This window comes from Hypanus sabinus, chromosome 20 (genome assembly GCF_030144855.1).
Source record: "Hypanus sabinus isolate sHypSab1 chromosome 20, sHypSab1.hap1, whole genome shotgun sequence".
Lineage (NCBI taxonomy): Eukaryota > Metazoa > Chordata > Chondrichthyes > Myliobatiformes > Dasyatidae > Hypanus > Hypanus sabinus.
Window position 1 is genome coordinate 2,925,172 of NC_082725.1, and position 72,089 is coordinate 2,997,260.

Consider the following 72,089-nt stretch of genomic DNA (forward strand, 5'->3'; position numbering starts at 1 on the left):
CACCACCATCCCAGGCCCCAGACAGTCCTTTCAGGTGAGGCACCACTTCACCTGCGAGTCAACTGGGGTGATAGACTGTATCCGGTGCTCCCGATGTGGCCATTTATACATTGGGGAGACCCGCCGCAGACTGGGAGACTGTTTCGCCGAACACCAGCGTTCAGTCCTCCAGCAGTGGCGGGATCTCCCTGGCCACACACTTCAATTCCACAGACCACTCCCACTCCGACATGTCTGTCCATGGCCTCCTCTACCGTCAAGGTGAGGCCACACGCAGGTCGATGGAGCAATACCTTATCTCCCACCTAGGTAGCCTCCTTCCTGCTGGCATGAACATCCAACTCACAGACCTCCGTTGATACCCCTGCCCCCCCCCCTTACCCCATCCCTATCTATAATTTTAGTCTGGTTCTCTTTCTCTCTCTTTCTCCCCCCCCTCACTATAATCTCTCCCCAGCCCTACCTTTCTTTCTCTTTTATTTCCCATAATTCTCCACCTTCCCCCAGCCCATTTCCCTCCAGCCTATCTCTTCCCAGCTCTCTACTTCATCCCTCCCCCCAGTTCTTATCCCCTCTCCACCATCCCATGTTACTTCACTCCTGATGAAGGGTTTCGGCCCAAAACATTGTCACTACCTCCTCCCATAGATGCTGTCTGGCCTGCTGAGCTCTGCCAGCATTTTGTGTTTTTATTTATTTCCAGCACCTGCAGATTCACTCGTGCCACCAGGATAGTAGTCCCTTTCCAGTTCAGGTGCAACCGTCTCTTCCTTACCCATCCTACCTTCCCTGGAGGAGAGCCCAAAGATTCAAAATCATATAAAAATCATACACCAACTCCTTAGCCACTTTTTAAACGGTATAACCTTCCTAGTTCTGGCATCTCCAGCAAGTAGCATGGGTAGCAATCCTGGAGGTTCTGCCCTTTAACTTGGCACCTAAGTTCCTGAACTCCCAATGCAGAACCGTGTCACTCTTTCTACTTATGTCATTGGTACTTACGTGGACCACAACCTCTGGCTGCTTGCCCTCTCACTTAAGAATGCTGAAGATGCGATTGGAGATATCCTGGACCCTGGAACCCAGGAGGCAAAATACCACTCGGGAATCCTGTTCTCATCTACAGAACCTCCTTTCTGTTCCCCCCACTAATGAATACGCTATCACCACAGCGTGCCTCTCCTCCCCCTTCCCTTCTGAGTCACAGAGCCAGACTCAGTGTCAGAGACCTGACCACTGTGACTCTCCTCCATCAGGTCATAGCCGCCAACAGTATTGAAAGTGGTATACCTGTTGCTGGGGAGGACGGTCACGGGGGTACTCTGCACGGGCTGTTTAACCTCTTTCCTCTTCCTGACTGTCACCCTGTCTCCTGTGTCCTGCACCTTCGGTGTAACTACCTCTCTAAATGTCCTATCTATCATCCCCTCAGCCTATTGAATGATCCGGAGTTAATCCAGATCCAGCTCTGGCAACTTAACACAGAGTGTTGGAGCTGCAGCTAGATGCACTTCTTGCAGTGGAGGTTTTCAGGGATGCTGGAGGTCTCCCTGTCTTCCCAAATCCTGCAAGAGGAGCATTCCACTATAGTGTCTAGTATCTCTACTATCCTAGCTGAGTAAGACAGTAATTAAGCTGGGTTGGGGGGGGTAGAATCTGGCTAGTTTTTCACTGCCTCTCCTTTCAGAACTCCTACCCTAACACTATCCACTCCAATAAAGGCTGTTTCCCTTGCCCCTGCCTTACATTCATTCGCTCTTTCCAATCAATCCCAACCTCTGAATGGCCATTGCTCAAAACACCAACCCGTGAATCGATCGATGCCTTATGTACTCAAGCACCCAACCTGAGTGAACTATGTCATCTCACACTTCAAATCTCTGAATGCCCCTTGCTGAAAACACCAACCCATGAGGCAATGCTTTATGTACTCAATGAACTTGAGTGAGCTTAGGAATTGCTTTGGGTTGCTAAATGTCACTGCTCAAAATATATGAATCTCTGGGCAGTATATGTCACCATATACTATCCTGAGATTCATTTTCCTGTGGGCATTTATGGGAAAATAAAGAAATACAAGAGAGATTATGAAAAATTATAAACAATAAAGACTGACAAGCAACCAATGTGTAAAAGTAGACAAAAGAAGACAGTTCCAAACAAGAGAAAATCTGCAGATGCTGGAAATCCAAGCAACATACAAAATGCTGGAGGAGCTCAGCAGGCCAGGCAGGATCTGTGAAAAAAAATAGAGGTGACATTTCAGGCCAGGATCCTTTGGCCGGACTGTTAGTTGGAAAGACAAGATACTTGGGAAAACCTGTCTAAATAATACCACAAGAATAGACTGGCAGCAAAGAGAAATAAAATGAGCTTGTTTCCATTTTCGATACCCTGAATTTGAGTGACAGTTCCAGACTGAATGTAGGATACAGAACATAGAACAGTACAGGTCCTTCGGCCCATGACGTTCTGCCACATCTTTAACCTTCTCCAAGATCTAATTAGTGTTTCTTTCCCACAGAGCTCTCCATTTCTCTATCATCCATGTTCCGAGCTAAGAGTCTCTGAAATATCCCTCATGCATTTGCCTCTAACATCACCCCTGGCAGGGTGTTCCACACACCCACAACTCTAGTAAAATCCTACTTCTGACACCTTCCCCTATACTTTCCTCCAGCCTAATTAAAATGGTGTCCTCTTCTATTAGCCAGGTGATTATATTTTTGTTCTTTCCCCCCCTTTTATTATATGCTTAGTCACTGAAATATTCATAACATGAACTTGACACAAGATTGTAAAATTCACTGACATATATTCCAAGGAGGGGTTATATCTAAATATATAATATTACAATATTTACAATTTACAATATTCAACCTGCAAAGTTTACCAGGATTAATCAGTTCCAATTACTTAGTATCATCCTAAACCTTGTATCACCACAGACATTGTTGAAGGAACATCCACCTATGAACTGTTCTAGATTTAGAAAACTGATAATAATGGGAGTTTTCAACACTGACATGAACATGGGTGATTGTATTTTAGACAAATAAAAAAGGGGACTGGCAGTCCTGTTTGATAAAATCAAATTACAAAATCTTTAAAATTATGTCACTTGGAATATTGTGTTCAGTTCTGGTCACCTCATAACAGGGAGGATGTGGAAGCATTAGAGAGGTTGCAGAGGAGATTTACCAGGATTAGAGAGAGGATAAGTTGAGTGAGCAAGGGCTTTCCTCTTTGGAGTAAAGGAGGATGAGTCAGACAGATACTTTACTGATCCCAAAGGAAATGACAGTGTCACAGTAGCATTACAAGTGCACAGATACAAACGTTAGAAGAGAAGTAGAAAGTAGAGAGGTGACTTGATGGTGGGGTACAAGATGATAAGAGGACTAGATCGAGTGGAGAGTCAGAGTGTTTTTCCCAGGATGGAAATGTCTAATACAAGGGGACATGATTTTAAGTTGACTGGAGGGAAGTATAGGCAGGAAGTCTGAAAGTCAGAGGTAAATTATTTACATAGAGAATGTTGGGTGTGTGAAACATTTCGCTGGGGATTGTGGATGGTGGTAGAAACATTTAAGAACCTCTTAGATGCATGGATGATGGAAAAACATAGGGCTATGTGGCAGAGAAGGTTAGATTGATCTTAGAGTAGGTTAAAAGGTTGTCACAGCATTGTGGGCCGAGGGGCCTGTACTGTTCTGTGTTCTATGTACAATGTCATATTCAAAATTGGATTACCTCTATCTTTTTCCATACACAAATTAATTTTTGCTGAGGATGCTTAAATAGAAAAGCCATTTCTGAAACCAGAATTGGCTTTGCAGGCAGTCTTTTTCCACTGAGACTTGAACTAGAACTAGAGGTCATGGGTTAAAGGTGAAAACTGAAATGTTTAACTGGACCATGAGGAAGGGGGATTTCTTCACTCAGAGGGTGGTGAGCATGTGGAATGAGCTGTCGGCAGAAGTCGTGGATGCGGAGTTGATTTCAACATTCAGGAGGTTTGGATGGGAGGGGTGTGGAAGGCTATGGTCCAGGTGCAGGCTGATGGGTAGGCAGAATGATAGCTTGGCATGGACTAGATGGGCCAAAGGGTCTGTTTCTATGTGGCCTTGTTATATGACTCTATATATGACTCTATATATGACTCTATATATGACTCTATAAACATTGTGGTGCGAACAGCTGGCATCTTTTGTTTCTTTCTTTATTCACCAGAGAATAATTCTGATTCCCATTCCAATGTGTTGATCCATGGTGTCCTCTTTGTGCCACGTTGAGGCCGCCCTCAGGGTGGGGAGTAACAACTTGTATTCCACCTGGGTAGTCTCCAACCCGATGGCATGGATATCAATTTCTCCTTCCGGAAAAAAATGACTCCCCCCCCAACCCCCCTGACCCTCCTCTATTCCCCACTCTTACTTCTCACCTGCCTATTACTTCCCAGGGCCATAGGGTGCCCTCCTCCTATGGCCCACTCTCCTCTCCTATCAGATTCCTCCTTTGAGCTTTCCCACCCACCTGCCTTCATGCCTGTCTTGCTTTCTCCCCCCCCCCCACCTTTTTACCTGGCATCTTCCCCCTTCCCTCTCAGTCTTGAAGGAGGGTCTCGGCCCGAAATGTCGACTGTTTACTTTTTTCCATATCTGCTGCCTCCAGCATTTTATGTGTATTGTTTTGAATTGCTGGCATCTGCAGGTTTTCTCTTCTTTTCAAAATACTTGGGAAGTCTTTGCTGAAGCCAATGGCTTGTTTATTGCAGCCACTGACAAAACAATTTATGTTGGGTCAGCACAGTTTTCATACAAGCTCATTCATCCCTGTAATGGAATTACAGAATGGAGCAGAACGTTCCCATATGTAAGAACATTTATCATTTCCAAGCATTTAAAAATACAAGGTACAAATCCTTAATGTGGAGCAGGTCTCTGTTCTGCCTGACCTCTTGACATGCTTTCAAAATTACCTGTAGTTCACTTTAACAAAACATTAACAATTTTTAAAACCTCTGTGGATTAAGATTCCAAATCAATGCTCACCCGAGCTGAGCCATGAGCTTCACTCCGAGGTCACTTTATTATGTACTCGAGGTACCTAATGAGCTGGTAACTGAGTGTATGTTCACAGTATCTTCTGCTGTAGCCCATCCACTTCCACGTTCAACATGTGTATTCAGAGAGGTTATTCTGCGCATCGGTATTGTAATGTATGGTTCTTTGAGTTACTGTCACCTTCTTATCTGTTTGAACACATCTGGCCACTCACCTCTTTCATTATAAAGGCGTTTTCACACACCAAACTGCTGCCTACTGGATGTTTGTATTTTTGTTTTTCACACCAGTCTCTGTAAACTCTAGTGATTGCTGTGTGTGAAAATCCCAGAGGATCAGTTGCTACTGAGATACTCAACCACCCTGTCTGGCACCAACAATATTCCATGGTCAAAGTCAATGCTTCCTCATTCTGATATCTCAAAGGTATATTTACTGTCAGAGAAATGTGTACAATATACATCCTGAAATGCTTTTTCTTCACAACCATCCACAAAAACAGAGGAGCGCCTCAAAGAATGAATGATAGTTAAATGTTAGAACACTAAAGATCCCCCCCAGCTCCCCTCCCTCCCGCGTGTAAGTGGCAGCGAGCAACGATCCCCCCCTTGTCCCACTGACAAAACAAAAGCATCGGCACCCACCACCGAGTGTGGGAAAACAACAGCAGAGACACAGATTTGCAGTACCCCAAAGACTACTCTTTCACCCGGTATTCGACATACCACAGGCTCTCTCTCTCTCTCTCTCTCTCTCTCTCTCTCTCTCTCTCTCCCTAATAAGGGAGAAAGAGGAGTCTCCGTTTCACAGCAAGAGGGGAGACATAACAAACAACTCGCTGGTTTATGATGAAAAAAGTCCGTTGCATTGCTTTTTCTGAACTCTGTGCCCAGAGATCTCGTGTCTTCGGGCACACATCCACAGATATTCTGACTCCCCCAACAATGCACTGATCTCATGTCGTGATACTGACCTTCGATCTGAGCCACAGGATCTCGGCCCTTCAAAGGTGAACCGAGCCCTCAGGCCGAGCCTTTGGCGTGCCGAACAACGGCCGGTTGTGAAACCCCGAGAGCGGGTCCCATTCCCGCAAAGAACCGCAGTCAGCATGTAACTCCAGGTCAGGGTCTTCAAAAGAATCCTGAAAGGGGAAAAATAGAGATATTAAAGATAGAAGTAGAGCTGTCTTTAAAGATGCTAGCAAAGGAGTCGTCGTTATTTTATTTACTTATTGGCCGTTAAGCCGCTGGTGTCTAGGGCAGTAATGAAGGTGCATCACCTCTGCCTGACCTGACCAATACTGATGTTTGTTCTGGACAACAACTGAACCTCTTGACCATGTCAGCACGCTTTTATGTATTGAGTTGCTGCCACGTGATTGGTTGATTAAGTATTTGCATGAATGATCAGGTGTACAGGTGTAGCTAAGAATCAGAATCAGGTGCTCTTTCATTAGCATATCGTGAAATGCGTTGTTTTGTGGCACCAGTAAAATGGAATACATAATAATAAAATAACTGTGAATCACAGTAAGTGTATATATATTAAATATTGTAAGCCGGTGGCATAGTGGCATCTGCACCAGACTTGGAGGCAAATGGTCCCAGGTTCAAACCCAGCGGTCTCGAGCACACTTTCCGTGCCTGCTGGATTGAGTGTGAGCTAGTAATCCAGCCTCGTAAAAGGCAGACAAACGCTAAAGAAATGGCACGGTAGTCTCCTGATGCATCACGAGGCACGGAGAGGAACAACAATATATTGAATAGTTAAATGGGATAAGTAATGGCAAAATCAGAAATCTGATGGCAGAACAGAAGAAGCTGTTCCTGAATCATTGCTTGTGTGTCTTCAGGCTCCTGTACCTTCTTCCTGATGGTAGCAATGAAAAGAGGGCATGTCCTGGGTGAAGGGGGTCCTTAATCATGAATGCCACCTTTTTGAAGCATTGGTCCTTGAAGACGTCCTGGATACTGGGGAGGCTAGTGCCCATGATGGAGGTGACTGGGTTTACAACTTTCTGCAGCTTATTTCAATCCTGTGCAGAGCATTCCCCCCCTCCCCCCACCCATACCAGACAGTGCTGCAGACAGTTGGAATGCTCTCCACAGTACATCTGTAGAAATTTGAAAGAGTCTTTGGTGACATACCAAATCTCCTCAACTCCAAATGAAATATAGCCACTGTAGGCCTATCACATCTGGCCTGCCATTCCACATGGCTGATTTATTATCCCTTTCAACCCCATTCTCCTGCATTCTCTACATAACTTTTGATGCCCTGACTAATCAAGAACTTATCAATCTCTGCTTTAAATATACCCAAAGACTTGTCCTCCACAGCTGTCTGTGGCAATGAACTCCACAGATTCACCACCCTCTGGCTAAAGAGATTCCTCCTCTCTGTTCTAAATAGGCATCCCTCTATTCATATTCATACTTTGATAGTAAATTTACTTTGATTTTGATATCTCATCCGGTTACAAAAGATGGCAACCAGGAACTAAGCTTATACACATGGACAGATTTGAAGGAGGAGAAGGGCTTGTTTTGTTGCTTGTTATATACTGTTTTGTTCTGATTAGAATTGTGGGCAGGTTACATTGGTTTGTGTGATTACACTTGAGGGCTGCCCCCAGCACACCCTTAGTTTGTGTTAGTTGTTAACGCAAATGAGTATTTCACAGTGTGCCTCAATGTACATGTGATGAATAAATCTGAATCTGATCGTTGACTGGAATTATTCTGTCGAGGGCAGTCACTCTCCCCACATTTGTCCACATCGAAGGAAATACTGGAAATACACAGATGGTCAGTCAGTAGCTATGAAAAGAGGGAAAGAGGTGATGTTTGAGGTTGAAGATGGTGAAAGGATCTCAAAGCAAGGAGACGTGAAATCATAAACATAAGGGATTCTACAGATGCAAACATCCAGAACAGCCCACACAGTGTCCTCTTCATGTATCTCGACTCAAAACATCAACTGTTTATTCCCTCCATAGATGCTGCCTGACCTGCTGAGTTTCTCCAGCAAACTGCTCACAATAGTTCAGGTTCAATCTGCCCAACACATTATAAAGACTCAGTATTACATCTTTGAACTGTTGGTAGGGCAATGAACAATTTCCACTTCTTCGACATGGGAAGTTCTTATGCCCACTTGACCAGCCAAAGTATGGTTGAAAATGGGTTTTTACATTCTGAGTAGTTTGAAGCTGTGACCTGTGAGGAAAAACTGTTTACTGATCCAGGGAATTAGTGGTTCAGGGTCTGGGAAAGGAATATGCAGCAATGTTCACAAGACTAGGAAGACATTAAGGGGATACCTTTATGCAGGCAGTTGCTGTAGCCTCAGAGGCAATGGGATTAGGTTTAGACAATGAAGTCTGTGCAGATTCAGCATGTCATCTAAGACCTTGACAAATGTCTCTAGATGCACAGTGGAGAGTATCCCGATGGTCTGCATCACAGTCTGGTATGGAAACACCAATGTCCCAAACTGTACCTGCACAGTTTGTCTTCTTTTGCACATTGGTTGTTTGTCAGTCTTCGTAGTTTTTTATTCAGTCTGTTGTATTCCTTTGTTTGACTGTGAATGCCAGCACAAAGATTAATATCAGGTTAGTTTATAGTACACAGTATACTTACTTTGATAATAAATTCACTTTGAACTTTCAACTTTGAACTTTGTTAGGGGTCGGGGCTGAGCTAGCAGGATAAATGGTTCCTACATCCCACTGTGGCAAAATCATTTATATTTATGCAAAGCTGGATATGTTTCAAAGTTGACTCACCTTTATGTGAGAAATTCAGTTATGTAGTCCTGTATATATTGGCACTGACTGACTGAAACACCAGATAACAACCATTCCTAGGGCTTTGCAAACCAGCCCAGAAATTCATCTGGTCATTTCTCAGTAAATCTCATTCAGATGTGAGATCCAATCCAGCCATGGGTTAAATGTAGAGATTTGTAGAGTAGAAGCTGTCTATCATATATAGTATAGTAGTAGAAACTACCGGGAGAAGTGTCAGGGTCTCTCTCCTCCCTATTTGCAACATTTACCGGAAGCATTGTAGATGAAGGGCCCAGAGTATTGTTGCACATTCCTACCACCCATCCCACAATCTCTTTGACCCACTACTGTAAGGAAGGAGGTACAGGAGCATCAGGACTAGGACTGTCCAACAGGGTAATAGCTTCTACCCCCAGACTGCGAGACTAATGAATACCCTGCCACCACTGAGGTCTCATCACGAGTGTAATATTTTAGTTTATGACCTGTGCGCGATATATGTATTGTGGCTGCACCACTGTCTGGAGGAATGTTGCTTTATTGGGTTGTATATGTACAGTCAGATGACAATAAATTGAACTTCCTTTGCTAGCGGTGTGGTCTACACCTCCAGCAATACTCCAGGTGTAGTCTACACCTCCAGCAATACTCCAGGTGTTGTCTACACCTCTAGCAATACTCCAGGTGTGGTCTACACCTCTAGCAATACTCCAGGTGTGGTCTAGCTAGAGTTCTACAGAGCTGCACAAACAAGAGAAAATCTGCAGATGCTGGAAATCCGAGCAACACACACGAAATGGCGAAGGAACTCAGCAGGTCAGGTAGAAAAGAGTGCATCCTGCTGAAGGGTCTTGGCCTGAAGCGTTGACTGTACTCTTGTCCATAGCTGCTGCCTGGCCTGATGCATTTACAGCTCTCGAACTCAAAGGCATTCAGTGACAGCAACAGCCCCCTGACTGAACGCCTCAGACATCACACTCACCCCAGGCCCATATTGACCATTGGTTTACCTTCTTGCACTCAATCCTTCAACGGTTACAACTCCGGCTGTGTGGCCCTCTTTACCTCAGCCAATCCTGCCTGGTGAGCAGATGGATAAAGTAAGAATAGGGGGCTATGGGGGTGAGAAGCTTTAGAATGACCCTATAGTAGGTTAAAAGGTTGGCACAGCATAATGGACAAAGGGCCTGTACTGTGTTGTACTGTTCTATGTTTTATGTTCCAGGATCTGGTTTGCAATCTGCAAGTGTGTATGGTCTCCTTCCTTCAAAAAAATATAATCGAGGAAGTTCTGGGCGATATGGCCCAAAAAAAACCTTTAATCAAAATGCAAATCTCAATCTTCCAATCAGTGTTCAAACAGTGTATTAATTTAAAATTTCTCATTTATTCCTTCAGGATATGTTAAGGTCTTTTAAGAGACTTTTGAACAGGTACATAGAGCTTAGAAAAATAGAGGGCTATGGGTAACCCTAATAATTTCTAAAGTAGGGACATGTTTGGCACAACTTTGTGGGGCGAAGGGCCTGTATTGTGCTGTAGGTTTTCTATGTTTCTATGAATAAAAATCATGCAGACTTTATCTGTCAGGCCTGCTCATGTAGGCTTCTCTCAGTTTCCACTCAGCCAACAGGAGTCTCCTGCCACTTGTTTCCAACTCATCACCTGCAGCCTATTTAAACCCAGCTTTCATCCACAATCCTTGTTCACTCATCAAACCAGTCAGCCTCAATCAGTTGCTCAACCAACCTTCAGTTACCCTGATGCCTCGTCAAGATATATATCTGTTTTCTCTTGTTTTGTGACTTGTTAATTTGCAGTTTATTACTAAAGTTGCTGCTCTGCTTTGGGTCAAGCCCCCACTGTATTTGCTGACATTATAAAGCCTTGTTATGTAAAACAGCTCTTGGGAATTTGTGATGTTATCTTGTTACTGACGAGGGTGCCAAACTACAGAAAGTTGGTGGGGTTGGTTTGCAGCTGATGGAAACTGCAATTTGCATAAGGGAATGTTGCTATTCTTTGTGTTTTTATGCATGAGAAGTTAGGTTCCTGTGGTGAAGAGTTCATAACAGAGTATGGTTTAACATTTTCAAATGCTTCCCTGAAGGGCTTATACAAAAGGTTACAGAAATAAATTGAATTTTAAACATGTAACTTGACTTTGAGGCATTTGTATGACCCCAGTGCACTTGGACAACATCTCTTCAGGCAGGACATTCAGTTAATTGTGTTTTCCTTACAGGCCCATGACAGTTAATTGTGTTTTCCTTACAGCCCCATGACACTTACAGAACTGGTGTGATAGGTTGGACCGACTAACGGTAGGTTACATGCATGTTTCTCTGCTTAAAAAGCAAATCATTAACAAGCAGACTGCATTGCGTGATTTGCATAATTGATTGTGGAGGTATGAATTCCGCAGGAGAGCCTCTTTAATAGAAACAATATGTATTGTCTTTGTGTAACCCAGTCGAAGAAAACCCTTTCTGACAGTAACTCCTGTTGACTTTAATCTTGATGAAATTCAGTTTAGTAGAACGTTACAGCACAGTACAGGTCCTTCGGCACGCTGTGTCGACTCTTTAACCCAATGCAACCGCAAACATCAGAGAATCTGCAGATGCTGGAAATGCAGTTCTGATGAAGGGTCTTGGCCTGAAACATCGACTGTTCATCCATTTCCATGGATGCTGCCTGGTCTGCCAAGTTCCTCCAACATTTTGTGTGTTCGACCTACTCTAAAATCACTCTCATCCTTCCTTTCTACACAGCCCTTCATTCTTCTGTCTAAATTCTTTTTCAATGCACCTAATGTATCTGCCTCTACCACCACACCCAGCAGGCTGTTCCATGAACCCATCACTCTCTGTGTAAAAAACCCCACCTCTGACATCTCCCCCAGACTTCCCTCCAATCACCTTAAAATTATGCTCCTGTGCATTAGACTTGGGAAAGTCTCAGACTATCAACTTAATTTTTGTCCCTTATCATCTTGTACACATCTATCAAGTCACCCTATCCTCCTTTCATTACAAAGAGAAAACCCCGAACTCACTCAACCTGTCCTCATCAAACATGCTCTGTGATCCAGGCAGCATCCTGGTGAATCCCCTCTGCACCCTCTCTGATCCAGGCAGCATCCTGGTAAATCTCCTCTGCACCCTCTCTGATCCAGGCAGCATCCTGGTAAATCTCCTCTGCACCCTCTCTAATCCAGGCAACATCCTGGTGAATCTCCTCTGCACCCTCTCTAATCCAGGCAGCATCCTGGTAAATCTCCTCTGCACCCTCTCTGATCCAGGCAGCATCCTGGTAAATCTCCTCTGCACCCTCTCTAATCCAGGCAACATTCTGGTGAATCTCCTCTGCACCCTCTCTAATCCAGGCAGCATCCTGGTAAATCTCCTCTGCACCCTCTTTGATCCAGGCAGCATCCTGGTAAATCTCCTCTGCACCCTCTCTAATCCGGGCAGCATCCTGATAAATCTCCTCTGCACCCTCTCTGATCCAGGCAGCATCCTGATGAATCTCCTCTGCACCCTCTCTAATCCAGGCAGCATCCTGGTGAATCTCCTCTGCACCCTCTCTAATCCAGGCAGCATCCTGGTGAATCTCCTCTGCACCCTCTCTAATCCAGGCAGCATCCTGGTGAATCTCCTCTGCACCCTCTCTGATCCAGGCAGCATCCTGGTGAATCTCTTCTGCACCCTCTCTAAAGTTTCACATCCTTCCTAGAATGAGGTGACCAGAACTGACACAATATTCCAAAAGAGATCTAACCAGGGCTTTACAGAGCTGCAACATGACCTCATGGCTCGTAGAGATAATAATTTTGTGGAGTTTGGATTTTGCATCAAATCAAAATATTTCTCAATGACTTTGAATATTTGGAAAGACGCACTCTATTTACATTGCCTTCCTCCCTGGTTGGAGTCAGAATGTAAAAATATTTTGGAACTTGATGAACATTTAGTGGCCACTTTATCAGGTACCTGATAAGCTGGCCACTGAGTGTATGTTCGTGGCCCATCCACTTCAGGGTTTGAAATGTGCATTCAGAGATGTTCTTCTGCGCACCACTGTTGAAATGTGATTATTTCTTCCTATCAGCTTGAACCAGTCTGGCCATTTTCTTCTGATCTCTCTCATAAATAACAGACCTGCCACTTACAGGATGATTTTGTCTTTTGCACCATCTTCTGTAAACTCGAGAGACCGTTCTGTGTGAAAATCCCAGGGGGTCAGCAGTTTCTGAGTTTCTGATCCCATCTGGCACCAACAATGATTCCACAGTTAAAGTCACTTAGATCATATTTCTTCCCTATCCTGATATTTGATCTGAACAACTACGGACCCTCTTGACCATGTCCACATGCTTCTATGCTTTGACTTGCTGCCACATGATTGGCTGAATTGATATCTGCATTAACCCTTACATATTGTTCATATTCTACACCTTCACAGTATGGTCTGGGTCAATTTTGACCTGGCCCAAGAATCCCTTCATAACAAGTGTCTATACCAAATTTTGAACCGCACATCTATTTAGAATGTATAAATAGCCTACCTGACATTAATAAATGGGTGATTAATCCTTAATTAATGTTTCAGAGATCTAAAATCCATTTCAATAGCTCCGGGTCAAATCTGACCCGGAACAGCCTCAAAGTACAAAAATTTGTAGAATCTGTACAAAAGTATAAAATTTTTAAATATGTTAATTTTTGTGCATTTTGGGTCACTTTCGTCATCAAATTTCAGCTTAAAAATGGCATTTAGGGTGTTTTTACTGCTGTCAAATGTCAAAATGGGTCAACTTTTACTGGAACATTAATTAAGGGTCAGTGAGCAGGCGTACAAGTGTACTGAATAATCAGGGCACTGAGTGTGTTTTGTGGGATTCAACAACAACACTTTCATGTTTAATGTTCTTCCAAACTGGAATTCAATCAATCCATGCGTTCTAGGAATTATGACTTAAATCCTGGAAATCTAATTTTAAAACCAGCAGAATTTGATTAATGACTTTCTGTAATATAGGGCAGATTGATCCTCTTTTCAGCAATCACACAGACACCATTCAATCCCCATCTGTGCTGCACATTCACCACAGTCACAGAACTACAGGGGATGTAGTGAGTGGGTAGAAAGACAATGGATCACCCCCCTTCCATGACTGAGAGGAAAGAAAACTGTTCACCCATCTTTCAATAGACAACAGACAATAGACAGTAGGTGCAGGAGTAGGCCATTCAGCCCTTCTAGCCAGCACTACCATTCACTGTGATCATGGCTGATCATACACAATCAGTACCCCGTTCCTGCCCTCTCCCCATATCCCTTGACCCCGCTATCTATAAGACCTCTATCTAACTCTCTCTTGAATGCATCCAGCGACTTGGCCTCCACTGCCTTCTGGGGCAGAGCATTCCACATATCCACCACTCTCTGGGTGAAAAAGTTTTTCCACATCTCAGTTCTAAATGGCCTACCCCTTATTCTTAAACTGTGGCCTTTAGTTCTGGACTCACCCATCAGCAGGAACATGCTTCCTGCCTCCAGCATGTCCAATCCATTAATAATCTTATATGTTTCAATCAGATCCCCTCTCATCCTTCTAAATTCCAGTGTATACAAGCCCAGTCGCTCCAATCTTTCAACATATGACAGTCCCGCCATTCTGGGAATTAACCTTGTGAACCTACGCTGCACTCCCTCAATAGCAAGAATGTCCTTCCTCAAATTTGGAGAGCAAAACTGCACACAATACTCCAGGTGGGGTCTCACCAGGGCCCTGTACAGCTGCAGAAGGACCTCTTTACTCCTATACTCAATTCCTCTTGTTATAAAGGCCAGCATGCCATTAGCTTTCTTCACTACCTGCTGTACCTGCATGCTTTTTTTCATTGACTGATGTACAAGAACACCTAGATCTCATTGTACTTCCCCTTTTCCTAACTTGACTCCATTTAGATATTAATCTGCCTTCCTGTTCTGGCCACCAAAGTGGATAACCTCACATTTATCCACATTAAACTGCATCTGCCATACATTTGCCCACTCACCCAACCTGTCCAAGTCACCCTGCATTCTCATAACATCCTCCTGACATTTCACACTGCCACCCAGCTTTGAGTCATCAGCAAATTTGCTAGTGTTACTTTTAATCCCTTCATCTAAATCATTAATGTATATTGTAAACAGCTCCGGTCCCAGCACCGAACCTTGCGGTACCCCAATGATCACAGCCTGCCATTCCGAAAGGGACCCGTTAATCACTATTCTTTGTTTCCTGTCAGCCAGCCAATTTTCAATCCATGTCAGTACTCTGCCCCCAATACCATGTGCCCTAATTTTGCCCACTAATCTCCTATGTGAGACTTTATCAAAAGCTTTCTGGAAGTCCAGGTACACTACATCCACTGGCTCTCTCTTGTCCATTTTCATAGTTACATCCTCAAAAAACTCCAGAAGATTAGTCAAGCATGATTTTCCCTTCATAAATCCATGCTGACTCAGACTGATCCTTCTACTGCTATCCAAATGTGTCATAATCTCCTCTTTTATAATTGACTCCAGCATCTTTCCCACCACTGACGTCAGGCTAACCGGTCTATAATTCCCTGTTTTCTCTCTCCCTCCTTTCTTGAAAAGTGGGACATTAGCCACCCTCCAATCAGCAGGAACTGTTCCTGAATCTATAGAACATTGGAAAATGATTACCAATGCGTCCACGATTTCTAGAGCCACCTCTTTAAGTACCCTGGGATGCAGACCATCAGGTCCCAGGGACTTATCAGCCTTCAGACTCAACAGTCTATCCAACACCGTTTCTTGCCTAATATAAATTTCCTTCAGTTCATCCTTTACCCTAGTTCCTTTGGCCACTATTACATCTGGGAGATTGTTTGTGTCTTCCCTAGTGAAGACAGATCCAAAGTACCTGTTCAACTCATCTGCCATTTCCTTGTTCCCCATAATAAATTCACCCGTTTCTGTCTTCAATGGCCCAATTTTGGTCTTAACTATTTTTTTGCTATTCACATACCTAAAGAAGCTTTTACTATCCTCCTTTATATTCTTGGCTAGTTTACCTTCATACCTCATTTTTTCTTGGCGTATTGCCTTTTTTGTTATCCTCTGTTGCTCTTTAAAAGCTTCCCAGTCCTCCGGTTTCCTGCTCATCTTTGCTATGTTATACTTCTTCTCTTTTATTTTTATACTGCCCTTTACTTCCCTTGTCAGCCATGGCCACCCCTTACTCCCCTTAGGATCTTTCTTCCTCTTTGGAATGAACCGATCCTGCACCTTCTGCATTATTCCCAGAAATACCTGCCATTGTTGTTCCACTGTCTTCCCTGCTAGGGTATTGTTCCATTGAACTTTGGCCAGCTCCTCCCTCATAGCTCCATAGTTCCCTTTGTTCAACTGTAATACTGACACATCCGATTTTCCCTTCTCCTTCTCAAATTGTAGGTTAAAACATATCATATTATGGTCACTATCTCCTAATGGTTCCTTTACCTCCAGGTCCCTGAACAAATCCGGTTCATTGCACAACACTAAATCTAGAATTGCCTTCTCCCTGGTAGGCTCCAGTACAAGCTGTTCTAAGAATCCATCTCGGAGGCACTCCACAAACTCCCTTTCTTGGGGTCCAGTACCATCCTGATTCTCCCAGTCTACCTGCATGTTGAAATCCCCCATGACAACTGTATCATTACCTTTGCGACATGCCAATTTTAACTCTTCATTCAACTTACACCCTACATCCAGACTGCTGTTTGGGGGCCTGTAGATAACTCCCATTAGGGTCTTCTACCCTTAGAATTTCTCAATTCTATTCATACCGACTCTACATCCCCTGATTCTATGTCCCCCCTCGCAAGGGACTGAATATCATTCCTCACCAACAGAACCACCCCACCCCCTCTGCCAGTCAGTCTATCCTTTTGATAAGATGTATATCCTTGAATATTCATTTCCCAGGCCCTGTCTGCTTGAAGCCATGTCTCCAGTGTTATGATTCAGCAACAGTGAATATATAATTGAGACAGGTTTTTTATAACGAATAAAACATTTATTAAACACTGCTAAAAAAGCCCCCAAAAGTAAACAAACAACTAACTTAACCGGAAACCGGCTGCAATATGGCAGCTTGAACAGTTCTTTAAGCGAGAAATGTGAACTCAGTTCGTTAAAGCAGTATTGCAAAAAAGAGTCCAAAATGATTTACAGTCGGTTAGGAGAGACTTTCCTTGAAGTAATAAATTCTCTTTCGTGACGTTTCTGCTGATCTCAGCTGAAGTATGCTTTGCCGAGGGATTTACGATGTAGGAAATAAAACGGCTTAAAGACACTGACCTTTCCTTGGCGAAACTCTGCATCCAACTCTTTCTGCTCTTCTAGCGGGAGCTGTCTTGGATTGCAGGTTACTAACTCCTTGTACAAAGATTAAATAAGGTCGAACCTGTTTTACCGCCGACATCAACTTTCCTCAATCCTTCAGCTTCCCGAACTTCAATAATTCTTCAATCTCCGACTGGACGTTAACTGGCAGTGATTTTCAGAACAGCCAGCACAACGATTCTTACAGTAGAAATTAAAATTCCACTTTTAAAATGAATCTGCGTCATAAAATCAAATACGCAGCAGAACGGAGTCACTGACGAATTAAACCACGAAACTCATCTGGTCACAGGGAGGGGTTCTCCTTTTATACCCTGTTGAAAAAAACTATCACATGACCTCTCACTGGCGGGAAAATTACGTCACTCCACCATCACAAGACCATTACATCATGCCCAGCAGAGCCTCAATTACATCATGGTCATGTGACAGTCAGAGGTTACCCACGGGTATGTAACACCAGAAATTGTTCAGCCAACTTTCCTGAACTTGTTCATCAGTCTTTCCTGAAACTGTTCTGTATATTTTATGCAGTCCTGGGTAGGTCTGTAGTCTAGTGTAGTTTTTGTGTTGGTTTACATAGTTCAGTGTAGTTTTTGTATTGTTTCTTGTAGCACTATGGTCCTGAAAAATGTTGTCTCATTTTTACTGTGTACTGTACCAGCAGTTATGGTCGAAATGACAATAAAAAGTGACTTGACTTTTCTTTCCTGAAATTGTTCACTCGTCTATCCTGAAATTGTTCATCTGTCTTTCCTGAAATTTTCCACCCGTCCTTCCTGAAACTGTTCACTCGTCCTTCCTGAAATTAGTTACCCGTCTTTCCTGAAATTATTCACCCGTCTTTCCTGAAATTGTCCATCTGTCTTTCCTGAAATTTTCCACCCGTCTTTCCACTCTTAACTCCATTCTGATTCCTTCTTCTGCAGCCCTTCACCTTTTCTATCCATCTTTTCCCAGCTTCTTACATTATCACTCCTCTCTCACCCACCTGGCTTCACCTATCACCTTTTAGCTTGTCCTCATTTGCCTCCCCCATCTTCTTAATCTGGCATCTTCCCCCTTCCTTTCCAGTCCTGATGAAGGGTCACGGCCCGAAACATCGACTGTTCATTCTCCTTCATAGACGTTGTCTGACCTGCTAGGATAGTCCAGCATTTTGTATGTGTTGTTCTGGGTTTCCAGCATCTGCAGAATCTCTGATGTTTAGAAATCGACTTTTCATTTTGTTGATCGTGAATAGTGATTAGCATGTCACTTACACCTGCCACCTTGCCCAAGCTTTCAAGACCAGTTTTCATCCTGAAGTTTGTCAAGCCCACAGCTGTACAGAATATCTAACCCAACATTCTGGGGCTGCTCCAAACACACATTTTTTGATGCGGTTTTTCCAATAGTTTAACCTTAAAGAGTACAATGAGCATTTTTTTGGGCAATCTCTCCCACATTCAATTAATTACTTCCATTTGGCTGGAAATGTTTCAAGAGCAATACTTCACACCAGCCAACATCAATCCTCTGTTTACATGACGCAGTCCAAAAATACAAGTGCAGTTCACCCGTCCCTTTGTCCTTTTTATTGCTGGGTTTTCTCCAAAAGCAAGCTTAACGTTGTGAATCCCACTTCAATGATCACTTCATATAATATTTAACAGGACCATACTTTCCCAACAGTTTGTCAACCCACTTTCAGCTTGTGAGTTATTAGGATAGGAGCGCCTGTAACTATTTATTTATTCTCTTAGAGATACAGCATAGTAACCGGCCCTTCCAGCCACGGAACCAGGTTTATTATCACTGACCTACAGTATGTTGTGAAATTTGTTGTTTTGCAACAGCAATGCAGTGCAAGACATAAAAAACTGTAAAGAAATATATAAAAAAATTAAGTAGGGCCAAAAAAGAGCAACATAGTGAGGTAGTGTTCATGGGTCCATGGGCGATGCAGAAATCTGATGGTGGAGGGGTAGAAGCTGTCCCTAAAACATTGAGTGTGTGTCCTCAGGCTCCTGTACCTCCTTCATGTTGGTAGCAATGAGAAGAGGGCATGTCCTGTGAGGTGAGGCTCCTTCATGATGCATGCCACCTTCTTGAGGCATTGCCTTTTGAAGACATCCTCGATGCTGGGGAGGCTTGTGCTCATGATGGAGCTGGCTGAGTTTACAAGCCTCTGCAGTTTTTTTCAGCACTGTGCATTGGTGCTTCCACATAGTGCTGATGAAACCAGTCAGTACACTTTCCAAGGTGCATCTGTAGAATTTTGATAGAGTCACAGAGCCGCAGAGTTGTGGGCTCATGAGAGTCATGGAACACTACAGCACAGAAACAGGCCATTTGGCCCATCTAATCTGTGCCAAACCATTAATATGCCTATTCCCATCTACCTGCTTTGGGACCACGACCCTCCATAACTCTCCCATCTGTGCACCTATTCAAATGTATTAAGGCTAATATGCCAAAGCTTTCTTTACAACCCTATCAACGTTTTTTTTTGTATTAAGGCTAATATTTTTTTAATCGGGAGCAAGTTACAGCTTGTGATTCAGCTGGGAGCTCAGAGAATTCGACCGTGTAGGTAGGATTTAAGCCTACCTGGTCAATACCTGTGGAGGAGGGGGAACTGCGCAGGCGCGAGTGACGTCAGCGTCGAGCGCGCACTTTAAAAGGCAGGACTTCTTTTCAGAGCGGGCAGCGGAGTCCGTGGAAGCAGAGTCCTGGGCTTTGGCTAAGTGGGTTTCGGTGTAAGGGGACTTCGGTAAGCTTGTGTGATTGCTCGCTGAGGGGAAGAAGGTAAGGTCGCTAGGTGCTTTTTAGACTTATTCTATTAATCCAGTTCAGGTATGGGGGAGACAGTCAGAGCAGTGGTGTGCTCCGTATGCAGTATGTGGGAGGTCAGGGTCAACACAGTTGTCCCTGATGACCACACCTGCAAAAGGTGCGTCCAGCTGCAGCTCCTATCAGACCGAGTTAGGGAGTTGGAGCGGGAGCTGGATGAACTACGGATCATTCGGGAGGCAGAGGCAGAGATCGATAGGGGTTATCAGGAGGTAGTCACACCAAAAATCCAAGAAGTAGGCAGATGGGTGACGGTCCAGAGAGGCAGGGGGAGCAGGCAGAGAGAGCAGAGCACCCCTGCGGCCATTCCCATTAACAATAAGTATACCGTACTGGATACTGTTGATGGGGATGACCTACCAGGAATGAGTTGTAGTGGTCCTGCCTCTGGCACAGAGGTTGAACCCTCAACTAGAAAGGGGAGGAGGGAAGAGAAGAGAGCGATAGTTTTAGGGGACTCTATAGTTAGGGGGGCAGATAGGAGATTTTGTGGGGCAGATTGGGAGTCTCGGATGGTATGTTGCCTCCCTGGTGCCAGGGTCCGGGACATCTCAGATCGGGTGCAGGCTATTCTTGAGAGTGAGGGCATGAACCCAGATGTAGTGGTCCATGTAGGGACAAATGATGTAGGTAAGGTGAGTGAGGGGGTCCTGCTTAGAGAGTTCAGGGAGTTAGGAGTGAAGCTGAAAGGCAGGACCTCCAGGGTGACAATCTCGGGATTGCTACCTGTGCCACGTGCGAGTGAGGCGAAGAATAGAATGATTATGCACATTAATACGAGGCTGAGAGCATGGTGCAGGAAGGAAGGGTTCAGGTTTTTGGATAATTGGTCTTTGTTCCAGGGACATTGGGATCTGTTTCGAAGGGATGGTCTACATCTGAACCGGAGGGGTACTAACATTCTTGCAGGAGTATTTGCCAGTGCTGCTCGGGGGGGTTTAAGCTAGATGTGCACGGGGCAGGGATCCAGATCCAGAGGGTTGGTCAGAAGGTGCATGGGGTTAAATGTGTACAAGGTTTGGGTGATCTTGAGAAGGTCATCAAAATTCAGGGTGCAATTTGCCCGATGGAAGTTCAAGGAGCTGGGTTAGGTACAATAGACAGTGTTTTAAGCAAAGAGAGGAGGAATGGGCTAAGAATTCTATACTTGAATGCGTGTAGTGTCAGAAATAAGACAGATGAGCTTGAAGCTCAGATGAAAATGGGGAACTACGATATTGTTGGGATAACGAAGACATGGCTGCAAGGGGATCAGGCCTGGGAATTGAGTGTACCAGGGTATACGTGCTATCGTAGAGACAGAAATATGGGAAGAGGGGGTGGGGTGGCCCTGTTGGTGAGGAATGAGATTCAGTCCTTAGCAAGAGGTGACTTGGGAACAGGGGAAGTAGAGTCTGTGTGGATTGAGCTGAGGAACAGTAAGGGTAAAAAGACCCTAATTGGTGTTGTGTACAGGCCCCCAAACAGTAGCGTGGATTTTGGGTACAAGTTGATTAGGGAGTTAACATTGGCATGTGCTAAAGGTAATGCAGTCGTTATGGGAGATTTCAACATGCAGGTGGACTGGGAGAATCAGGTAGGTGCTGGACCCCAGGATAGGGAGTTTGTGGAGTGTCTAAGGGATGTATTTTTGGAACAGCTTGTGCTTGAGCCAACCAGGAACGAGGCTATTTTGGACTTGGTGATGTGTAATGCACAGGAATTGATAAGTGATCTTGAAGTAAAGGAGCCATTAGGAAGTAGTGATCATAACATGATAAGTTTTTATCTACAATTTGAGAGGGATAAGGGCAGATCAGAGGTGTCAGTGTTGCAATTAAATAAAGGAGACTACGGAGCCATGAGGGAAGAGCTGGCCAAAGTTAAATGGGCGGATGCCTTGGCAGGAAAGACAGTGGATCAGCAGTGGCAGATATTCTTGGGGATAATACAAAAGATGCAAATGCAGTTCATTCCAATGAGAAGGAAGGATTCAAAGAGGGGGAAGGGGCCACAGTGGTTGACAAAGGAAGTCAGAGATTGTATAGCATTAAAGAAAAAGAAGTATGACAGGGCTAAGATGAGTGGGAATACAGATGATTGGGAAAGTTTTAAGGAACAGCAGATCTTAACTAAAAAAGCAATATGGAGAGAAAAAATCAGGCATGAGCTCAGTCTAGCCAGGAATATAAAAGGGGATAGCAAAAGCTTTTTTAGCTATGTGAAGAGAAAGAAGATAGTTAAGAACAATGTTGGCCCCTTGAAGAATGAATTGGGAGAAATTGTTATGGGAAACAGGGAAATGGCAACAGAATTTAATGCATACTTTAGATCTGTCTTCACCAGGGAGGACACAAGCAATCTCCCAGATGTATGGATGGGCCAGGGTCATAAGATATCAGAGGAATTGAGACAGATTGACATTAGGAAAGAAACTGTGATGAGTAGACTGGTAGGACTGAAGGCTAATAAATCCCCGGGTCCAGATGGTCTGCATCCAAGGGTTCTAAAAGAGGTGGCTCAGGAAATTGCGGATGCATTGGTAATCATTTTCCAATGTTCCTTAGATTCAGGATCAGTTCCTGAAGATTGGAGAGTGGCTAATGTTGTCCCACTTTTCAAGAAGGGAGGGAAGGAGAAAACGGAGAACTATCGCCCTGTCAGCCTAACGTCAGTCGTGGAGAAGATGCTTGAGTCCATTATTAAGGACGAAATAGTGGCACATCTAGATGGCAGAAATAGGATTAGGCCGAGCCAGCATGGATTTACCAAGGGCAAATCATGCTTGACTAATCTGTTGGAGTTTTTTGAGGGTGTAACAAGGATGTTAGATGAGGGTAAGCCAGTAGATGTTGTGTACCTAGATTTTCAGAAGGCATTCGATAAGGTGCCACATAGGAGATTGGTGAGTAAAATCAGAGCTCATGGCATTGGGGGCAGGGTTTCAACATGGATAGAAAACTGGTCGGCAGATAGAAAGCAAAGGGTAGCAGTGAATGGGTGTTTCTCAGACTGGCTGGAGGTGACTAGTGGGGTACCACAGGGCTCTGTATTGGGACCACAGCTCTTTACGATTTATGTCAATGATTTAGATGAGGGCATTGAAAACTATATCAGCAAGTTTGCTGACGATACTAAACTGGGTGGCAGTGTGACATGCGAAGAGGACGTTAGGAGAATACAGGGAGACTTGGATAGGCTGAGTGAGTGGGCAGATACTTGGCAGATGTCATTCAATGTGAATAAATGTGAAGTTATCCACTTTGGAAGCTGGAACAAGAGGGCAGAGTATTGTCTGAACGGTGTCGAGTTAGGTAAGGGAGAAATGCAAAGAGACCTAGGAGTCCTAGTTCACCAGTCAATGAAGGTGAATGAGCAAGTGCAACAGGCAGTGAAGAGGGCAAATGGAATGTTGGCCTTTGTTACAAGGGGAATTGAATACAAGAACAAGGATGTTCTTTTGCATTTGTACAGGGCCCTGGTGAGACCACACCTGGAATATTGTGTACAGTTTTGGTCTCCAGGTTTAAGGAAGGACATTCTGGCAATTGAGGAAGTGCAGCGTAGATTCACTAGGTTGATTCCTGGGATGGCAGGGCTGTCTTACGCAGAGAGATTGGAGAGATTGGGCTTGTACACGCTGGAATTGAGGAGATTGAGAGGGGATCTGATTGAAACGTTTAAGATAATGAAAGGATTTGATAGGATTGAGGCAGGAAATATGTTCCAGATGTTGGGAGAGTCCAGTACCAGAGGGCATGGATTGAGAATAAGAGGTCAGTTATTTAAAACAGAGTTGAGGAAGAGCTTCTTCTCCCAGAGAGTTGTGGAGGTGTGGAATGCACTGCCTCGGAAGACGGTGGAAGCCAATTCTCTGGATGCTTTCAAGAAGGAGCTGGACAGATATCTGATGGATAGGGGAATCAAGGGATATGGGGACAAGGCAGGGACTGGGTATTGATAGTGAATGATCAGCCATAATCTCAGAATGGCGGTGCAGACTCGAGGGGCCGAATGGTCTACTTCTGCACCTATTGTCTATTGTCTAACGTGTGATGCCACTTTCAAGGAATAATGTACCTGTATTCCCAGATCCCTTTGTCCTACCACACTCCTCAGTGCCCTACCGTTCATTGTGTAAGATCTACCCTGGTTGGTCCTCCCAAAGTACAGCACCTTGCACTTGTCTGCATTAAATTCTATCTGTAATTTTTCAGGCCATTTCTCCAACTGGTCCAGATTCCTCTGCAAGCTTGATAGTCTTGCTCGCTGTCCACTACTCCCCCAATCTTGGTGTTATCAACAAATTTATTGATCCAGTTAACACATTATCATCCAGATCATTGATATATATGCCAAACAACAAAGGACCCAGCACTGATCCCTACGGCATACCACAAGACACAACCATCTACTACCAATTCCGTGAAGCCAGTGTCTAATCCAATTTATTACCTTATTTTGAATGCCAAACGACTGAACTATCTTGATCAACCTCCCATGCAGGACCTTGTCAAAGGTTTTGTTAAAGTCCATGTAGACAACATCCACTGCCTTGCCTTCATCAACTTTCCTGGTAACTTCTTTGAAAAACTTTTATAAAATTGGTTAGACATGACCTACCATGCACAAAGCCATATTGGCTATCAAATCAGTCCCTGTCCTTCCAAGTGCTTATATATCTGCTCCCTTGGAATACCTTCCAATTATTTTTCCACTACTGATCTCAGACTCACTGTCCTATAATTTCTTAGCTTATTCTTAGAGCCCTCCTTAAATGATGGAACAACATTAGCTACCCTAACCCTAACCCTCTGGCACCCCACCCGTGGCTAAGGATGTTTTAAGTAACTCTGCTAGGGCCCCTGCAATTATTTCTCTAGCCTCCCACAGGGTCCAAAGGAACACGTTGTCAGGCCCTGGGAAATCATCCACCCTAATTTGCCTCAAAACAGCAACCAGCTCCTCTGTAATCTGTACAGGATCCATGGCCTCACACTGCCTCACATATATGAACTCTGTGTCCATCTCCCAAGTAAAGGAAGATGTAAAAACTTCCATTTACAATCTCCCCCTCCTCTTTCAGCTCCATGCATAGGTTACTTCTCTGATCTTCCCGAGGACCAATTTTGTCCCTTGCTATCCTTTTGTTCTTAATGTATCTGTAGAAGCTCTTAGGATTCTCCTTCACCTTTCTACTAGAGCAAACTCATGTCTTCTTTTAGCCCTTGTGTTTTCTTGCTTTCTTTATACTCTTCAAGTAGCTCGTTTGTTTCTGCCTGCCTATACCTGCTACACACCTCCTTTTTCCCTATGGGCAATGCTCCACAATGGGCTCTATATTATCCAGGGTCATTGCTCATTATGATGATGCAGGAATTATAATTGCACATTCTTCTCCATGAGAAATTGCAGTACTTCAGCAGATTTATCTTTCAATTCAATTACCTATTAAACACACCCAAAGGTCATTCTAATTTGGGAATCAAGTGTCTTATTGTCAAACTTGCTGATTCAACATAAGTGCAAGTTTGTTATTAAGATCAAATACAAGTTTTCCATCCTTGCCTTTTTGCTTTAAATGAAGACTTACAACTCACTGCACTGTAATTTCACCACAGGGTGTTGTGACTTACTGGTGTAAGTTACAATAAGATATATATATATATAAAAAGTAAATAAGTTTTGCGTAAAAAGAGAGCGAATAGTTCGGCTGCATTCATGGGTTGATGGTCTTTTCAGGAACCTGAAGGCAGAGGGGAAGAAGCTGTCTCAAAATGCTGAGTGTGTGTCTTCAGGCTCCTTTACCTCCTCGAGCAGCAGTGAGAAGAAGGTACATCCTTGATGATGAAGCTCTTTCATGACGAATGCCAATTTCTGGAGGTACTGTTTCTTGAAGATGCCCTCACGGATGTGAGGGTTGTGCCCTTGATGGAGCTGGTTGAATCTACAACTCTCTGCATCTTTCTCCAACCCTGTGCATTGGTGTAGGATAATGCGCCGGAGAGATGAACTGGTGGATTCATGCCACTGAAGCAAGCCAAGCCACCGATCTGTTTACAGTTGGCCAGATCTATTTAGAAAGCCACAACACTGAATTCTTCTTCCACCACCTCCACCCCTCTGCCACTTTGGCAAGGACTCTCCACCCCACACCAATGAACCCTTCTCCCATCATCAACCCTCCTCCTCTTCTTGGACACTCCGCTCTGGGTCTTCTGCCTGCTCTGGATCTTTTCATTGTTAACTGCCAACGAAACATTAACCATCTTGACTTCACCACTCCTCTCTCCAATTTCAACCTCACTCCTTCCAAACACTCCTCTCTCCATTCCCTCCACACTAATCCTAACCTCACCATCAAACCAGCAGATAAGTGGGGTGCAATAGTAGTATGGTGGACTGACCTCTTCCTTGCTGAGGCCCAGCAACAACAATCAGACACCTCCTCTTACTTACCCCTCGAACAGGATCCCACAGGCCATTGTCTCCCACACCATCACTGACGTTATTAACTCTGGGGATTTCCCATCCACTGCCGCCAACCTCATAGTTCCCGTTTCTACCTCCTACCCAATGTCCACAAAACTGCCTGTCTAGGTAGACCCATTGTTTCAGTTTGCTCCTGCCCCTCTGAACTCATCTGCATACCTCAACTCTGTTTCATCCCCCTGGTTCAGTCCATTCCTACCTATGTCCGTCACTTCACATGTTCTTGATCTTTTCAATGATTTCAAGTTCCCTGGCCCCAAGCACCTTATTTTCACTATGGATGTCCAGTCCCTATACACCTCCATCCTCCACCAGCGAGGTCTCAAAACTCTCCATTTCTTTCTGGACACCAGATCCAACCAGCTCCCCTCCACCACCACTCTCCTCCGTCTAGCGGAACTTGTCCTCATTCTCAATAATTTCTCCTTTAGCTCCTCCCACTTCCTTCAAACCAAAAGGTGGAGCCATGGTTACTCGCATGAGTCCTAGCTATGCCTGCCTGTTTGTCGGCTACATAAAACAGTCTATGTTCCAAGCCTGTGTCACTCTGCAACTTTTCTTATCGATGACTGTATTGATGCTGCTTCATCAACTTTGCCTCCAACTTCCACTCTGCCCTCAACTTTACCTCGTCCATTTCCGACACCTGCCTGCCCTTTCTCAAAATCTCTGTCTCCATCTCTGGTGATCTTAGGTCTTTGTTCTTTGGAGCATAGAAGGTTGAGGGGGGACTTGATAGAGGCATTTAAAATTATGAGGGGGATAGATCGAGTTGACATGGATAGGCTTTTTCCATTGAGAGTAGGGGAGATTCAAACAAGAGGACATGAGTTGAGAATTAAGGGGCAAAAGTTTAGGGGTAACACAAGGGGGAATTTCGTTACTCAGAGAGTGGTAGCTGTGTGGAACGAGCTTCCAGTAGAATTGGTAGAGGTAGGTTCGATTTTGTCATTTAAAAAAAATTGCATGGGTATATGGACAGGAAAGGAATGGAGGGTTATGGGCTGAGTGCAAGTCGGTGGGATTAGGTGAAAGTAAGCATTTGGCACGGACTAGAAGGGTCGAGATGGCCTGTTTCCATGCTGTAATTGTTATATGGTTATATGGAGACAGTCCATCTACTAATATATTTTATAAACCCACAGACTCTCACAGCTACCTGGACTTTACCTCTTCCCACCCTGGAACTAGTAAAAATGCCATCCCTTTCCCTCAGTTCCTCTGTCTCCACCGCATCTGCTCTCAGGATGAAGCTTTTCATTCCAGAATGAAGGAGATGTCCTCCTTCTTCAAAGAAGGGGTTTCCCTCCACTATTAATGCTGCTCTCAAACACATTTCTTCCATTTCACGCACATCTGCCCTCACCTCAACCTCATACTTCCCACCAGGGATAGGGTTCCTCTTGTCCTCACCTACCATCCACCAGCCTCCTCGTCCTCACCTACCACCCCACCAGACTCCTCTTGTCCTCATCTACCACCCCACCGAGTATATCTTTCCCCCACTTTCTGCTTTCCGCAGGGATCGGTCCCTATGCAACTCCCTTGTCCCCTATCACACCCCACTGATCTCCCTCCTGGCACTTATCCTTGCAAGTGGAACAAGTGCTACACCTGCCCCTACACCAACTCCCTCACTACCATTCAGGGCCCCAAACAATCCTTCCAGGTGAGGCGGCACTTGACCTGTGAGTGAATTGTAGCCTTAAAATACCGGCAGCACTGAATACCATCAGGTAGGAGCTACAGGAGCCTGAAGACCCACACTCAACGATTCAGGAACAGTTCCTTCCCTCCGCAATCAGATCTCTGAATGGGGCAACCCTGCTACTCCTTTAGTTTTTGCACTTTTATTTTACAGTTTATAGATTTTAATGTCTTTCATCTTACTATTCATGTTTTACATTGTTGATTTATTGTAACTTCAGTAATTTTTCATGTCTTGTACTAAACTGCTGCCACAAAACAATCAATTTCAGGACATATATCAGTGGTAATAACCCTGAGTGGAGTCTGGTGCAATGATGGGGCTGGCCGTGTCTGCAGCCCTCTGCTCCCCTTGTAGCCCTGCGCATTGTCCCCTCCATACCAGATACAGCTAGTCAGAAGGTTCTCCGTGGTACATCTGAAGAAATTTGCAAGAATCCTTGGTGACACCAAATCCTCTCAAGCTCCTAATGAATTATAGACATTGTTGTGCCTCCTTCATGTTCATGATGGCCTTGGCTGAGTTTACAAACCTCTACAGCTTTTTCTGACCCTGTGCAGTGGCCCCTCCATACTAGATGGTGATACAGTTAGTCAGAATGTTCTTCGTGGTACATCTGTAGAAATTTGTGAGAGTCTTTGGTGACACCAAATTTCCTCAACTCTTAATGAAGTATAGCCACTGGTGTGCCTTCTTCAAGACTGCACTAATATGCTGGGTAGGATAGCTCTTCAGAGATTTTGACATCCAGGAGCATGTCTGAATGGGATTGGTATGTATAGATTAGGAGGGCAGAGTAAAATATAAATATGAAATTAAAATAGGAAAATGAAAATAAATTACATTCCTAATTTTATGTGTTGGTTATCACTTGGAATGATGGAGTCACTTAGGAATTTTCCTAAGCTGCACCAAACCGTAATGGATAGGCACAGACACAACGAGTTGCTCATTCTACAAGATCACTGAAGGATGGAAGGAAGGAAATTGTTGGTTCATTTTGTGGGAATGTGCCAAGTTAGTATTGACTGCCCTGTGTTCTTTGATTCCTGTAATCTTAGTGAAAATCATACAATTCTGGAAACATTCAACAAATGGCAGCAGCACTGAGCCGAAACATGAGGAGCCAAAGGAATGAATCTTCAATTTGAATTCCTCTATTTTCTCTGAAGAACATCTGAGGGGTCCCAGCTTCTTGTGTTTTAGTTTTTACTTGAAAGATGGAATGAGTTGAGGATTTATTCTGCAGTAAAGGAGGATGAGACTTGATAGAAATGTACAAGATGATACAAGACATAGATAGTTTGGTAAGCCAGAGAGCTTTTCCTTGAGTGAAAATGTTAATTGCATTTTATGACATCATTTTAAGGAGACTGGAGGAAAGTATAGGGGCAATGTCAGAGGTAATTGTTTTCACACAGAGAGTGTGGGTGTGGGGAAACCCTACCAGGGATGATGGTAGGGGCAGATACATTAGGAACATTTTATAAACTCTTAGATAGGCACATGGGTGATAGATAATGGAGAGCTATGTGGGAGGGAAGCTCTAGGTTGATCTCGGAGTAGATTAAAAGCTCATTGTGGGCTGAAGGAGCTTTACTGTGCTTAAATGGTCAATGTTCCTTGCTTCAATCAAAACATTTTAGAAAGGCGCAGTCATATTGACACATAGTTTGTTCTCTCATCAATCATCATTGCTGAAAAAAATAGATAAGGGTTAAGTTCAAAGGTCGGCACAATATTGTGTGCTGAAGGGCCTGTATTGTGCTGCAGTGTCCTATGTTCTAGGTTGGGTGATTTTGTGGTGAAGTTCAATGTTCTAGACTGGGTGATTTTGTGGTGAAGTTCATGTTCTAGACTGGGTGATTTTGTGGTGAAGTTCATGTTCTAGACTGGGTGATTTTGTGGTCAGTTCTATATTTTAGACTGGGGATTTTGTGGTGAAGTTCTATGATTTTGTGGTGATGTCCTATGCTGGATGATTTTGTGGTGAAGTTCTATGATTTTGTGGTGATGTTCTATGCTGGGTGATTTGTGGTGAAGTTCTATGAATTTGTGGTGATGTTCTATGAATTTGTGGTGATGTTCTATGATTTTGTGGTGAAGTTCTATGATTTTGTGGTGATGTTCTATGCTGGGTGATTTTCTAGGCTGTCACAAGGCAGAATCTACAAGGCATGGCACTCCACGGTAACTCATGGCACCATGTGGCCAATGCCTTAGCTACCTTACCCTTTGCCTGAGTTCAGTTTGAAGTCAGTTTACACCAGACACATCCCCTGTGTTTCCAACTCTGGTTCTTATCATGCAGACTTTTAAAATTTTCATTAGGATCTGCTGTACCTGCAGTCTTGGATCCACCCCATTGCCAAGGTTAGGAAATGGTGTCAGTATCTGCGGTCTCTGATTGTCCCCATTGCCAAGGTCAGGAAATGGTGTCAGTATCTGCGGTCTCTGATTGTCCCCATTGCCAAGGTCAGGAAATGGTGTCAGTACCTGCGGTCTCTGATTGTCCCCAATGCCAAGGTCAGGCAATGGTGTCAGTACCTGCGGTCTCCGATTGTCCCCATTGCCAAGGTCAGGAAATGGTGTCAGTATCTGCGGTCTCTGATTGTCCCCATTGCCAAGGTCAGGAAATGGTGTCAGTACCTGCGGTCTCTGATTGTCCCCAATGCCAAGGTCAGGCAATGGTGTCAGTACCTGCGGTCTCCGATTGTCCCCAATGCCAAGGTCAGGAAATGGTGTCAGTACCTGCGGTCTCCGATTGTCCCCAATGCCAAGGTCAGGAAATGGTGTCAGTACCTGCGGTCTCCGATTGTCCCCAATGCCAAGGTCAGGCAATGGTGTCAGTACCTGCGGTCTCCGATTGTCCCCAATGCCAAGGTCAGGCAATGGTGTCAGTACCTGCGGTCTCCGATTGTCCCCAATGCCAAGGTCAGGAAATGGTGTCAGTAAGAATCCAAGGAGAGAATTTTATAGATGTTCAATGTCTTTGGTCTTTTAGCAAGAAGGACAGGGAAGGGGAATAAAGCAACCGGTGCAAGTTCAGCTTGAATAGTCATGATAGGATGACAGGGTAGCATTGATTTGAACCGTTAGCACAATCCCTTTATAGTGCCAGTGATCACTTATCAGAGGTCAATTCCTGTCACTGCCTGTATGGAGTTTGTACATTCTCCTCACGACCACACGTTTTCTCTGTGTAGTCACATTACAAAGAAGTAAAAATTAGGGTAGGTCACTGTGATTTCCAAAGTACACGGTATGCCACTGACTAGTGAACTTGTCTGTTGCTCCCAGCAAAGATTCGGATGGCAGATGAACTTATATGTACATTGAAACCTATGGTGAACCTATGGCAATAACCAACACACCCTGAGGGTGTGCTGGGGCAGCCTGCAAATGTTGCCACACATTCCTGTCCTTAGGCCTGGTTTCATAGACACCAGACCTCCAACGTAGCCAGCCTCTGAGTATCAATCCCAGTACAGGCCGAACACCGCTTTGAGCTTCAGGCCTTAATTCCAGATCTTTGTCCAGGTGGCCCCTGGGCTTGTACAGTCCTCCTGCCCTGGTGACCCTGGGGTTCTCTGCCCCTGGTGACCCTGGGGTTCTCTGCCCCTGGGCTTGTACGGTCCTCCTGCCCTGGTGACCCTGGGGTTCTCTGCCCCTGGGCTTGTACGGTCCTCCTGCCCTGGTGACCCTGGGGTTCTCTGCCCCTGGGCTTGTACGGTCCTCCTGCCCTGGTGACCCTGGGGTTCTCTGCCCCTGGTGACCCTGGGGTTCTCTGCCCCTGGGCTTGTACGGTCCTCCTGCCCTGGTGACCCTGGGGTTCTCTGCCCCTGGTGACCATGGGGTTCTCTGCCCCTGGGCTTGTACGGTCCTGCCCTGGTGACCCTGGGGTTCTCTGCCCCTGGTGACCCTGGGGTTCTCTGCCCCTGGGCTTGTACGGTCCTCCTGCCCTGGTGACCCTGGGGTTCTCTGCCCTGGTGACCCTGGGGTTCTCTGCCCCTGGTGACCCTGGGGTTCCCTGCCCCTGGGCTTGTAGGGTCCTCCTGCCCTGGTGACCCTGGGGTTCTCTGCCCCTGGTGACCCTGGGGTTCTCTACCCCTGGGCTTGTACGGTCCTCCTGCCCTGGTGACCCTGGGGTTCTCTGCCCTGGGCTTGTACGGTCCTCCTGCCCTGGTGACCCTGGGGTTCTCTGCCCTGGTGACCCTGGGGTTCTCTGCCCCTGGTGACCCTGGGGTTCCCTGCCCCTGGGCTTGTAGGGTCCTCCTGCCCTGGTGACCCTGGGGTTCTCTGCCCCTGGTGACCCTGGGGTTCTCTACCCCTGGGCTTGTACGGTCCTCCTGCCCTGGTGACCCTGGGGTTCTCTGCCCTGGGCTTGTACGGTCCTCCTGCCCTGGTGACCCTGGGGTTCTCTGCCCCTGGTGACCCTGGGGTTCTCTGCCCTGGGCTTGTACAGTCCTGCCCTGGTGACCCTGGGGTTCTCTGCCCCTGGTGACCCTGGGGTTCCCTGCCCCTGGGCTTGTAGGGTCCTCCTGCCCTGGTGACCCTGGGGTTCTCTGCCCCTGGTGACCCTGGGGTTCTCTACCCCTGGGCTTGTACGGTCCTCCTGCCCTGGTGACCCTGGGGTTCTCTGCCCTGGGCTTGTACGGTCCTCCTGCCCTGGTGACCCTGGGGTTCTCTGCCCTGGTGACCCTGGGGTTCTCTGCCCCTGGTGACCCTGGGGTTCCCTGCCCCTGGGCTTGTAGGGTCCTCCTGCCCTGGTGACCCTGGGGTTCTCTGCCCCTGGTGACCCTGGGGTTCTCTACCCCTGGGCTTGTACGGTCCTCCTGCCCTGGTGACCCTGGGGTTCTCTGCCCCTGGTGACCCTGGGGTTCCCTGCCCCTGGGCTTGTAGGGTCCTCCTGCCCTGGTGACCCTGGGGTTCTCTGCCCCTGGTGACCCTGGGGTTCTCTACCCCTGGGCTTGTACGGTCCTCCTGCCCTGGTGACCCTGGGGTTCTCTGCCCTGGGCTTGTACGGTCCTCCTGCCCTGGTGACCCTGGGGTTCTCTGCCCTGGTGACCCTGGGGTTCTCTGCCCCTGGTGACCCTGGGGTTCCCTGCCCCTGGGCTTGTAGGGTCCTCCTGCCCTGGTGACCCTGGGGTTCTCTACCCCTGGGCTTGTACGGTCCTCCTGCCCTGGTGACCCTGGGGTTCTCTGCCCTGGGCTTGTACGGTCCTCCTGCCCTGGTGACCCTGGGGTTCTCTGCCCCTGGGCTTGTACGGTCCTGCCCTGGTGACCCTGGGGTTCTCTGCCCCTGGTGACCCTGGGGTTCTCTGCCCTGGGCTTGTACAGTCCTGCCCTGGTGACCCTGGGGTTCTCTGCCCCTGGTGACCCTGGGGTTCTCTGCCCCTGGGCTTGTACGGTCCTGCCCTGGTGACCCTGGGGTTCTCTGCCCCTGGGCTTGTACGGTCCTCCTGCCCTGGTGACCCTGGGGTTCTCTGCCCCTGGTGACCCTGGGGTTCTCTGCCCCTGGGCTTGTACGGTCCTCCTGCCCTGGTGACCCTGGGGTTCTCTACCCCTGGTGACCCTGGGGTTCTCTGCCCCTGGGCTTGTACGGTCCTACCCTGGTGACCCTGGGGTTCTCTGCCCCTGGTGACCCTGGGGTTCTCTGCCCCTGGGCTTGTACGGTCCTCCTGCCCTGGTGACCCTGGGGTTCTCTGCCCCTGGTGACCCTGGGGTTCTCTGCCCCTGGGCTTGTACGGTCCTCCTGCCCTGGTGACCCTGGGGTTCTCTGCCCCTGGTGACCCTGGGGTTCTCTGCCCCTGGGCTTGTACGGTCCTGCCCTGGTGATCCTGGGCTTCTCTGCCCCTGGGCTTGTACGGTCCTCCTGCCCTGGTGACCCTGGGGTTCTCTGCCCCTGGGCTTGTACGGTCCTCCTGCCCTGGTGACCCTGGGGTTCTCTGCCCCTGGTGACCCTGGGGTTCTCTGCCCCTGGACTTGTACGGTCCTGCCCTGGTGACCCTGGGGTTCTTTGCCCCTGGTGACCCTGGGGTTCTCTGCCCCTGGGCTTGTACGGTCCTCCTACCCTGGTGACCCTGGGGTTCTCTGCCCCTGGGCTTGTACGGTCCTCCTGCCCTGGTGACCCTGGGGTTCTCTGCCTCCGAAGTCACGGTCTTCAGCCTTTGACTTTGCCCTCTCAAATTCACTGATGTCTGGTTATCAACCCCAGGACTTGCCGATCACAGGTTTAACTTTCAGGCCTAAACCCTAGGATGATCCTTAGGTTGTGCTGGTTGTTAACACAAACAACACATTTTGCTGTATGCTTTAGTGTACATATGATAAAGAAATAAATCTGAACTAGGGTGGTGCTTCTAACATAGAGTAAATCTGATCCTTATAACATTCCCATTGTCTTTCCTATGTCATTTACAAGAAAGATTTCTTTTCTGCTCTTATGGAATTAATGTTCTCTCATTTATTTTTAGTGGTAAAACCAGGCAGAACAGAACAAAATAAACATGAGTCAAGCGTTATTTCAAACATTCTGATGACTCGTTACTTTTGATTTAATGCCACTTTTCCATAGATAATGGACACAGAATATGTCTCCTGGCTGCAGAGGTACCACATTTAATAATTATGAAGGTATTGTGGATAGAGCCGGCTGTTGTCGTTGTAAAATCTAAATCCAACAGGCCTCTCGCAAATTGGTTTTGCATTGAAGATCCGGCTGCTAACTCCTTTCAGAATCGTAATTCACCCACCACTCAGTTACTTCATTTTCAATATAACTGATAATTGATGCTGAACAGGAATTAATGCAGGTAAGGTATTAGCCTTCAATTCACTGCTGAACCTGATGTAGAGATATCTAACGCTGCCATAGACCACTCTTGTTCCTGTCGTTTGAATGACGATGATTCAGAGATTTCACTGCGAGGCGTCAAGGCCGGAAGCGAATGGATCACACGTCTACATCAATACGACTGCCTGCTCACAGTCAGATTGGGATTTGGATCCCAGATTTAGATTCAGATTCAAGTTCATTATCACATGTACGTAGAAACATAGAATGAGTTGTGTCATTGTGTGTCAACCAAGACACACTGGAGAAAGGGTGCTGACTATTCACTCCATCGATGCCTCTTAACTTCTAGTACACCTCTATCAAGTCACCTTAACTTCCTTCACTAAGAAGAGTAAAGCCTTAGCTCACTCAAAATATCCTCATAAGATGTGCTCTCTGATTCAGACAGTATCCTGGTAAATCTTCTTTGCACCCTCTCTAAAGGCAATATTCATTAACGCTCAGCTTCATATCTAATACCTCTACTTTGACCTGTTTATTGCATGTTCATAGTAATGTACAGAGAAAGGGGTCATTTGCATCAACAACTGACACACCGAGGGTGTGCTGGGAGCAGCCCACAAGTTTTGCCACACAGTCGAGCACAAGAGCATGAGTGCATGCACGTGCGCACATGCGCGTACACACACACACACACACACTCACACAGAGACACACACGCACACACACTCACACACACACACACACACACACACACACACACACTCACACACACACACTCACACACACACACACACACACACACACACTCACACACACACACACACACACACACACACACACACACACACACACACACTCACACACACACACACACACACACACACACACTCACACACACACACACACACACACACACACACACACACACACACACACACACACACACACACACTCACACACACACCCTCCTATTCCAAGACAGGCATATGGCATATTGGTCCTGCCTTCACATAATGCCCTGATTCCCTTTCCCTCTGTTCTTGCACGACTGAAACCGTCTTTGTTACCACCGATTCTTCCCATACTGTCGCAGGTGGCCCACAACACTTCATTGTCAGTAAACTCAAGCCGGCCCTGCTGCTCTTGTCTGAGGTCACCCCTTTCCTCCTGGGCTCTCTGGCAGTCCGCCGATCCACTATCTGACGACTTCTGCTGGTCGGTTCAAGCACAGATGTTGTGACTCAGCTGTCCACGTAATAAGCAAGCCAGGCGGTACAAAACGGAGAGTGAGCTGCTACCCGTGCGGTTCTGGTGCTGCCTGAAAGGAGTCTGCACACCCTTCCTGTGAGTGCGTGGGTTTCTCCAGGTGCTCCGGTTTCCTCCCACAGTCCAAAGACGTACTGGTTAGTGGGTTAATTGGTCATTGTAAATTGTTCCTTGATTAGGCTGGGGTGAAATCTCTGAAGCCTCAATGTCTTGAGAAATGACAATAAAGTTGTATTCCATTCCATTGTAACTAGGCAGGTGCTGGACATTGTAGCTCCTTCTGATAGAGGGGCTATTCTGTGCCGTATCTTCAAAATAAAATCAATAAAACTAATTCAGTGTGGGGGGGGGGGTGCAAAATGACATGGTCAAAAGTAAACTCAGCAGTTACATCCTACACAGGCAACATGCTATCTTTGTTCAGTTAAATAATTGCCGCAGCTGCCTGTGCTATTCATTACCTTATCATCTCAATGGGATGCCAAGGTTTTCAGTGCCTGGAAGCACTTAAAGACTGCCTGCATTATTTAATGCCTAATGCACCACTTAAAGAGATGTACTCTGACTGAGGTTGTTGTCAAGCATTCTGTAACTTGCTGCAGCCTGGAAGACATTCACAAAGAGCAACCCTCCTGGGATTTTAAGGTGATTGCAGTAAAGTATAGGGGGATGTCAGAGGTAGGTTTTTTGCTCACAGACACACACACACACACACACTGGTGGGTATTGAAATGCATTGCCACAAGTGGTGGTAAAGGCAGTTGCATTAGGGACAACATTTAAGAACACAAAGGTGGCACATCGATGGCAGGAGAATGGAGGGTTATGTGTGTGGAGAGGCTTGAATTGATTTTAAGGTAGGTTACACAGTCAGCTCAATGCTGTAGGCAAGAGCGCCTGTAGTGTTCTGTGCTTTATGCTGTCTCATACCCCAGTGAGAAAGGGACATATCTGTCCTAGCAGGCGGGTTGGTGGATGAGATCTACAGTGAGATCCAATGGCCAGGAATGCCTCTCTACAATGCTCCACGGAGAGGGAAGGGGATGACGAGGCTCTGAAGGAATCTTGGTCATCCACTACAACTAGTTGTGATGCTTGTTCGTACCACTGAACCCAGAGTTCCGAGGTCGAAACAGTGGAACTGACCCAGTGCAACAGCTTTTCCACTTTAAAAACTCTCCCACACAGGTGTGTTGTCATCGCCGGACACAACAGTGAACCACCTCAATGGCCCATCACGGCAGCAGGCCAGGGCTGTACATAAACTATCATGTTGCTGCAATAAGCACCATGCAATAAGTACAATAAGAAATATAAAAAAATAATTAAGTCGTGCAAAAAGGGAGCAACGTTGTGAGGTAGTGTTCACAGGCTCATGGACCGTTCAGAAATTTGATGGCAGAGAGGAAGAAGCTGTTCTTAAATCACTGAGTGTGTGTTTTCAGGCTCCTGCTCCTCCTCACTGATGGTATTATTGCAAAGAGGGCATGTCCTGGGTGGTGAAAACCCTTCTCGAGTGATCACCTTTTGAAGATGTTCTCAGTGCTGGGGAGGCCAGTGCCCATGATGGGGCTGACCGAGTTTACAACTCTCTGCAGCTTTTCTCAATGCTGAGCGGTGGCCCCTCCGTACCAGACCGTGATGCAACCAGTTAGAATGGTACATCTGTGGAGATTTGCTAGAGTGTTTATTACACATCAGTCATGGAAGTTCAAGGGCGAGCCATCGTGAACCTGAACACTAGTGACTTGTACCCTGTCACTAAATTCCAGCAATCTGTCCTCCAGTCAAGTTCTTTAACATATTGCTCCAGCTGGCTAAATAGAGGTGAATAAACAGCTGATGATTTGGACTGAGTCCTGATGAAGGATCTCGGCCCAAAAATAGATGTCTTCAGGAAACAAGGAAATTGATTGTGACTCTTTAGGAAGGGGAGGTTGAGAGAACACACAGTGAGGGATCAGCAGTGGAAAGTGTGAGCAGTTTCAAGTTCCTGGGTGTCTACATTTTTGAGTATCTATCATAGGCCAAACATATTTAAGCAATTACCAAGAAGACACCACTGTGGCTGTATTTCATTAGGAGTTTGAGGAGTTCTGGTACGTCACCAAACACTCTAGAAAATTTCTACAGATGTTCCATAGAAAACATTCTAAGTGGTTGTATCACTATCTGGTATGGAGAGGCCACTGAATAGGTTCATAAAAGGCTGCAGAGGGTTGCAAACTCAGCCAGCTCCATCATGGGCACCTGCCTGCCCAACTTCGAGGACACCTTCAAAAGGTGATGCCTCAAAAAAAGGTCCCATCATTAAAGACCCCCAGCTCCCAGGACATGCCCTCATTTCTACTGCCAAGGAGGAGGTACAGAGGGTGAGGACCCACATCCAATGTTTCAGAAACAACTTCTTCCTCTCTGCAATCAGATTTATGAATGGAAGTGAACCCATGAACACCACCTCACTCTTTTTGTTTGCTCTGGTTTGGAATATTTATTTACATGTTATATGTACAGACATTTCTTACTGTAATTTGTAGTTTTTATTATGTATGGCAATGTACAGCTGCAGCAAAACAGCAATTGCCGGTGATGTTAAACCTGGATGTGACTCTGATTCCTCTCCGCAGGCGTTTCCTGACCTGATGAGTTTGTGTTTGTTGCTATGACTGGTGAAATCTCCTTCCCAGTACCACAGGGGGATGGTGGTGGTGGGCCTCCTGTTGAGATTGAGAAATGATCCACTTTGGAACTGATGTCACATTGAGAACTGATGATATGTAGGGACTATTATATTATATTTCCCCACAAATCCAGATATTCTATATAAATATTGCATTAGCTAAATGAAATGCACTGGAAGTGATCTGAGTTACACATTGAAAATCGGATTATATCTATTAAACAGCTAATGAATAAACATAATTATCAGTTGGCTTTAATAAGAAAAATGATCAAAAGCCAAAGCTTGAAATTAATTTTGTGCTTACTTGATTCAAATTTGGTAAGTATTTCCATTAACAGTTATGTCTGTTATCTAATTAATAATTAATAAAGCAGTAATTACTAATTTAAAACCACATATATTGACTTAATTATTATCCAGTAATTAACAGTTAATTTCAACAATTTAAATGTTTTTAATAATTGGCCAAATATAATCACAATGAAAAAAAGTCAGCTCAGAATACTGTGGCACCTGAACTGAAAAATAGCACAAAGAGATTTAATATGGTCGTTAAACATGGTGAGATATTATTTTGGAAAATTTTCTTGGGTTTAATAACTGATCTCTCCAATGCTTCACATCACAACCAGAATGCATCTTTACCTGATTAATTTACAGATGATGCCAGTAGATGAAAAATGCACTAGAATTATTCCCCAGTCTTTCAAGCCAGTTCATCGAGAGAAAATGAAGTGCTTCACTTCATTAGAGTTTATCATCTTCCAATATGATACCTCATCTCAATGAACAATGAATTCAGGGCACAGCACATTACAGCTCAGTACAGGCCCTTTGGTCCATGATGCAGTGCTGACCTTTTAAGCTACTCTGAGTTCAATCTAACCCTTCCCTTCTGCAAAACTCTCCATTTTTCTGTCATCCACGTGACAATCGAAGAGTTTCCTAAATGCTTCAGATGAATCTGCTCTACCACCACCTCCGGCAGGGCGATCCATGCACTCACCACTCTCTGTGTAAAGAACTTACCTCTGAAAGGCCCACTATGCTTTTAAGTTCAAGATGAAGTTTAATTGTCATTCAACTGTACACATGAACACAGTTAAACATAACAGTGTTTTTCTGGGGCAAACACAGAATCAACAGTCACACACAGTACAAAATACATATAATTACAATTGCAGAGAAAAACAGGCAGTTCCAAAAAATAATAATATATAAAAAATTGATATTATAACCCAAGTCCCCGGGTGCCTTGGTCTGTAGATTGATGGTTCATGGATGGTGTCCTGGAGCCAGGTTTCTGCAAAAATGGCCTGCAGCAGTTCCTCATATCGCCCAGTGCAGCACAGTCGAATGCAGCCCAACTTGTCTCCCACTGAGCAAACACTGGAGAGCAGCACCAAAGTTATCCTATTAAAATTATGCCCCTTGTAGTAACTATTTCAGCCCTTGGAAGATGTCTCTGGCGGTCCACTCGATCTATGTTTCTTATCATATAGGACACGCTGGAGGCAGGAAGCATGTTCCCGCTGATGCGTGAGTCCAGAACTAGAGGCCACAGTTTAAGAATAAGGGGTAGGCCATTTAGAACAGAGATGCGGAAAAACTTTTTCACCCAGAGAGTGGTGGATATGTGGAATGCTCTGCCCCAGAAGGCAGTGGAGGCTAAGTCGCTGGATGCATTCAAGAGAGAGTTAGATAGAGCTCTTATAGATGGCGGGGTCAAGGGATATGGGGAGAGGGCAGGAATGGGGTACTGATTGTGTATGATCAACCATGATCACAGTGAATGGCGGTGCTGGCTAGAAGGGCCAAATGGCCTACTCCTGCACCTACTGTCTATTGTCTATTGTCTATTATCGTGTTGACTCTCATCCTCCTTAGCTCCAAAGAGAAAAGTCCTAACTACCCTCAGAAGACATGCTCTCCATTAGAGGGGAAGTGGTGGAATATTTGTGAAGGAAGCAGTTACAGCCAACGCGAGGGACAATAGATCAGTCGATTGAAGAAAAGGGGAAGAGCTATTACACGACAGGGTGTAGGAGCCTCGAAACAAGAATACAGCAAGGAAATACTAAAGGGTTTGGTATTTGAAGTCAGTGTCATCTGACTGAAAGGAATTTATTTCAAGTTATTATGAGCATAGCAGAGGATTAAACCATCTAAGTTCAAAGTAATTTTAATATCAAAGTACATATTTCTCACCATATACTACACCAGAGACTCTCAAATGTATTTTCCATCATACACGACACAGAGAATGCCTGCAAACAATCAATCTCAAGGCAGCACTGCACCCTGCAAAAGCCTTTGGCACATCTATTGTGTATAACTAGTGTGCCTGTGATTTTGTCAACATGGAGTAGAGAGCGAGTTTGTAAATCTGGTGGGAAAGAAGGACGTTGGGAATGGTGAGGGTAGAGCGCCGTGGGAGGGGTGTGGAACAGCTGTCAGGGAAGGAGTGCCGGGGGCAGGGGAGGGTGGGTGCAGGCACACCCAGCCCTGAGACACCAGGCAAGGTCATTCTATTCCAAACAACTGGTTTATTGATCATTACAGAAAGTCTCTGGTGTTTCCCACTTCCTCCCCTCTCCCTTCCCCTTTTCCCAACTATGATTCCCTTCTCCCTGCTCCCTTCCCACTCTCGAGACCCATATCAGAATCAGGTTTATCAACTCTCACATATGTCATGAAATCTGCTTTTTTTTTTGCAGCAGGGCAGTGAAATTCATGAAATTATGCGCCTGTGCCTAAGACTATTGCACAGAACTGCATCTGGTGATATATATGTACTTTGTACCTTTATCTTGTCATCACAAGACCCTGTTGGACATTGGTAATGCAGAATAGTGCCAGTCCGGTTCCCTGGCGAGACTGAGGGCAGAGATGCTGTGTGGCCTCGGGTGTCGTGTGGACCAAGCCCTTATTCCACTGGGGTCACCTGTTGCAGCTGCAGAGGGGAGGAAAAGCCAAAGGTGATGTGATATGGCGGGTATCGAGCTAGGTTGGGAGCTGACCCCACCCATTGGCGCTGCTCCCCAATGTCTATTCGGTTGAAGACAAGCTAGATTGCACTCGTTCCTGCGTATGACAAGGAACTGCTGCGTACTGGGTCCGGTGCTACTTACTGGTTTAAGCAACAACTTGCTGTTGGTTAATGAAGCAAAGAAAGCAATTAAATACTTTGCCATGCAGACGTTTTCTGGTAAACGATCACTCCAAGCAGCGGCCTGAGGAGTGAACTGAATCGCCTGTATGATCTGCCACCTTCGTGGTGTGACTGGAGTCTCGCCGGGGCAGGACAGTTGCCGCATGTCCGGAGCAGGCTTGGAGGCAATTTGATATGGCCCAGCCTTGGCGAGGTGAGCTGTGTAAAGATCGGGCGTTTGATCAATTTAAAAGCTGAGTTTAATTAGGAAGTTCAGGTGTTGGCTGTACCGAGGTGGTGGAGCCTGAGCCCATGGGTGAGGAATGACCTGAGGTTTGGTCAATGTAAGTGCCGGGCCAGATTGAAGTGGTTGTGGTGGCGCAGTTGGAGGCGAGAGACGGGCCGGTTCAGCTGGCTACTTTGCAAGGTTTGCTGGACTGAGGCAGTGGCCTGCAATTACTGGATGTCTGGATCATCTGTAGTGACGTCTGACATTGTGAACTTCAGTTCTGAATGCTGCTCGCTTACTTTTATTGTTTGTACAGTTTGTTTCTTCTGACTCTGCACAATGAGTGTTTGGAGGGTCTTCTTTTGTTTTTAATGGGTTCTATTGGAGTTCTTTGTATCGTGGTTACCAGTAAGGAGACAAATCTCATGGTTGTATAAAGTTAATATACTTTGGTAATAAAATGTACTTTGAACTTGTCCTTGCAGGAACGTGGCTCCAGGACAACATCCCAGGCACCATCAACCTATAGGCCATCGCACTCAGGGACTTGGGCTGTAATATTATAATTTGCTTTTTCTCAGTTCATGCTGGTACAACCTGAGGTACAGGCATAGCCAAGTGCAATCATTTCTCAATTGCTAGGAACTTTTCTAGTGGGGTTCAGTATTGTGGCTTTCTGGAGATTTACATAAATATTGCTGTGTAGGCCAAATTGTTTAATGCTATTGTGTGGTGACTTTGTGATGATACCAGTTATAGATATTACCATTGGAACAGTGTTCATGTTCCATAGTCTTTCAATTTCCTCTTTTAATTCAGCATATTTCTGGTGTTTTTCACATTGATTTACTGTATGATATGTGTGTTTGGAATGGCTATATCTATTGCTATTCTTGCTTGCTTATCCTGTATTATTATACCTAAATGGTTATTATGGATTGTCCAATCTGTAGTAGTGTGCATAGAATGAAAAATAATACTGTGAACATAAGTTTCAAAAGAGTCCTTGAAAGTGAGACTGTAAGTCACAGAATCAGTCAGAGTAGTGATTAATGAACTTATCCACTACAGTTCAGGAACCCTTTGTTTCAAGGGTAGTAACCTGGTGACGAGGGTCCTGAGGCTCCTGAACCTCCTCCTCGATAGTAGAAGTGAGACGAGAGCATGGCCTGGATGGTTGAGGTCGTTGATAATGCATGCTGCTTTCACGGGGCAGCCCTCCTTGTAGATGTGCTCAGTGTTGGGAAGGGCTTCACCTGTTAAGGACTGGGCCGTATCTACCACCGGCATTTCCATATCAGGCCATGAGGCAACCAGTTAGCATATTCCCCACCATGCATCTGTAGAAGTTTGTCAACATTTTTCATGACATGCCAAATCTTTGCCAACTTCAAAGAAAGCAGATGTGTTGTTGTGCTTTGTTTGTGATGACACTTGGGTGCTGGTCCCAGGAAAACTCCTCTGATGTGTTACACTACTCCCTCTACCTCCAAGTCCCTAATGAGGACTGACTCATGGACCTCTGGCTTTTCCTCCTATAATCGATGTTCAGCTCTTTGGTTTAGAATCCTCTTTGAATACAAGTGGCTCTTGTAACACTGTATCATTGCTTGTACAGGATGAAGTGGCCAGATCAGTAATTGCAAGGTGGTTTACCAAGCCTCAGCTTTCAGCAAATTATTGTAAAAATTCTCAGGATGTGCTAACCATTAATTAGGAAGAAACTAAATCAAGGATACAGAGAATAAAGCTTTGTTAAGGCAAAATCATAAGATGATGAGACAAAAGAGCTGAATTAGGCCAGTAGGTCATTGAACCTTCTCCATCATGACTCATTTACATCCTTCTCAAACCCATTCTCCTGCCATTTCCCCATAACCTTTGACACACCAACTAATCAAGAACCTATCAACCTCCGCTTTAAATGTACTCAATGACTTGGCTTCACAGGCACCTGTGGCAATGAATTCCATAGATTCATCACCCTCTAGCTAAAGAAATTCATCCTCATTTCTGCTATAATGGGATGTCTGTGAATGCTGAGGATGTACCCTCTGGTCTTCGACTTCCATACTATTGGAAACATCCACTTCAAGTCCACTCTAGTTTCAATATTCAATAGGTTTCAATGATGTCCACGCTCAACCACCTAAGATCCATGCTCCTCATCCGCTAACATTTTCATTCCTGGGATCATCAAGTGAACCTCCTCTGGGCCCTCTCTTTGTTTTCTTAGATAACTGCTTACAATACTGCAAGTGTGTTCTGACCAATGCCTTATAAAGCCTTATATTGTTTAATAGACAGGATGCTTCCTATAGTGGGCAAGTCTAGTACTAGGCCACAGCACAAGGTCATCCTTTTAGAACAGAGATGAGGAGGAATTTCTTCAGCCAGAGGGTGGTGAATCTGTGGAATTCATTACCACAGGTGGCTATGGAGGCCAAGCCACTGGATTGATAGGTTCTTTAGTAAGGGTGTCAAAGGTTACAGGGAGAAGGCAGGAGAATTGGGTTGAGGGGAATAATAAATCAGCAATAGTGGAATGGCAGATCAGAATCAATGGGCCAAATGGCCTAATTCTGTTCCCATGTTTTATGGTTTGATGCCGTCTTCATGAATTCTTGCGAGGTTTACGATTAACTGGTCAGAAAACTGCAGCTCGAGGTGTCAGGGTTGTGGCTTCTCAAGGTAATGACTGGCAGGTGTTGTAGAGGCTGCTAGGCTGATTCCAATGGGATTCTGAAAGCTTGCAAGTTAATTTTGCTCTATAGTCAACAAGGCTTTGTGAAGGGAAGATTGTGCCTCATGAGCCGAATTGAGTTTTTTGAAGAGGTAACAAAAGAAATTGATGAGGGTAGGGCAGGGGATGTGGTCTACATGGACTTCAGCAAGGCAGTTGACAAGGTCCCTCACGAAAGACTCATCCAGTAAGTCATGAGGCATGGGATAAGTGCAACCTTGGCTGTTTGGATAAAAAATTGTCTTAAAGGAAGAAAGCAGAGGGTAGTTGTGGAAGGAAAGTATTCTGCCTGGAGGTCAGTGACTAGTGGAGTACTGCAGGGATCTGTTCTGGGACCCCTGCTCTTTGTGATATTTATAAATGACCTGGATGTAGAGGCGGAAGGATGGGTGAGTAAGTTTGCGGATGACACGAAGATTGGAGCAGTTGTGGATGGAGCTGTAGGTTGTTGAAGGTTACAAGAGGATATAGACAGGCTGCAGAGTTGGGCAGAAAAATGGCAGATGGAGTTCAATCCGGACAAGTGTGAGATGATGCATTTTGGAAGGACAAACCAGAAGACTGAGTACAGGATTAATGGTCAGTTAAGAGTGTGGTTGAACAAAGGGACCTTGGGGTTCAAATCCATTCATCCCTCAAGGTTGATAGGGTAGTTATGATGGCCTATGGGATGCTAGGCTTCATTAACGGGGATTGAGTTCAAGAGTAGAGAGGTCATGTTGCAACTCTACAAATCTCTGGTGAGACCGCACTTAGAGTATTGTGTTCAATTCTGGTCACCTCATTATAGGAAGGATGTGGAAGCTATGGAGAGGGTGCAGAGGAGATTTACCAGGATGTTGCCTGGTTTGGAGAACAAGTCATATGAAGCAAGGTTAGCAGAGCTGGGACTTTTCTCTTTGGAGCATAGAAGAATGAGAGGGGACTTGATAGAGGTCTACAAGATTATGAGAGACATAGATAGGGTGGATAGTCAGTACCTGTTTCCCAGGGCACCAATAGCAAACACCAGAGGGCATATGTACAAAGTTAAGGGAGGAAAGTTTAGGGGAGACATCAGGGGTAAGTTTTTTACACAGAGGGTTGTGAGTGCCTGGAATGACTTGCCAGGGATGGTGGTGGAGGCTAAAATATTAGGGGTATTTAATAACCTCTTGGACAGGCACATGGATGAAAGAAAAATGGAGGGTTATGGGGTAGTGTGGGTTTAGTACTTTTTTTAAAGGATTATATGGGTCGGCACAACATGGAGGGCTGAAGGGCCTGTACTGTGCTGTAGTGTTCTATGGTTCTATGTAGTGACTCAAATAGAAATGTAGAAGATGTGAGTACGGCAGTTACAGGTAATAAAGAAAGTTAGTTATGCAGTTACTGTGGGGTCAAAGATTTTATTTATTTATTTAGAGACACAATGTGGAACAGGCCCTTCTGGCCCAATGAGCCTACCGATTCAATCACAACCTAATCACAGGACAATTTTCAATTACCAGTTAACCTACTAACTGGAATGTCTTTGGACTCTGGGAGATAATTGAAGCATTGATCATTAAAAGATTCAAAGGATGCAAAGTACCTTTATTATAAAAGTATGTATACATATTACAACCCTGAAATTCTTCTTCCCCACAGACAGCCACGAAACAAAGAAGGACCATGGAAGAAAAAACAACAAAAACCACAAAGAAACCTAAAACAAATTGCACAAGCAGCAACAGAAAAATGAATGAAAACGTAGAACATAAAGCATAAAATCAAAAAGCATATTCAGGTCAGTTTGTTATCGGCGGGCCACCTCGAGTACATCCTGTACATCCAGGATATGTTCCCTTGCCATCCCTACCATCAGGGAGGAGGCATTCGTGCCTGCCGACACACACTCAGTAATTTAGAAACAGCTTCTTCCCTTCTCCATTAGATTTCCAAATGGTCCACGAACCCATGAATACTACAGCACTAATTTCCTCACTGATGCACTTCTTATTTATAATTTATAAATTTTATTGCAATTTATGGTTTTTTGTGTATTGCAATGTACTGCCACCCCAAAACAACAAATTTCACAACATATATTAGTGATAAATAACCAAATTCTGATTCCAATACTTAATGTGTAATATCATCCAGAAATATCTGTGAAGTATTAAAATAATTGTTGATTTTTAATATTTATTAAGTATTACAATAACAAGGATATATGAAATTGTTTAAAAATATCTATCTATAAAATCAGTTCTCTAATCATCTTTTAAATACCACGCCCCTTCTCGGTGACAAAGCTCATGACTGCAAATAACTAATTTGAATTAGCACAGAGGGGCTCCTTTGGGAAATGAGAGAGAAAGCAGTGCAGATAAATTGCAGATAGTTTTCAGTTTAAAACAACAGTTAATCCTCTGAGATTTCAGTCAAAAACACATGCCATGTAAGACAAATCCAAGCACTGCATTGCACTTACAGTCAGATCAAATAACTCCAATCTGAGATATTTCAAAACTGTGGAAAGAAGTCACAGGAAATACACTTGGAAGACAAGTTGTTTCTGAGTGCAGTGTGTTTAAATAATACTTCTCTACTATGTACACAGCACTTAATTCTGTGCTAAAGAGCAGGCTCTGTGCAAACACTTGCAAATACACCTTGGGCTGTGAAAATGCCAAAGCTTTTGTGGACAGAAAATGAACAAGCCAAGGTCAACTTCAAATAGACACCAATAAATAATTGTGAAGGATAAACCATTTGGAACAGAATGAAGCAGATAATACAAACTTTGTTGCTGCTATGGATGGTGTAGAAGGTTGTCATGGGACATTGACAGCATGCAGAGCTCGACTGAGATGAGTTGTAAATGCACCCCTTTAATTATGGTAACATTACTTTATTTGTTGTGTGTGAGTTATATGCAATGTGTTCAGCAGCTTGGTCCAGAGGAACATTTCTTCGGTATACATTTGAATGACAATGAACTTGAACTTGAACTTGAATTTGAGATGGAGTTTGACCCTAAAAGTCCTGAAATGATTCATTTTGGAAAGTCAAACGAAGGCAGACAACAGGATTAAAGGCAGAATTCACAGCAAGCCTTCATTAGGGGTTTGAGTCCCAGGGTGGAAATGGTTAAAATGAGAGGACATAGTTTTAAGGTGATTGGAAGAAAGTTTGGGGGGAGATCAGGGATAATTTTATGACACACAGCGTGCTGGGTCAATGGAAATCACTTCAAGATGTGGTATAGAGGCAGATGCATTAGGGACATTTTAAGAAGTTCTTTGACTGGCATGTGGATGAAAGAAAAATACAGTTATCTGGGAAGGGAGGGTTAGATTGATCTTAGAGTAGGTTAAAAGTAGTTGAGTGCAAAGTTGTTGTAACACCATTCAGTCAGCCAAACTACCTCACTCCTGTACGCTTGCTTATCACTATCTGAGATTCTGCCAACAACAGTTGTAGCATCTGTGAATTTATAGGTGATTTGAGTTGTGTCTAGCCACACAGTCCTGGGTGAGGAGAGAGCACACACCTTTGAGATGTACCTGTGCTGATTGTCAGGGTGGAACAGGTGTTATTTCCGATTTGGTCTCCGGATGAGAAGTCAAGGATCCGGTTGCAGAGGGAGGTACAGAGGCCCAGGTTTTGGAGCTTGTTGGCTAGTACTGAAGATATGATTGTTTGAATTCTGAGCTGTGGTCAACAAACAGCAGCCTGACGTAGGTGTTGCAGTTGTTCAGACGGATCAAGGCTGAGTGAGGAGCCAATGAGTTTGCATCCTCTGTAGACAAACTGCAGAGGATCCAGATGTTCACTCAGTCTGGAGTTCATTCTGGCCAAGGCTGAAGTTACCACCTCTCCATCAATGTTTTCATGAGTAATTAAGAGAAAAAATCCCCAGACTGCTTCCATTTTATGTATTCTTAATAACTTGTGTATTATTGCAAAAGTCGTAACATAGTGCAACACCTACAAAATGTTGGAGGAACTCAGCAGGTCAGGCAGCATCCATGAAAGTGAATAAACAGTCAAAGTTTTGGGCTGAGACCCTCCATCAAAACTGGTAAGGAAGGGGGAAAATGCTAGATTAAGAACATGGGGGAGGGAAAAGAAGTCAAGCTGAAGGTGAGAGGTAAAGCCAGCATGGCTGGCAGAAGGGGAATGAAGTAGGAAGCTGGGAGGTGATAGGTGGAAAAGGTAAAGGGCCAAAGAAGAAGGAATCTGATAGGAGAGGGGAGTGGATCATGGGAGAAAGAAAAGGAGGAGTGGCACCAGAAGGAGGTGATAGACAGTTGAGGAAAAGAGGGGAAAATTACTAGAAGGAGAAATTAATGTTCATGCCATCAGGTTGAATGCTACCCAGACAGAATATAAGGTGTTGCTCCTCCAACCTCACCATGGCAAAAGAGGAGGCCATAGAACAACATGTTGGAATGGGAATGGAGTAAGGAATTAACATATTTGACAAGGTTAGAAAGGACAGTGCATAGGAGGAAAGGGAATAGAGTGATCTGAATTCAAACTTGAGAAATCAAAACAAAGTAAGCCTTGGTGACTGGAGAAATATAGTACTCATTCTTTTTTTTTAGTTGGATTTCAATTGTCTCTGATCCAAATGACCTGAACGAAAGTGGTCACATTTAAGTGATTTCACTAGCAGGAAAAATACAGGAGGCTGAAAATAATGGTGAAAATTCATTGCAAACTTCACAATAGTTTCTCTCGTCTCAGCAGAGAGATTTTGTATTATTCTGTGAAGACTTTTGTTTACTTTGATAGTGGTCTTAACAAGGAGAGGGGAATTTTCTGAGAATCCATGCTGAGCATAAGAAAATCTCCCCATGCACTCTGCACCATTTTCAAAAGTTCATTTGCCAGAGCTGTGTGATTTTAAATGGAGAATAAGGTCAATCTGCTTCCCTTTTCATCTTCGTTAAAGCAAAGAATTGTGGGTCAACAAAACTTTAATATCAAGGCAACACATAGTGCAAACAATATAGGTTCCAAGCTGTGAGAGGTGCTATTCTGCAATTCATTGGCTGGAAGCCCCACTAGACTCTCTCCCTCTTGCTGCTCCACCCCTCTCTCTGAAGCTAAGGCATTATAAGCTCTTCCTCATTACCGTCAATTTAAAGCAACAAACACACAAATTGCTGTAGGAGCTCAGCAGGCCAGGCAGCATCTATGAAGAGGAATAAAGAGTTGGTATTTGAGGTGAGCCCCTTCAGATTCTAGCATCTGTAGAATCCCTTGTGATTATGTAGATTTAATATTTCTGGTGGCAGGGTGGAGATACATCTCTACCAAAGGTGCTCCTTCCCTCCGCTAGCCTGCAGGTCACTCTTGAACAAGGCGTAGCACTTAGCCCCCAATCCAGGTCACGTGAAGCCATGAGAACAGTTGGTGGAATGTCATACGAGCAGCCGGTGTAGATCACAAGTCCTGGTTATGCGACCATTGACACCAGGCAGACAATCTCTGAAGAGTATTGATAATAGCTGGGGTCACCCATCTTGTAAAGACACTGCCCAGAAGAAGGCAACGGGTCTAATAATAACCATCAATAAGAAACAGCTCGATCGTTTGTCTAGGGGATAATATATTGTCCGATGGAAATATAAAAGTCACTCAGTTCCTGCAGGCCTCAGCCTTTTGGGGGAGGGACCGCTGAGTTTTCACTTGTTGGAGAGAGAGAGATTGGTGAGAAAAGAAACTTGCCCGGGTCTTTTATGAAGCAAATCCGTTGAATCAGGGGAGCGGGCTTTCCCATTGTTAGCTAAAAGCTGGTTTCCGTGGATCCAGTCACCGATTCCAGCAACGGAATCGAACGCACGTGACTTCCTTCAAATAGTTTCCCGCTACTACGCGATCGTTAGCGTTTCTTCTGGTGCGTCTGAAGGGGGTGTTCCCCCCAGACCCTCTTTTATACTTCCTCACGGGGTCTCAGATGTCAATCAGGTTGGGATGATGCAATCTCTCTCTCAACCAGCCCACTTTGCTCGAGGGCTTGCACGTAGCATAGTCCCCAATCCACAAACGTAGTCTCCAGGAGACAATGGTCAATGTCGCATTATTTTGCATCGCGGTGGAACGAGGTATTCGGCACGTCTCTCTCTCCCATTTCCTGGGTCTCCTGAATGGACTCAATAGTGATCTTGCGATTCTCACTAAGGAGGGGGCTACCCCGCACCCTTCGGCCCCTCAGAGCTGTGGTACATTCATAACACCCCCTTTCTTCAAAGCGTTTTCACCAGCAGTGAAAACGAAGTAGTACAGAGTCTTACAGGGTTTTAGAATCTAACACAATACAAAAGTTTTTTTTTACAGAGTAATACAGTTATACATTCAATTCAGTATCTAAACAGTTAATGATTACAGTGTCACTTTCTTTAATATCTTAACATCGCGTACCGTACTAAAGTCTTGTAGCATCAGACTTCAATTTAATAACCACCTATTTTATTTCTTTCCTTCAGCAACAAAACTAAGGAGGTGTGATCTTAGCTTATGTGCATCTACAAAAGTTTACGCGAATACTAATCGTTTCGGTCGTTTCAGCAGGTCTCCAAGGGGCTGTCTTTATTATTCACAGGCTTTGGCGCAATCCCGTACAACCTGCTTTGCTGTTTAAAATGGCATCCCCATTAACCGTCGCCTCTTTTCCTGTGAGTCCTCCCCGTGGGGAACTTGAGTAATTTGGCGTGGTAAACTCCCGCCCGCCTCGTTCATAGGGGTTATTTTATCAACACCGTGTCCCAAACTTAGACCATTTCCACCCAATTCTTTAATTTTACCCAGGTGGCTAGCCCTTTTGTCAGGACCCTTCAGGCTATTGGTTTTTAATTCGAACTCTTTTTTCAAGTAGCATTTCGAATTCGGCCTCTTCACACCCCATCCTGGCATAACAATAGAGTGCCCCCCCCCCCCCCCCCCCCCATCTCCGGGCTCACTCTGTAAGCGATCTGCCAGGTTTAAGATTTCTTCATTCGACTTGGGAACTACAGACTTTCCGTTTCCTTCAATAATAATCCTCATCTCCCCATTCTTAAATTCTGCATTAACTTTGAATCCACCTTTGAGTACAAACACCTGGGAACTCACACTTCCCACGGTTACCAAGGTTAACCCTTTTCCCACTGAACCGAGTCCATCTGACCCATAAGGACGGCTGTCCCGTTCCACTGAATCAAATACCTCAGACTTCTTCTGAGCTCCGTTACTAGGTTCAGTACCACGTGCATCCCCATCTTGGACACACTCCAATGGGACATTGGCCTCTTCCAGGCTTTCAATACCCGTACGCTTTTTAAATTCTAAGTTCCTCCGTTTCTCCCAGGTACTCTCTGGGCAACTCCCTTCCGGAGTAAACTCAACCCCACGGGTTGAAACAACCTCATCTGCCAACCCAGCAGACGTCTTCGAGGTAAGGGCACCCTTTTCATCTAGGGCTGCCCTCATTTCATTATCAGGAACACCTTTAGAAGTTTCAACTTCCTCAAACAGTTCTGCCAAACCAGACAGATCATCCATGTCCAACTCTGGACCTCTTAACCGCTCTATTGGTTCCTCATCTTTATTTTCTGCCTCTAGGACCTTTCTCCTCGCTAAAGGCAGATCTACCTCCGCTCCCTTTCCCTCTTTCACTTTACTACTCTTCGTTTTACCACCCACTAAACCCTCGTGGTACAGGGTCGGTAGAAACAACTCGGCCAAATCAAAACTGGCCCGATTTAAACTGCTCTCGTTCTAAGCTGCCTTTCTCGACAGGCTGCGAGTGACCGCGCATGCGGGGTAGATCTGGGACTCTAGGGGCGGGGCCACCGCACTCGCCGGTCAGCGGGTCGGCATCATGGCTGCCCAAACCTTACCACCTGCTAAATCGTTACCGAGAAGGACAGCCTCGTCAGTTCTCGGGAACTCAGATGGCACCCCTATTTCAACGGGTCCAGACACCAACTCACAATCCATAATGACCTCATGTAAAGCCACCATTTCTATTCTTTTGCTGATCCCCTCTACCTTTACCATGCCTGTTTTTCGACCAAATTCTAGTACCTTACTGCTGATCAACGACAGCTCAGCCCCCGTGTCTCTCCAGATTCGTACGGGAATTGCTGGTTCCCCCTTCCTCAAAGACACGGTTCCGTGTGTCAGACAAGTCTCAGACCCTTCTTGTACTCTGTCTACCCGGGGCTCTCTGGTCGATCTACTGATTACCACGGCACACCCGATAGGGACTGCGGCTTTTCCTTTTCCTATCTCTTTCCTCGGAGCAAAGCATCGAGATGCAATATGCCCTCCCTTTCCATAATTAAAACAGGTCAAACCTGGAAACCTCTGGCCGTCTTGCTTTTCCCCCTCAACCTTACCGCTAGCTCCTGGTGGGACCTCTGCCTCACTCGTCAGACTTTCTCAATCGTTCCCACGGTCTCTCTGGGAACTTTTATTCGAGGAAAACTTTGTCTTGTGGGTTAGGGCATATTCATCCGCGAACCTAGCAAATTCTGAAATGGACTTATTCGGCTTCTCATTCAAATACATCCGGATGTCCTCTGAAACACAACCTTTAAATTCCTCAATCAAAAGTAACTCCCTGAGACACCCATAATCCTCGTCCACTTTTTCTGCGGTGCACCAACGGTCCAAGAGCACACCCTTCTCATAGGCAATCTCGGTATATGTCTGATTCCACCCTTTTCGTAAATTTCTGAACTTTTGTCTATATGCTTCAGCTTCTAGCTCGTAACCCCGGAGAATGGCTGCCTTTACTTGGTCATATTTCTCTTCCCCTTCCCCCTCCGTGGACAACGCTGCATATATCCGCTGGGCCTTCCCTCTTAACACACTTTGTAACAACGCCACCCACTGCTCTCTGGGCCACTTCTGATTCACTGCCACCTTTTCAAAAAGCAAGAAATAACTATCAACATCCGTCTCCTCGAACGGGGGTACTAACCTCAACACCCGACTAACATCAAACCGCTCCTCTCGGTCCGACCCCTGACTTGGTTGCTCTTGCCTTAACCTCTCCATCTCCAAGTCATGTTTCCTCTCCTTCTCCTTCTCAGCTGCTTCCAGCTCTTTTAGCTGAAGTTCATGCTCTCTTTCTTTCTCGGCCCTTTCCTTCTCTAGTTCCAGCTGTTTTAACTTAATTTCATGTTCCCACCTTAATTTCTCCAACTCTAACTGAGCCGTCCCACTAGCTGGTACCTTTTCAGGGATATTTTCCAATACCTCAGTTGTAAACACATTCTTCCCAATATAATACTGAGTTATTCCCCTTCGCACCTCCCGCTTTTTCATTGACAACCTCACCCCTGTGAGGTTTAACTCCTTCGCCAATTTTATCAAGTCCGATTTGGAGGCCACCTCCAGCGCCTCCAGAGTTGGGTTTTCTTTCAATTCACCCATGTCCATCTTTGCTGGTTTCCCGTCTGGCTATTCGTGTAATCAGATCCAAGTTTTGGACCTACAAGCCCGATTCACTGGTCCTCCAATTTGGTGTCAAATCCGGGACGAGCCCCCAACTGTTACGAAATCCCGTAACTGGATCACTTACCAGCAAAGATAGAGAGGTCCGTTGAAGTCTGATGGTACTATTTTTAAAAGTCTTTATTTATGAAGGGGCACAAAAATAAGATTAATACAAACATTCAGATAATATACGTCATCACTACTCAATCTAAAAGCGCAGGTCTCATAATAACCATCAATAAGAAACAGCTCAATCGTTTGTCTAGGGGATAATATATTGTCCGATGGAAATATAAAAGTCACTCAGTTCCTGCAGGCCTCAGCCTTTGGGGACCGCTGGGTTTTCACTTGTTGGAGAGAGAGAGATTGGTGAGAAAAGAAACTTGCCTGGGTCTTTTATGAAGCAAATCCGTTGAATCAGGGGAGCGGGCTTCCCCATTGTTAGCTAAAAGCTGGTTTCTGTGGTTCCAGTCACTGATTCCAGCAACGGAATCGAATGCACGTGACTTCCTTCAAATAGCTTCCCGCTACTACGCGATTGTTAGCGTGTCTTCTGGTGTGTCTGAAGGGGGTGTTCCCCCCAGACCCTCTTTTATACTTCCTCACGGGGTCTCAGATGTCAATCAGGTTGGGATGATGCAATCTCTCTCTCAGCCCACTTTGCCCGAGGGCTTGCACGTAGCATAGTCCCCAATCCACAAACGTGGTCTCCAGGAGACAATGGTCAATGTCACATTATTTTGCATCGCGGTGGAACGAGGTATTCGGCACGTCTCTCTCTCCCATTTCCTGGGTCTCCTGAACGGACTCAATAGTGATCTTGTGATTCTCACTAAGGAGGGGGCTACCCCACACCCTTTGGCCCCTCAGAGCTGTGGTACATTCATAACAGTAGAAATTTGAACCTCCATTATCTGACAGAAACCAAATAGGTTTTATGGAGGTCTGCAAAAGAAGGGACGATGGTGCTAAGAAAAGGTGTTTTAAAAAGTGAGAAATTAAAATTACTCCCAAATATGACCTCTTTGCTTTGCTACTTCTGATCAAGTTCAAGTTTATTGTTATTCAACCACATGTACACCATCAAACAAAACAACGTTCCTCCGGACCAATGTGTACAAGACAGTACATACACACAAAGTAATATTACCACAAATAAATTAACAAATAATCAAATATATTCCAGAAGATTGACATTTAGCATAAGGTGCATTTACAAGTTAAAGAGTAAACGGAATAATGCTGCTGGCTGATGAGACCTGGGTGGTGGTAAAAGGACTTCGGTAGTCTCGTGGTCTGGGGTAAAAAGCTGTTTCCCATCTTAACAGATCTTGTCCTAATGCTACGGTACCTGCTGCCTGATTTCCACCCAACTGAGTCCTGAGATGAAGTTATTTTTCACCATTTCACTGATGTCATCGATCTTTAATAGAGATAATACACCTTCTTTCCCTTTCTGTACATCCTACTGAAATGTCAAATATCATTAAAATATTCATTTCCCAGACTTTATCACCTTGCAACCAAAATGAAGAGCAGATTATATCATTTCATTTCTCTCTGTGTGCTATCAGTTTTCAGATAAAGAATGTTTAATTCTGTCTTTTTAAGAACATACAGGATAGAACGTAGAACACATTGCAGCACATTACAGGCCCTTCATCCCACTATGTTATGCTGACCTTTTAACCTACTCCTAATCTATTTTTCTACATTTTCAGCTATGGTGATTGAGAAGAGGACAAGCTATGTGCCAAGGTGGCTTGGCATGGACTAGATATGGCCCGCACAGACTAGATGGGCTGAAGGGCCTGTTTCTGTGCTGTACTTTTCTATGACTTTAAGATGAGATGTGCCTTTCAAAATGCTTTGATTTTAACATGGAACATCAACATTACAGCATTGTGCAGGCCCTTCGGCTGATAATGTTATGCTGATTTATAACCTACTTCAAGATCAATCTAACACTTTCCTCCCACCTAGCCCACCATTGTTCTATCATCCATGTGCCTAACTTAAATATCTCTTAAACATCCCTAATGTATCTGTCTCTACCACTATCCTGGCATGTTCCATGCATCCAACATTCTCTGTGTAACATGCCTACCCCTGACATTCCCCTACATTTTCACCCAATCTCCTTAAAATCATACTTCCTCATATTAGCCATTTCACCCTGAGGAAAAAAGAGTGACCTTAGGTGTCCATTCTCTTATCATCTCATACATCTTTATCAAGTCATCTCTCATCCTCCTTCATTACAAAGAAAACATCCCAAACTCATTCATCTTTCCCTCGTAAAACATGCTCTCAAATCCAGGCAGCATCCTGGTAATCCTCCTCTGCACCCTCTCTGAACATTCCACATCCTAATTATAGAGCGGTAGAACAACTACAGCACGGGAACTGTATCACAGGAACTTTGCCATCTGCTCTGTACAGAACTATTAATCTGCCTAGTCCCATCCACCCACATCCAGACCATACACCACCCCTCCATGTACCTATCCACATTTCTCTTCAAGCTTGAAATTCACCACTGCTCATTCAATATTCTCGCTGCCCTCTGAGTGAAGAGGGTGGGGAGAGTGAATTTTGATAGGGTAGATGAAAATGTCTAGTAACTTAAAACAGATTTGTGTTGGTCAGTGGTATCTAGATTTATTTTGATCACATAAACAGTTTTTAAATGTTTTACTGGTCTAATATTCACTGGATTGGAGCTGTCTGTTCAAGGTCTCTTTAGTTAATTTGCCTTCGGAATTAATTTTCTCAGATCCTCGCTGACCTGCTTTATTATGTAAGGTCTCCGAGGGATGGCCTTCACTGCTGCTCTCCAATCTGTTTCTGTTAACATCTACGCAGAGTAAACAATGAACACCAGTCTTCCTGAGAGCTGGTTTCAAACCCACCACCTGAAGGCAGCACGTCTTTCCGAATTAGAACAGTAGGTGGTTCGGATCCAGGTTTAAAACCATCTGCCGCACACATATAAGATTGTTGAAGGAGCGAGCGCCATGTTAAAATTAATTATGTTAGTGTGAATATCAATCAAAGAAATCCATTGCTAGAAACACTCCTCATTCATCTGCTCTCATTGTAAATAACCATTTCACTTGTTAACTCTAATATAACATGCTAACAATTGTTTACAGAAATGAATTTATAGTGTCACATACAAGATGCATCCCTCATTAAGAAGTTAAAGCAAGACATGTAAATAAATTAACTCTGCTTTTTCAGGTTAAAGTTTCCTTTTCCAATGTAAAAACTATCCCATGGACTCTCAACATCAATATCATTTAAGAAGCTCTAAGTTCCTGGGTCAGCATCGTGAAGAATCTGTTCCGGGCCCAACACATTGATGCAATCATGAAGAAGACTTGCCAGCAGCTCTACTTCATTAGGAGCTTGTGGAGATCTGGCGAAGACTGTGAATTCCTACAAGTGTATGGTGAAGAGCATTCTGACTGGTTGCATCAGCAGCAGGTATGAAGGCTCCAATCCACAGGATCACAAGGGGCTGCAGAGGGCTGTAGGCTCACCCAGCTCCACCCACCCCACCACTGAGGGCAGTGCCTCAAGGAGTTGGTATCCATTATAATGGGCATGCCCTCTTCTCAATACTATCAACAGCAACAAGTTTGAAGACTCACACTCAACGATTTAGAGACAGCTTCTTTTCCTCAGTCATCTGATTACTGAACTGCCTTTAAATCCACAAACACTCCCTCACTATTTCCTACTTTTAACTGTTTATGTATTTTCTAATTTATAGCAATTTTATGCCTTTGCACTTTGCTGCAAAACAGCACAGTGTACAATGGTGATAACAAATGTTATTCCAATAGGTACACGCATCCCTCGGGGATGGGCCTCGAGAGATACGTACCTAACGCTGGAACTTGGTACTAGCTAGGTGGCTAATGTGGGGGGCATTGACCCATTAGTCCAAAGGACCTGTGTCTGTATCCACGCTGTATCGCCCAGTGACCACAAATCAGATTAAGATCAAGTAGAAGTAAATTAAATAATGCAGCAACTACAATTGTTGTCAACTTCAGAATCAGAATCATTTTAATACCACTGGCTTATGTTGTGAAATTTGTTGTCTTTGCAGCAGCAGTACAATGCAATACAGAATAATAGAACTGAAAGTTGCAGTAATATAAAAATTGAATTAAATAAGCAGTAAAAGAGAAAACAAAAACAGTGAGGTAGTTTTCATGGGTTTATTGTTTATTCAGAAATCTGATGTAGCTGTTTCTGAATCATTGAGTATGTGCTTTCAGGCTCCTGTAGCCCCTCTCCGATGGTAGCAATAAGAAGAAGGCATGTCCTGGGTGATTGGGGGGGGGGGGTGTCCTTAATGATGGATGCCACCTTTTTGAGGCATTTCTGCTTGAAGATGCCCTGCCTGCTGGGGAGGCTGGGACTCGTAGGATTGCTTGGGAGCCAGCATCATCCGCACAGGCCAAAGAGCTAGATTCAATGAAATAATTCTAGATGTTCCCACAGGAAGAAATATCCACACCCCCCTTGTCAAGATGCCTTAGTTTACAACCACTGTAATAGTTTCACAGGCAATCAATGCTTGTTGAGGTGTGGTCAGTGTTGTAGTGGAGTAAATGTGGCAGTCTGTTTGTATCCCGCAGGCACCGAGAAGCACCAGTGTGGTCATCGATTCACCCATGCTGTGGTGCTGAGTGATGGATAAGTATTGGGAGGACCGCGGTGGAGACCCCTCCAGCTTTTCTTCATGTTACTTTCATTTGTTTTGAGATATAGCATTTCAACAGGCCCAATGGCCCAACGAGCCCATACTGCACAATTACACCCATGTGACCAATTAACCTACGAACTGGTACATCTTTGGACTGTGGAAACCCATCCAATCACAGGGAGAACGTACAAACTCTTTACAGACAGTAGCAGGAATTGAACCCAGGTTGCTGGTGCTGAAGTGGCTTTACGTAACCAAGCTGCCCCAAGGTATCAGGGGATCGTTCACCATTATGGAATGAGAACTGATGAGGCTTTGACTAACTCTGCTCATAGAACAAACTGGCAGTGTTTGTAAGTGTGAACCACACCCTCAAGGGTTCCTCGCATAAATGTTTAGCTGTTTCTGTTCTTCTATTGGAAGGAATGGCCTTTTCAGCCGGCTCTTAAATCACTTCTAAAGTGCTGAAATGTAGCTTCAGAGAGCAGTATTAACTCTGCCTGGTAAAGATCCACTCAGATTTTGAGCTGTATTTATTTATCAGAGGTAAACATACAGCGAAATGCGTCTTTGCATGAACGATCAACACACACGAGATTGAGCTTGAGGAAGCCACAAGTGTTGCCACACATTCCGATACCAACTTGGTGTGTCTGCAACGTTCAGCAGAACAACACAAGAGCAAAACAAACCCCTTTCCCCCCTTCCTTCCCTCACACCCACTCACACACACAGCCAGGCCCATGCTCCTGCCTTCTCCCTGTAACCTTTGACATCAGGACTAATCAGGAACCTATGAATCTCCGCTTTAAATATACCCAATGATTTGGCCTCCACAGCTATCTGCGGCGATAAATTCCACAGAGTCACCATCCTATTTCTATTATAAAGGGATGCCCTTGTATTCTGAGGCTGTGCCCTCTTGTCCTAGACTCCTCCATTATAGGAAACATCCTCTCCACATCCACTCTATCTGTGTCCTCTGATCCTAGACTCCCCCACTATAGGAAACACCCTCTCCACATCCACTCTATCTGTGTCCTCTGGTCCTAGACTCCCCCACTATAGGAAACATCCTCTCCACATCCACTCTATCTGTGTCCTCTGGTCCTAGACTCCCCCACTATAGGAAACATCCTCTCCACATCTACTCTATTTGTGTCCTCTGGTCCTAGACTCCTCCATTATAGGAAACATCCTCTCCACATCCACTCTATCTTGGCCTTTCAATATTTGACAGGTTTCATTGGTTCAATAGCTCTGTTTAAGACCAGAGAAATGTATGTAATGTACATCCTGAAACTTTTGTTCTTTAGACAGCCGGGAGATCAGAAGAGTGTGTGACAGTTAGAATGTTAGAACCTCAGAGCCCCCCAGTCCTCCCTCCCACACACAAGCAGTGGCAAAGCAACAACCCACCCCCACCCCACCACTTCCACAAAAAAGCAAAGCCCCCAATAAAGACCATGATCTGCAGTACAACAAAACCGAATCGTTCACCTGACAATTTGACATATCACAGGCTGTCTCTCTCGCTAATAAAGGACAGAAGGGTGTCCCCTTTCGCAGCAAGAGGGGACAACTCACCAATTTATGGTGTTAGAAGACCGTCGCACCACTTTTCTCTGACCAGAGGATTGCCCCCACCAATGAGAGAGAGAGAAAGCACGTGATTCACCGAGTACAGAGCCTCCGATAGCTGATTCGCTGTTCCCAAGGTTCTGTTTTCACCCGCGACACTTCAGTCTGTGGCACCATCTTAGAATAAGCTCGTCCACAGGGCCACGGAGCCTCAGAATCTCAAACCCACATTAGTCATCCAGGCAATGTCCTTGGAATTACAAAAATCAGTCAGTCGTGAGCCAACAGGTACTCCTCATGAGTTAACTCTTCCATTGCTGGGATCATTCTCCTGAATCTCCAATGCCAACACATCATTTCTTAGATAAGTGGCCTAGAATTGCACACAATACCCGACGTGCGGTCGGACCAATCCCGTGTAAAGCCTTCGCATTACATTCCTGCTCTTATATTCTAATCCTCATGAAATGAATGCTAACATTGCATTTGTCTTCCTCACCACCAACTCAACCTACAAGTTAATTTTCAGGGAATCCTGCACGAAGACTCCCAAATCTGTTTGCATGTTGATTTTTGAACTTGATCCATGTTTAGAAAATTTCCTTCACCACTGATTAATCTTCCCTGGAAGAATAAGCAATATTTCTAACTATTAATTGCTTTCTTATGTGGCATCTTCCTTTGTTCGGCTGGCAGTGGAGAAGGAAAGTTTTATTCTGGAAACCATATGCCAGCAGTCTGGAAAACATGTTGACTTGATCAATTAATCTTTGTCATTTCTTCTGCTGTCTCTCAGTAGTGCCAAGCATTTCTCATCCTCACACGTAGGGGATTTCTTTTACACGTTCACTGGAAGTTCAATGAAAATCTGATAAAATGGTTCACTTGATCATCCCTCTGATCTTTTGCCAAAGGGTTTTTACGTTCCCAGCCCAAGATTCATAGAAAATAGAACATAGAACCATACAGCACAGGAACTGTCTCTTCAAATCACAGATACAGATCACCGAGCGTAGAACGTAGAACTCAGAGCACAGAACACAGAACGTAGAACACAGAACAGAACTCAGAGCACAGAACACAGAACACAGAACGTAGAACGCAGAACGTAGAATGTAGAACTCACAACACAGAACACAGAACGTAGAACTCAGAGCACAGAACACAGAACGTAAAATGTAGAACTCAGAACATAGAACATAGAAAGTAGAACACAGAACATAGAGCGTAGAAGGTAGAACATAGAACACAGAGCATAGAACATAGAACTCAGAGCACAGAACACAGAACACAGAACGTAGAACACAGAACACAGATCGTAGAACTCAGAGCACAGAACAAAGAACACAGAACGTAGAACACAGAACACAGATCGTAGAACTCAGAGCACTGAAAACAGAGCGTAGAACGTAGAACTCAGAGCACAGAACACAGAACGTAGAACTCAGAGCACAGAAAACAGAGCGTAGAATGTAGAACTCAGAGCAGAGAACACAGGGCGTAGAACATAGAACTCAAAACACAGAACACAGAGTGTAGAACGTAGAACTCAGAGCACAGAACACAGAACGTAGAATGCAGAACTCAGAACATAGAACATAAAAAGAAGAACACAGATCACAGAGCGTAGAACGTAGAACACAGAACACAGAACGTAAAATGTAGAACTCAGAACATAGAACATAGAAAGTAGAACACAGAACACAGAGCGTAGAATGTAGAACATAGAACATAAAATGTAGAACTCTGAGCACAGAACACAGAACGTAAAACGTAGAACACAGAACACAGATCGTAGAACTCAGAGCACAGAACAAAGAACACAGAACGTAGAACACAGAACACAGATCGTAGAACTCAGAGCACAGAACACAGAGCGTAGAACGCAGAACTCAAAACACAGAACACAGAGTGTAGAACGTAGAACTCAGAGCACAGAACACAGAACGTAGAATGCAGAACTCAGAACATAGAACATAAAAAGAAGAACACAGATCACAGAGCGTAGAACGTAGAACTCAGAGCACAGAACACAGAACGTAGAACTCAGAGCACAGAAAACAGAGCGTAGAACGTAGAACTCAGAGCACAGAACACAGGGCGTAGAACGTAGAACTCAAAACACAGAACACAGAGTGTAGAACGTAGAACTCAGAGCACAGAACACAGAACGTAGAATGAAGAACTCAGAACATAGAACATAAAAAGAAGAACACAGATCACAGAGCGTAGAACGTAGAACACAGAACACAGAACGTAAAATGTAGCTCAGAACATAGAACATAGAAAGTAGAACACAGAACACAGAGCGTAGAACGTAGAACATAGAACATAAAATGTAGAACTCTGAGCACAGAACACAGAACGTAAAACGTAGAACACAGAACACAGATCGTAGAACTCAGAGCACAGAAAACAGAGCGTAGAACGTAGAACTCAGAGCACAGAACACAGAACGTAGAACTCAGAGCACAGAAAACAGAGCGTAGAACGTAGAACTCAGAGCACAGAACACAGAGCGTAGAACGCAGAACACAGAACACAGAGCGAAGAACGTAGAACTCAGAGTATAGAACGTAAAACTCAGAACACAGAACACAGAAAGTAGAACTCAGAGCACAGAACACAGAGCATAGAACGTAGAACGCAGAACGTAGAATGTAGAACTCACAACACAGAACACAGAACGTAGAACTCAGAGCACAGAACACAGAACGTAAAATGTAGAACTCAGAACATAGAACATAGAAAGTAGAACACAGAACATAGAGCGTAGAAGGTAGAACATAGAACACAGAGCATAGAACATAGAACTCAGAGCACAGAACACAGAACACAGAACGTAGAACACAGAACACAGATCGTAGAACTCAGAGCACAGAACAAAGAACACAGAACGTAGAACACAGAACACAGATCGTAGAACTCAGAGCACTGAAAACAGAGCGTAGAACGTAGAACTCAGAGCACAGAACACAGAACGTAGAACTCAGAGCACAGAAAACAGAGCGTAGAACGTAGAACTCAGAGCAGAGAACACAGGGCGTAGAACGTAGAACTCAAAACACAGAACACAGAGTGTAGAACGTAGAACTCAGAGCACAGAACACAGAACGTAGAATGCAGAACTCAGAACATAGAACATAAAAAGAAGAACACAGATCACAGAGCGTAGAACGTAGAACACAGAACACAGAACGTAAAATGTAGAACTCAGAACATAGAACATAGAAAGTAGAACACAGAACACAGAGCGTAGAACGTAGAACATAGAACATAAAATGTAGAACTCTGAGCACAGAACACAGAACGTAAAACGTAGAACACAGAACACAGATCGTAGAACTCAGAGCACAGAACAAAGAACACAGAACGTAGAACACAGAACACAGATCGTAGAACTCAGAGCACAGAAAACAGAGCGTAGAACGTAGAACTCAGAGCACAGAACACAGAACGTAGAACTCAGAGCACAGAAAACAGAGCGTAGAACGTAGAACTCAGAGCACAGAACACAGGGCGTAGAACGTAGAACTCAAAACACAGAACACAGAGTGTAGAACGTAGAACTCAGAGCACAGAACACAGAACGTAGAATGAAGAACTCAGAACATAGAACATAAAAAGAAGAACACAGATCACAGAGCGTAGAACGTAGAACACAGAACACAGAACGTAAAATGTAGCTCAGAACATAGAACATAGAAAGTAGAACACAGAACACAGAGCGTAGAACGTAGAACATAGAACATAAAATGTAGAACTCTGAGCACAGAACACAGAACGTAAAACGTAGAACACAGAACACAGATCGTAGAACTCAGAGCACAGAAAACAGAGCGTAGAACGTAGAACTCAGAGCACAGAACACAGAACGTAGAACTCAGAGCACAGAAAACAGAGCGTAGAACGTAGAACTCAGAGCACAGAACACAGAGCGTAGAACGCAGAACTCAAAACACAGAACACAGAGTGTAGAACGTAGAACTCAGAGCACAGAACACAGAACGTAGAATGCAGAACTCAGAACATAGAACATAAAAAGAAGAACACAGATCACAGAGCGTAGAACGTAGAACACAGAACACAGAACGTAAAATGTAGAACTCAGAACATAGAACATAGAAAGTAGAACACAGAACACAGAGCGTAGAAGGTAGAACATAGAACACAGAGCATAGAACATAGAACTCAGAGCACAGAACACAAAACACAGAACGTAGAATACAGAACACAGATCGTAGAACTCAGAGCACAGAACAAAGAACACAGAACGTAGAACACAGAACACAGATCGTAGAACTCAGAGCACTGAAAACAGAGCGTAGAACGTAGAACTCAGAGCACAGAACATAGAACGTAGAACTCAGAACTCAAAACACAGAACACAGAGTGTAGAACGTAGAACACAGAACACAGAACGTAAAATGTAGCTCAGAACATAGAACATAGAAAGTAGAACACAGAACACAGAGCGTAGAACGTAGAACATAGAACACAGAGCATAGAACATAGAACTCAGAGCACAGAACACAGAACACAGAACGTAGAACACAGAACACAGATCGTAGAACTCAGAGCACAGAATGTAGAACATAGAGATCAGAGCACAGAGCACAGAACGTAGAACTCAGAACACAGAACACAGAGCGAAGAACGTAGAACTCAGAGTATAGAACGTAGAACTCAGAACACAGAACACAGAAAGTAGAACTCACAGCACAGAACACAGAACACAGAACGTAGAACTCAGAACACAGAACACAGAGCGAAGAACGTAGAACTCAGAGTATAGAACGTAGAACTCAGAACACAGAACACAGAAAGTAGAACTCAGAGCACAGAACACAGAACACGGAACGTAGAACTCAGAACACAGAACACAGAGAGAAGAACGTAGAACTCAGAGTATAGAACGTAGAACTCAAAACACAGAACACAGAGCATAGAACGTAGAACTCAAAACACAGAACACAGAACGTAGAACGTAGAACTCAGAGCACAGAACATAGAACGTAGAACTCAGAGCACAGAACAAATAACGTAGAACTCAGAGCACAGAAAGCAGAACGTAGAACTCAGAGCACAGAACACAGAGCATAGAACGTAGAACGTAGAACTCAGAGCACAGAACAAAGAATGTAGAACTCAGAGCACAGAAAGCAGAACGTAGAACTCAGAGCACAGATCAAATAACGTAGAACATAGAACTTAGAACAGAGATCACAGAACACTCAGAGGACAGAACATAGAAAGTAGAACGTAGAACTCAGAGCAAAGAACACAGAGTGTCGAACGTCGAACTCAGAGCACAGAGCGTAGAACGTAAAACTTCGAACTCAGTGTACAGAACATAGAATGTAGAACTCAGAGCACAGAACGTAGAACTCAGAACACAGAACACAGAGCGAAGAACATAGAACTCAGAGTATAGAACGTAGAACTCAGAACACAGAACACAGAAAGTAGAACTCAGAGCACAGAACATAGAACGCAGAGCGAAGAACGTAGAACTCAGAGTATAGAACGTAGAACTCAGAACACAGAACATAGAACGCAGAACTCAGAGCACAGAACATAGAATGCAGAACGTAGAATGTAGAACTCAGAACACAGAGCGTAGAACGTAGAACTCAGAGTATAGAATGTAGAATGTAGAACGTAAAACATAGAACACAGCACATTGTACGTAGAACTCAGAGCACAGAACACAGAACACAGAATGTAGAGCTCAGAGAAAAGAACACAGAACACAGAACGTAGAACGTAGAATATAGAACTCAGAACACAGAAATCAGAGCATAGAACGTAGAATGTAGAACTCAGAACACAGAGCGTAGAACGTAGAACTCAGAGTATAGAATGTAGAACGTAGAACGTAAAACATAGAACACAGAACATTGTACGTAGAACTCAGAGCACAGAACACAGAACACAGAACACAGAACGTAGAGCTCAGAGAAAAGAACACAGAACACAGAACGTAGAACGTAGAATGTAGAACTCAGAACACAGAACTCAGAGCATAGAACGTAGAATGTAGAACTCAGAGCACAGAATGTAGACCATAGAACTCAGAACACAGAACACAGGACGTAGAACTCAGAGCAGAGAACACAGAATGTAAAATGTAGAACTCAGAACATAGAACATAGAAAGTAGAACACAGAACACAGAGCGTAGAAGGTAGAACATAGAACACAGAACATTGTACGTAGAACTCAGAGCACAGAACACAGAACACAGAGCGTAGAACTCAGAGCACAGAACACAGAGCGTAGAACGTCGAACTCAGAGCACAGAGTGCAGAACGTAAAACTTCGAACTCAGTGTACAGAACGTAGAATGTAGAACTCAGAGCACAGAATGTAGAACATAGAGCTCAGAGCACAGAGCACAGAACATAGAACTCAGAACACAGAACACAGAGCGAAGAACGTAGAACTCAGAGTATAGAACGTAGAACTCAGAACACAGAACACAGAAAGTAGAACTCACAGCACAGAACACAGAAACAGAACGTAGAACTCAGAACACAGAACACAGAGCGAAGAACATAGAACTCAGAGTATAGAACGTAGAACTCAGAACACAGAACACAGAACACGGAACGTAGAACTCAGAACACAGAACACAGAGAGAAGAACGTAGAACTCAGAGTATAGAACGTAGAACTCAGAACACAGAACACAGAAAGTAGAACTCAGAGCACAGAATATAGAGCATAGAACGTAGAACTCAAAACACAGAACACAGAGCATAGAACGCAGAACTCAAAACACAGAACACAGAACGTAGAACGTAGAACTCAGAGCACAGAACATAGAACGTAGAACTCAGAGCACAGAACACAGAGCGTAGAACGTAGAACATAGAACATAGAATGTAGAACTCTGAGCACAGAACACCGAGTGTTGAACGTCGAACTCAGAGCACAGAGTGTAGAACGTAAAACTTCGAACTCAGTGTACAGAACGTAGAATGTAGAACTCAGAGCACAGAATGTAGAACATAGAGCTCAGAGCACAGAGCACAGAACGTAGAACTCAGAACACAGAACACAGAGAGAAGAACGTAGAACTCAGAGTATAGAACGTAGAACTCAGAACACAGAACACAGAAAGTAGAACTCAGAGCACAGAACATAGAGCATAGAACGTAGAACTCAAAACACAGAACACAGAGCATAGAACGTAGAACTCAAAACACAGAACACAGAACGTAGAACGTAGAACTCAGAGCACAGAACATAGAACGTAGAACTCAGAGCACAGAACAAAGAACGAAGAACTCAGAGCACAGAAAGCAGAACGTAGAACTCAGAGCACAGAACACAGAGCATAGAACGTAGAACTCAAAACTCAGAGCACAGAACATAGAACGTAGAACTCAGAGCACAGAACAAAGAACGTAGAACTCAGAGCACAGAAAGCAGAACGTAGAACTCAGAGCACAGATCAAATAATGTAGAACATAGAACTTAGAACAGAGATCACAGAACACAGAACATAGAATGTAGAACTCAGAGGACAGAACATAGAAAGTAGAACGTAGAACTCAGAGCACAGAACACAGAGTGTCGAACGTCGAACTCAGAGCACAGAGCGTAGAATGTAAAACTTCGAACTCAGTGTACAGAACATAGAATGTAGAACTCAGAACACAGAGCGTAGAACGTAGAACTCAGAGCACAGAACACAGAGCATAGAACGTAGAACTCAAAACACAGAACACAGAGCGTAGAACGTAGAATGTAGAACTCAGAGCACAGAACATAGCACATAGAACTCAGAGGACAGAACATAGAAAGTAGAACGTAGAACTCAGAGCACAGAAAGCAGAACGTAGAACTCAGAGCACAGAATGTAGACCATAGAACTCAGTGCACAGAACACAGAGCATGGAACGTAGAACTCAGAGCACAGAACACAGAACGTAGAATGTAGAACTCAGAACATAGAACATAGAAAGTAGAACACAGATCACAGAGCGTAGAATGTAGAGCATAGAACACAGAACATAGAATGTAGAACTCAGAGCACAGAACACAGAGCATAGAACGTAGAACTCAAAACACAGAGCACAGAGCGTAGAACGTAAAACTTCGAACTCAGTGTACAGAACATAGAATGTAGAACTCAGAACACAGAGCGTAGAACGTAGAACTCAGAACATAGAACATAGAAAGTAGAACACAGATCACAGAGCGTAGAATGTAGAGCATAGAACACAGAACATAGAATGTAGAACTCAGAGCACAGAACACAGAGCATAGAACGTAGAACTCAAAACACAAAGCATAGAACGTAGAACTCAAAACACAGAGCACAGAGCGTAGAACGTAAAACTTCGAACTCAGTGTACAGAACATAGAATGTAGAACTCAGAACACAGAGCGTCGAACGTAGAACTCAGAACATAGAACATAGAAAGTAGAACACAGATCACAGAGCGTAGAATGTAGAGCATAGAACACAGAACATAGAATGTAGAACTCAGAGCACAGAACACAGAGCACAGAACGTAGAACTCAAAACACAGAACACAGCGCGTAGAACGTAGAACTCAGAGCACAGAAAGCAGAACGCAGAACTCAGAACACAGATCAAATAACGTAGAACATAGAACTTAGAACAGAGATCACAGAACATAGAACACAGAACATAGAATGTAGAATGTAGAACTCAGAACATAGAACATAGAAAGTAGAACACAGATCACAGAGCATAGAATGTAGAGCATAGAACACAGAACATAGAACGTAGAACTCAGAGCACAGAACACAGAGCATAGAACGTAGAACTCAAAACACAGAACACAGAGCGTAGAACGTAGAACTCAGAGCACAGAAAGCAGAACGCAGAACTCAGAACACAGATCAAATAACGTAGAACATAGAACTTAGAACAGAGATCACAGAACATAGAACACAGAACACGGAACATAGAACTCAGAACACAGAACACAGAGAGAAGAACGTAGAACTCAGAGTATAGAACGTAGAACTCAGAACACAGAACACAGAAAGTAGAACTCAGAGCACAGAACACAGAGCATAGAACGTAGAACTCAAAACACAGAGCACAGAGCGTAGAACGTAAAACTTCGAACTCAGTGTACAGAACATAGAATGTAGAACTCAGAACACAGAGCGTCGAACGTAGAACTCAGAACATAGAACATAGAAAGTAGAACACAGATCACAGAGCGTAGAATGTAGAGCATAGAACACAGAACATAGAATGTAGAACTCAGAGCACAGAACACAGAGCATAGAACGTAGAACTCAAAACACAGAACACAGCGCGTAGAACGTAGAACTCAGAGCACAGAAAGCAGAACGCAGAACTCAGAACACAGATCAAATAACGTAGAACATAGAACTTAGAACAGAGATCAAAGAACATAGAACACAGAACATAGAATGTAGAATGTAGAACTCAGAACATAGAACATAGAAAGTAGAACACAGATCACAGAGCATAGAATGTAGAGCATAGAACACAGAACATAGAACGTAGAACTCAGAGCACAGAACACAGAGCATAGAACGTAGAACTCAAAACACAGAGCACAGAGCGTAGAACGTAAAACTTCGAACTCAGTGTACAGAACATAGAATGTAGAACTCAGAACACAGAGCGTCGAACGTAGAACTCAGAACATAGAACATAGAAAGTAGAACACAGATCACAGAGCGTAGAATGTAGAGCATAGAACACAGAACATAGAATGTAGAACTCAGAGCACAGAACACAGAGCATAGAACGTAGAACTCAAAACACAAAGCATAGAACGTAGAACTCAAAACACAGAGCACAGAGCGTAGAACGTAAAACTTCGAACTCAGTGTACAGAACATAGAATGTAGAACTCAGAACACAGAGCGTCGAACGTAGAACTCAGAACATAGAACATAGAAAGTAGAACACAGATCACAGAGCGTAGAATGTAGAGCATAGAACACAGAACATAGAATGTAGAACTCAGAGCACAGAACACAGAGCATAGAACGTAGAACTCAAAACACAGAACACAGCGCGTAGAACGTAGAACTCAGAGCACAGAAAGCAGAACGCAGAACTCAGAACACAGATCAAATAACGTAGAACATAGAACTTAGAACAGAGATCACAGAACATAGAACACAGAACATAGAATGTAGAATGTAGAACTCAGAACATAGAACATAGAAAGTAGAACACAGATCACAGAGCGTAGAATGTAGAGCATAGAACACAGAACATAGAACGTAGAACTCAGTGCACAGAACACAGAACACAGATCGTAGAACTCAGAGCACAGAAAACAGAGCGTAGAACGTAGAACTCAGAGCACAGAACACAGAACGTAGAACTCAGAGCACAGAAAACAGAGCGTAGAACGTAGAACTCAGAGCACAGAACACAGAGCGTAGAACGCAGAACACAGAACACAGAGCGAAGAACGTAGAACTCAGAGTATAGAACGTAAAACTCAGAACACAGAACACAGAAAGTAGAACTCAGAGCACAGAACACAGAGCATAGAACGTAGAACGCAGAACGTAGAATGTAGAACTCACAACACAGAACACAGAACGTAGAACTCAGAGCACAGAACACAGAACGTAAAATGTAGAACTCAGAACATAGAACATAGAAAGTAGAACACAGAACATAGAGCGTAGAAGGTAGAACATAGAACACAGAGCATAGAACATAGAACTCAGAGCACAGAACACAGAACACAGAACGTAGAACACAGAACACAGATCGTAGAACTCAGAGCACAGAACAAAGAACACAGAACGTAGAACACAGAACACAGATCGTAGAACTCAGAGCACTGAAAACAGAGCGTAGAACGTAGAACTCAGAGCACAGAACACAGAACGTAGAACTCAGAGCACAGAAAACAGAGCGTAGAACGTAGAACTCAGAGCAGAGAACACAGGGCGTAGAACGTAGAACTCAAAACACAGAACACAGAGTGTAGAACGTAGAACTCAGAGCACAGAACACAGAACGTAGAATGCAGAACTCAGAACATAGAACATAAAAAGAAGAACACAGATCACAGAGCGTAGAACGTAGAACACAGAACACAGAACGTAAAATGTAGAACTCAGAACATAGAACATAGAAAGTAGAACACAGAACACAGAGCGTAGAACGTAGAACATAGA

General features: G+C 44.5%; 1 long non-coding RNA gene across 2 annotated transcripts; it reads left to right on the forward strand.

Moving 5' to 3' along the window:
- Nucleotides 1-19,800: 19,800 nt before the first annotated feature.
- Nucleotides 19,801-59,978, forward strand: LOC132378645 (uncharacterized). Of its 2 annotated transcripts, XR_009507138.1 has the most exons (5): nt 19,801-20,061; nt 25,828-25,968; nt 46,789-46,927; nt 57,862-58,107; nt 59,274-59,978. It is a non-coding gene; the product is annotated as an uncharacterized LOC132378645 (long non-coding RNA). The 2 variants fall into 2 exon arrangements; XR_009507137.1 differs by lacking the exons at nt 19,801-20,061; nt 25,828-25,968 and adding an exon at nt 42,265-42,401.
- The last annotated feature ends 12,111 nt before the right edge of the window (nt 59,979-72,089 follow it).